The sequence below is a fragment of the Ascidiella aspersa genome, chromosome 3, assembly GCF_963924565.1.
Source record: "Ascidiella aspersa chromosome 3, kaAscAspe10.2, whole genome shotgun sequence".
NCBI classification, from domain to species: Eukaryota; Metazoa; Chordata; class Ascidiacea; order Phlebobranchia; family Ascidiidae; genus Ascidiella; species Ascidiella aspersa.
In genome coordinates this window covers 5,073,637-5,145,725 of record NC_139449.1, presented here as the reverse complement: position 1 = coordinate 5,145,725, position 72,089 = coordinate 5,073,637, and the positions used below count along the sequence as shown (strand labels likewise).

Sequence of the window (72,089 nt, the reverse complement as noted above, 5' to 3'; positions counted from 1 at the left end):
TGTTCTTAAAAACGTGTAACCCAATTAAATTCAGTTTTTCAAATAGAGAAATTGTGAGAAACAACCAGGAGCAGAACCACCATGAATTATGGATGTAAAGTATGAAGACAACAACATCACTAGCCGGTGAAACATCTTTTTAACATATTTCTGGAAACTAGCATAAGATTCTTCTGTAAACCTGTTTCATATCTAAGTTTCACTCATTTCAATCCTGCAAATGCCAATCTTAATTCCCTTGGACTAAAACTTAACGCTTAATTTTGCATTTTGTTGAAAACTTTTTCTTTTTATGCCTCAACAGCCCATTCAAGTGATATACGACTTGAACAGGTTTACTTCATCTTGATCAATGGCCTTCTTTAATTCTTCAATGGACTACTCGCAGGGTGCCGACTTCCCGAAATCTCAAAAATTTACTAGATTTATACTCAGGGTTGCCATCGACATGGACCAAAAATAAGGACAACCGAATAATTAGATTAGCATTTAAAAGACGTTTTTTAACATGCATTGTATTATTATATGAGCTACTTTTAGCCAGAAACAATCTGCTCCAGCATGTCCTTGTTATTGGACTTCACGACAGCTCAGCTCCAGGTTTACTTTTACTTGTAGCTGGGATTTGACTGTCATTTCACTAAGTCTGTTCCTTTCCTTGGTCCACTGGGTCTAAACAAGAGAGAAACTCTTTCCACAAACGCATTGCTGACCGGAAGGGAGAAAATGATGCTAATCAGCTTGTACAGCAGGTTGGATGCTTCTCAAATCGATATCAATTGTTTATGTATTACAAGGTAATGAATGGTGTAGAATTCCTGAAAGCTCGCCTGTTGTTGCTCCGAAAAACCCTGAACTCGGCGTTGTAATATTTTGATCTTGAAAGATTCAATAATCTCTTCCCGAACTAGTGCTGTGGAGGGATGATAAAGATCAGTGACTCTTCTGATTTAAACAAATCCTCCAATATTCTTGGTGGTTGTTTCTGCAAAAGAAAATGCGCTACCCATAGCCGAGTACACAGCATCAAGTGTGGTCCATCGAGTTGGCGTGTGAGTTTACACAGACGAGCAGTTGCTATCCAGTTCCTCACAGAAATGTTGGAGTTTGAAGTGGCTACCACCAATCTTTAGTACGATCGCTTCTATGTCAAGTGTGAGGCGCTCTGCTCCCTTCTCTGCTGCGTCATGCAAAATATGAGCAGGGCAACCGACTGGCCGACTGGGATCAGAGATTCAATGTTTGCTCTTTAAGACGAGCGAAGACGTTGATTTTCCACTCATACTCAAACTTTGGCGTTAAAGAATCTGATAACTAGAGGAAATAGTGATTAGAGGCGCAAACCGAGACGGGTGCACACCAAGTTCAGACAAAATCATTTTTTGAGCAAATGGAGCAAGTTCTCCAGTACCGATAGAGCTTGTACTCTTGGTCCTGGCGGAAGCAAACTTTTTTGCGATGTTGGAATCGAGGAAATATTACTTTGAACAAAAGCGATGTGCAATTGTTGGTGAGGAATCATTGCTGTTGTTTGACAGTATGGAATGCCCAGGTACCCTCAGCAGCAGCTGCCTTGTAGTAGTCTGTGGTCGTTGGCCCTGATCGTTGACTTGTAAAAAAATCATTCATCGACTGGTTTGAATTAATCGTCATGACACACTTCTTGTGTTTTTGGGTATCAATGTTATGTGAAATTATAGCGTTCTTTCCTATGGCCTCCAGATTAGGTCGCATTTGCAGATATTGCAGTGTGCGAGAAATACTCTCTCCCTTCAAGCTTCGTTTGATACCTTTGAATTCCCTCTCATAATCGTCACGAATCAGAAGCTAAAACTATTCGTGTAATGGAATTCAGATAAATTTATAGCGTTCGATATAAAAAAGTGACAAGGTTAAAAAAATAAGACAAAATAAGAACAAATCTTATAAATAAGGACGGTATGGCAACCCTGTTTATACACTGCTGTGTGACCTCTGGGTAGAATATGTTTGTTTTTTGGTAGTTATCCTGAAGTGTAATACTTTACAACCGAAATTTGTTGTCGAGCACAAAATAAAACCTAACAATACCCCCTAATGTGTACTTATTTAAAAAAAAATATTAAATGTATATTGCAGTTACTGGAAGCTTTCAACTTTCATATTCTATCAAATACTGTTTTAAGTTTTAAATTATCCACTAAGAAATATTCCAGCATACAAAAAGTGAATGGGCAATTAAATCAATTGACAGCAGCAGTAATTGGTAAACTTTATCTAAAGTTGAAAGGTATAATATTGTTCAATATTTAAATTGGACCAAAGTAAGAGCATTAAGTAGCATGAAAAATCACTTAAGTTAACAAGTTTTTTTTCTTTCAATTTTAACCAGTGTTATGTTGTTGTATGATGCGAAACTGTAAATAAATAATAAAACCGTTTCAACACCAACTTAAAAACTGACTATAATTATACTTTTATGTTGTTGTATGATGCGAAACTGTAAACAAATAATAAAACCGTTTCAACACCAACTTAAAAACTGACTATAATTATACTTTTAAGTTGTGCTTTCACTTACCGAAGGGAATAAAAATATTGATGTTGAACATAGTATTGACTGTTTTCTGAATTGTTGCTGTTGAGAGAAACCTTAATATTTTGTTTGACAAAGTATCCAAAAAGTCTTGCAGCGGTTTTTACCATTTTCTCTGTGTCAAACCCACAAATCTTTGCTGTAAAAAGTAATGTTCGTACATTCTGGACAAAATTATACAGACGAATTATGGTTAAAACATTTGAGGATGACCAAATCAACTTTTAAAAAATTCTAAACAATGTGAAGCCTGACTTTATTTATTGCACAGATGCAATGCTAAAAAATATATGTACATTCAAATACCCCAAAATGAGGAGGCACTGGATTTGGCTAATCAAAATGAGCATTGCAACAAATTCCAACAACTGTGGGGGGCAATAGATGGTTGCAATATACATGTGTGTCGAGGGGTGCTTCCTTCACTTGTACTACCTACTACTACAAGAAGCAGTGGTGCTGACAAATGGTACCGGTAAGTTTTGAGCTTATATAGGTTTGTAGCAAAATGTTTTTTTTTTAGATTTCGTGACATCAGTGTAAAAATGCCTGGATCAAGAAGCCACGATGCTTCTGTTTTAAAAAACTCAAACTTATACCAAATGGCTGATCAAATATTGACAAAGGTATCTAACATCATGTCTCCCAAATACAGAACCATCAGGCATAAAAACCGTAAATTTAAAGGAAATCAGCACACAAAGCTGGTTCAACTGCAAGTATTGAATCACCGGCGATATCAGATAATTCTCAACACACAGTAGAGCCGATAGCCCTGTACACGAAAACAGCAAGCCAAAGTAAAATCAGCATTGAGCCTTCTGTCAGTGCACCTACTGCTCCATTTATAAAGATCTTATTTGAGCAGTATGTGTGTGATATGCAAGCATTGTAAAGTAGGCAGTCTTGAACTAAAGGAAAATTATGATAAGAAAATGGGATTAGCCAACCACCACTGAACCCTCTCACATGTTCATTTTGTAGATTTTTTAATCCAATGAACCCCAAACAAAACGTTTGAGGCAAACATAAATAAATTGAAAGAGACTGCAGAAGCAACAGCTTTAAAATCTATGCAAAGTGCAGCAATTGAAGAGCACAAAGAGGCATATCTATTGATGAAAAGAATATTTGTGAAGCTAAAGTGATGCTTGATGGTACATGGCGGAAAAGAGGGCACTCATCACTCTCCAGGGGGTTGAACCTGTAACTCTGCAACGTTAAATAAAGTTTGCAAGGGATGCAGTAAACTGGCAAAAGATAAAGAAAGTGCAGAATACCAAGATTTTTTATTCTTAATCATGAATGTGCACTATTCAACAAGAACAACGTCGGCACCACGGTGACCATGCGAAATCCGAAGGTCAGGCGTTCGTCTCTCGGCTCGATCAGCGCGCCGACGGGCGAGGAGGAAAAGCGGAAGCATGACGCCGACTGGTGCTCCGACACCGAGGTGCTGGCCAAGGGCGAAGCCAAGTCCAAGTATAGAGGTTCTGCTCCCAATGGAACCAGAGGGTGCACTGATAATATTTAAACTAGCTATATTGGAGATGGGGACTCAAAATCTTACCTCGCAGTGTGTGCAAGTAAGCCAGCCATATGGTGGTACTACCAAACCTATAAAAAAGCTTGAATGTGTTGGCCATGTTCAAGAAAGAATGGGTACAAATTTAATAGACGAACATTGGTGGTCGTGGTCGTCTTACTGATAAAAAAATAGACAAACTACAAATTTATTATGGACTTGCAATTAGGCGTAATAGAAAGGATGAAAATGGAAGTGATAACAATCCACAACATCAATATTAACAGCATGGTGCAAACTGACATTCCTTCTCAACCGATGCCAAAGCGATAAGAAACCAGAATCGCACATCATGGATAAACTACTCTTCCAGTATATGTATACAGGTATATCTGCTTTGTACTCAAGTGCCTGGATGGATTTACACAGAACTGTTGTGAATCGCTGAACAATTTGATTTGGATAAGATGTCCTAAACGCACACATTCTGGTAGAAACCAACTTGATTTTGCAGCAGCAGATGCAGTATGCATTTGGAATCAAGGTTATCAAACAACGACACTCTATAGTTTAGGAATTGAGCCAGGATTTCACACAAAGATTGGACATTCTCTAGCAGATGTAAAACGGGTCAGTCATAGTGCACGTCCTTAAAATTGTACAGCAAAAAGTCAGGTAATCACTAAGAACAGCCAGAAAAGATCAAGAGACTCTGATTGAAAAGGAAGGTGCTCTACCTATGGTCACAGCAAAATATTGAGGCAAGACAATTGTAAATTATGTTTTGTTGAAATGCAGCCCAATTCATTTCTTTTTATACAAAGAAAATTGCTTACCAAAGTTCACAGCTGACATTGTCTTGCTCTTTGAAAGTAAGATGATTCAAGACTAATTTGTGTTTTTCCACCTTGAATTGATCTATACACTGTTGTCGGTGGTTCTCAAGTGAATATGACTGTCTTTTAACTTTATACAGAGCCTGTAAATTCAGTTCCATGCACAATTTCCTGGTGAAAGTCATGTGTAACACCAGCAGCATGTTGCAACTACAGTTTAACTGACAGTCTTAGTGCTGTAGTTGTTGCACCCTGGAGATTTGTTGTCAAAATGATCAATCTGAGTACGATAATATAAACTTCACAATATGTTGGCAGACAGGGACACTTACTGTCCTGTTACGGTTAATCCCACTAAAGGTATAGAAAAAAAACTTAACAGGTACATTCAACGGCTGAAGAAAGAAGAGAAGGTGAACAACTATGAATGGAACCTTCTCAAAAGTTCTGATGCTACATCACCATTACTCTATGGGTTACCCAAAATACACAAACCGGAAATCCCGGTTAGGCCTATTGTTTCATTCATTGGGGGTCCCCCACGTATAACTTAGCTAAACGTATTTCTTTAATTTTATCCCCTCTTTTAGGTCAAACAGAATATCATGTTAAAAACTCGATTGGTTTCGTTGAAGAAATTACAAATTTTCAAATAAAAGAAGATGGAAGCATGGTCTCGTTCGACGTTACCTCCCTGTTCACCAATGTCCCCGCTAACCTGGCTATACAAGTAGCTAAAGAACGTCTTAACCAAGACAACACACTAAAGGAAAACATTACAAACAGATATTTGGAACAGCTATGGGAAATCACCGGTTTCAGTAACTGTGGCAAACTTGGTTATGGAGGACATCGAACAACGGGCCATGAATTCATTCCATACCCCCCCGCGAATGTGGCGAAGATACGTGTAGATGATACGTTTGTCATAATAAAAACAAACTTGATACAGCAGTTCCTGGACCACTTGAACAGCTTGGAACCTACCATTAAATTCACTATGGAAACAGAGAACAAATGCTCAATTTCATTCTTGGATTCATTAATCACCCGTAACCGGTCAGGTAAATTATCTTCCCATCCCGGTCAGCTCTGGCAGAGCATGCGGTTGAACTCCGACACGGAATTGATTGGGATAACTGTAAAATTCTAGACTGGGAACCGCACTATTACAAAAGACGGTTCATTGAATCATTCCGGATTGACAAATCTCCTAACACCATGAATAAAAAGGATTCATGGTATCCGGCAATCTACTCGTCGTTGTAGCTATACGCAATAGCTGATAAACGCCCGTTGTCCGACGGCGCAGTTCTGCACCGGATGACTCCGGCGCGTCACAGCTTATCGCATACTTCAGCGACGTCTAGAATTATTAATTTTAATCTACGTTTTTACAATTTTTTACTTCTTAGTATATAATATCGCTAACGCACTCTCGTTTTAATTATTAACCCTGATGAGGTCAGCTGGTATCTGCTGCCGAAACGTCGGTTTATACTTCGTTTACACCAGAAGAGCGATTTATATTTATTGTTAAACTTATAAGTTAAGCCGCTCGGGAGGCTTTACCAAACGACCAAAATGAGTATAATACAGGTTCAACAGATAGGAATTACATCGCGTCTATTTCTGCGTAGCATTCTAGCACCATCAACAGCATACGAACGTGGTACATTATCACATTGTGAGGCAACAGTACACTCTTACATGCGTTGTCGTGATTTATCCAAGCATAAGCTCGTCCGCGCAGCGAAACGAGTCTAGAAGGCCATTGTGGCACCAGATGTTGTGGGAGTCCTGGCACCGTTGATCTCACTCTTCTCCCCATCGACAGCTCCGCTGGTGACCAACCGCAACGGTGTCAGAAGTTTTAAAATAATTATTTTACCTTTTTATACGTATATGTACGTTGGGCGCTGGTCTAGAATCCCACAACAATTATTTTAGTGTCCGTGTTAGCGTTTGGGTGTGTCCAGTATTTTTATATTCATTGTTTAATAACAATAATACTTGACCCTTCCTATCCCAAACGCTAACTTGCACTCATACCCAAATATCGTGCGTTGTGATAGGATAAAATACCAGCGACAAACGTTGTTTCCCAAAACCTTTTTCTATATTCTACAGGACTATTTTGGAATTAAATTTATGCGGTTCACCTTTTTAAATTGTTTCATAATAAATTTAACATTCAAAAGCAGCTAAATATTTCCAAAACAAAGAGCGCCAAACGTCGTTTCTGCGACAATTTTGCTGAGTCAGTCGTCCTTTTTCTTGTGATTTTGACGCATTCTCTTAACGAGGTGTTGGCGAGGACCGTTCGTAATACCAAATGCGTTTGCGAGTTTCTCGCTCGTACATCCCTCGCTAAATCGAGCTCGGTAACTTAGCGAGCGAGGAGGAACTGTTCATAATGCCGCCCCTGATTTCCTCAAATGTCACTTTTGAGCTAGAATCCTCTTCCAGCGCTTACAAATATTGGATTTAACCATCTGTTTGCATTTGGTGCTCGTGACTTTAATCCTTATTCTTGTTTTAATTCATTGACTACCTTACAGTTAAACTAGGTAGGTATCTTAAATATTAGGTTGTAGAATATGCACATACACTACAGCTATTAATCATTTCAGTTTCAGAAGAAACTTTTAATCGTGAATTTGTCAGTATTGTTTTTAAACATCGATACAATATCTAGCTTCTAATGAATAAATAGTACTCATTTATAATTTTTATAAAAAAAACTAAAGGTAGTTTTGACCTGCCATCAATTTTTCATTTACAACCAATTATAATAAGAAATACTACGAGCTGGGCACAACCAGAACCTTCCAGTCGGGCTGTAACTTATATGGCAAAACTTTTTATCAAATAAATAAATAGAGCACATAACAATTCAGCAACACGAGGTTTTTCGAGAGATGAGATAGGTCCAGAAGCATAACAATAATTTGAAGCAGTTAAAGGCAAAACGAAAATACATAAGAAATCAGTGGCGGCTTATCAGTTGTCTTACAGGCAACAATGATGATTTTAGTCTTGTCATATACAAATTGGACACAACAAGAAAAGTAACCCACCTCTTCTCCTAAACTTCATTTTTTCACGAAGCTCTTCACGTATCACAAGTTTTAATTTCCCCAGGTAATTCATTCCAGGTTTAACTCTTTTAAACCGTAGAGTGTTGCGATCTCGTGCTTTTTGCCTTAGTTGTTGTTACCAGTAGCAAATCTATTTTGGTGAGTATGAGTTGTTACGTTGAAATAATTGTCGAATGTCCTGGGCAAATCGTTCTGGTAATATTTGTGGACAAACTTTGGGGATGAAAAGTACGAACAACTACCAGTTATTAATTTTACTGAAACTTTATCACTTGCAAAACCCCAGCATAAAATTGGGATGTACCATAATATAGTGTGGTAAGAACTTGAGACTTCGCAAATAACTTAATCCTAAACATAATTCAATTCCTGCATCTCTTGCAACCTGTGCTTAAAATGTGGTAATCCCATTTTAGTTTGTTAATTACCCCAAAAGTTATTCTAGCTTAAGTAGCAGGGGGTGGAAATTGAGCTAAAATGTCAAATTTTAGAATTGGCCAACAAAACCAACTTACAGGGTTTTAATATTTACCCAATTTGACTCTAAAAAATCATCACTTGGTGGTCTTATCTTATAAAAAAAGTCCGACCTCGGTCATTTCAAAATTTGGACTAAATTGGCCTAATTTGTTGGTTTGTCTTATCGTTTGTCGGGTATTTCGTTCTACTAACAAGCTCATCCTAATTTTTGAAAATGTTTTATATAGAAGTTTACATATTGCTTGTGTCTTTAATATTAGAAAAAAAATTTATGGTGAAATTTAACCATGTTTTTTTAGTACGTGTCATCCAATAAAATACGAACATTCAGATAATACAGTTTTTTGCAAGTTTGTTACCTTAATTACTTTGATATCCAAAATATTTAAATTTTAAGATACATTAGGTAATTGTGAATAAGAAAATGAGTGAAGTGTGTTCTGGAAACCTTACCAAAGTACGTCGCCCTAAAACCCGATCAGATGGACCTGTCTACGATATTGACATTGATTTCCCTAAAGTCAAGATTTATCTTCCTGTGACTCAACTCCTAAGGTACTACACACAGATTGGAGGAGCAGGTCATAGCAAGAACAAGGCTGTAAGAGAAGTAGCAAAACAAGTCTATGCAAAGTGGTACCACGATTCGGTTCCATGCATATTGTATGAAACATTGGTCAATAAACTTCTGAAGCTTCTTCAGTTGGTACAGGAAGGTAGTAAGAGACTAAAAGAAGAGAAAGGTGGTGACAGAGTTTAAAGAGCTGGTTGACAAAAAGAATAACCTTTTTGATATCTTTCCTCGAAAAGCTAATGGGGAGGAAGATCATGAGAAACAGCGGAGGGTTGAAGAAGATTGGGGTATAAAAATGGGGAAAATGGAGAAAATGTACTATGAGAAAGTACAGAATAGAGAGAGAAAAAAAGTTTGAATACCAGCCAATATCTAAGATCAGAGAGATTCTCAAAGAAGATGGAGCCTTAGATATCTTTAAAAGTGAGGACAGTAGTGAGAATGAAAGCAAAACACATTATGGAGAAGCAAGCCCTCTGGACATAGAACCTGTAGTGGCAGAAAGTGTAGAAGTTGGAGAATCTGGAGATAACAAAAAATCAGAGGAAGTTGACGACCCTTTGCCCGAAGATTTTAGACATCTCAGGAAAAGCGAAAGAAAGGTATCATGATAAAAAATATAATAAAAAATCCTTTTTTTAAATATTAATTTTAGGTTAAGGATGAAACCTACATTTGCCTTGGAAATATTGTTGGTGAGGGACTGACTCTCCATTCCAGAAGCTTCAAAGGCACTTGTGGAGGTTGGCAATGTTTTGTTTGGTCGTACATGGAATCTACCTGGTGATTCTGAAACTTTCGACGTTGATACTCTTCTTCCTGGCCAGAAAAACATAAGGGAAGCTCTCAAGAGTATTGAGGCCCAAGATCTTGACTTGATGATGGACAAGATGGTTGAGGGAAAGCAGGGAGGAAACGCCTTTACTCACTACCATAATGCAACCACGAAAAAGAGGATTGGCCAGTTTGTGGCCCAGGGAATTCACATTGGTCGTGACACTCCCTATCCCTTCCCATTCTTCCCATTGATGGAGAAAAATGTGTGTGGCTATGCAGGTAAAAGATATGCTGTATGTTCTAGATTGTTTTGTACTAAAAAAAGTTTACTTTAGGTTGACATGGCTTTTGTAATCTTGGCTGCTGTAAGAGGGGTAGAAGCGAAGGACATCTACAAACTTCTTGATGCACACATGACAGACTTCACTGAGCACAACAAAGGTTTTGCTGTTCTCCTTCAGAGGAGTTTCATGGTTGACCTTGACACTAAGGATAGCAGTGTTGCTGGACACTCCTTAGATATGTGTCTGAATATGGTGGCCCCAGAATACAATGCTAAACCATGGAATAAGAACAAAGAGTTCATGCTGTTTCTCAGTGAAAAGAACGTGAAGGTGTTGGTCTTTTTGCCTACAAAGACAGTAGATTTGGCTGTCTTTCTCGGGCAGCAGCAGTCCTTCACTGCTGAGTTCCTAGAGGCTACCAAACATTAACAACCGTCTAGCTTGTTTGGTCAGGGAAGTGATGGGATTGTCATATCTCAAGCCAGTTTTTGTTGTATTTGCCTGTTTTGGAGTTAACCAACACAATTTCCAAGGATGCTATATGCACTGATCTAAGGTCATATCAAAATTCACAAAAGTTTGGGAGGTGACGTTGGTGATAACTTCTACACCTTTGACGAACCTGAGTTTGCGGGTAAGACTTTTACCATGATAATTGCATGTATTTTAATAGATTTGTTTTGTAGTTATTTTAACTATAATGTTGTAGGTGTGACAGAGAGTTTGTTTGAAGGGGTGAAAATGAGCTATGGGCTTGAAGTTCTGGCTGCAGTTACCGAGGTGGCGCAAGAGCATAAAGTAGAGGTATTAAAATTGGCAAAAGTGATGCTTCCTCACATCCAAACTGTTTTGGCGAGACAGAGACGGGACTACGGCATTGACGAAAAAAGGTAACGAACAGGCCAGGAACATTGATGACACACCGGTAAACAATATGGCAGCTGAGAGAGCCTGTGAAAGATCGATTACCGACTTCACAAATCTAAAGAACTCAGTGCCGTGAGCAGACAAAATATTCTTCAGAGAATGAAAGAATTAAGAACCGGAGAGACTCCATCCTTTCGCGGATACAGAGAAGCTAAGCTCAAGAGTGAGCTGGAGAGTTAAACTGGTCTAAACAGACTAAAGGATGGCGCTTATGAGAAAAGAGAATTGGCCCTAAAGCAGGAAAGAAAAAGACTTGTTGACTTAGAATCTCTTAAAGTTATTGGAGGTCCTTTTACTTCGGCAGAAGAAGTTGAGGATTATCTAGCTGACCTCAACTCACAGAATGAGAAGATCAAAAAGCAAAGAATGAAAAAGGAGCTACCAGCACATTGCTTCCTAAAGCTGACCCTCTCTTCAAAATCAGAAAGACTGAGCTAAATGGAAAGAGCCGTGACAAGAATGCTGAAGAGTTTGACAAAGCCTTGAAAGCCTTGGACTAGTGTATTTGTGAATATTACTGTAAACCTGTATCAAATACTATGAGCCTAAAATTGATATTTGGGGATATTTGTTTCTAATTTCTGTCAAATTTCCAGGTAAAACTTATGGGAATAAATTAGTCTAAAGGTCCTTCAAGACCAAGAGTCATATACCTTAATTAGTTGATCTCAAATTTCAAAAATAGAAATATAGGTGAGGTCGGACTTTTTTTTCAATGTAGAACCTTTTTAAAGGCATAATTAACTATTATTTAGTCCTCCCGGGTACACCTGGTTTTGTTCAATGAAAAAATTGTAAATTACCACCCCCCCCCCCTACTTAAGTTGTTTTTCAATTAGTGAGGTTATAAATCAACTTACAATTATTTGTTAAACAAAGCCAGTCGTTGTGATATTTTGAACACTTTAATTTGACAATTTTTATAACACATAGGGGATAATAACAGTTAGCAGTCAGCATTAAGCTTTTGATTTAATTCATACACTGAACACTCTACCTGAGGCAGCTTTGAACTGCTTTACCTCATTCCAGAAAAGTTCAGCTTCTGTAATTTTATTCGGCTACGTTGGCGATTTGCGGCGCTGAACGCACATAAGGGGGCGTTACATGAAAGTACTGTTTGCAAAATTTTGTAAAAGGTTCACATAAAAAGTAACAGTAGTAACAAACAGCATTGTAGGTAACTTTTAACCTTATGGCAACTTCCGTACTGCGAACTTTTAGTAGTTTCCCGACCGTTGTTACGTAATAATGGGCTTTCTTATGTGTTAATTGTTGGATGTTGTTGCGTTAAACCGTTTTATACGCGGCAAAATGTTTGTACATTTAAAGCAGGGGTCGCCGCCGGATTCGGCCAGCCGCGCCCCTTTGACAACTAGACATGAGTTCATTTCAAATACTTTTTGACTATTTTACCTTTAGAACGGTCGAAAAATGGAGCAGCAGAAAGGGGAGTCTTAAGTCTTTGTTAACAAAACTCTCGAATTTGCGTCTTCAAGTCCCAAACCCTTTTTAGCACTTTACCCGGACTTGACAGCTGTGTGGTTACCATGCTCCGTGTCTTGCTCCTCTAAAATTGCAACAAACTGCCTGTGATATGCACGTGCCCTGCAGTTTTATAACATGGTCAATTTTTAGCACTAACTTGCATAACACGTGTTGGTGAATTATACAATGAATAAATGTTACTTTGTGTGATCCGTGTGAAGTCCATTTACTTTATCTTGCACCCGTTTTAAAAGTCCAACATTTCCTGTAAGATTTGGACAACCGTCTGTTGTGACACCAGCCAGTCTATCCCATTTTAACCCTGGCGTGTCCACGCAAGCATTAGGGTTGTTCCTTTCATCGACTGTACTGCTGCCAACTCTTCTGTAATCTTGAAGTCGGTTATTCCACGGACAAGTATAAGTAGTTGTGCAGTATCGCGGACATCACAGCTCTCATCTAGAGCCAATGAGAAACAGTCAAAGCTCGCCACTTAATGTTGCACTTGAGCGTCAGGTTCTTCGCGATTTCCTCTGTCCTTCTTGTAACCGTTCGCCTCGACAACGGAACTTCTTCAAATATTGCTTTTTTTTCAGGGCATATTAATGCTGCCGACTCAACGAGACATAAACACTCGCCTTCTGCAAATGGTTTACTGTTTTTAGCTAGTTTGTATGATGATATCACAAAGCTGGTTTTGGTTGCATCGTTGCTTTCCAAGCTTAGCTAATAAAGCTTGCAATGTGACCATCATTCAAGTTTTTGTATTTCTATGATAATGCCGACTTATATTGTATTCCTTAAACACGGCGATTAGGTCAACCTACAACTTCAGTAAACAAATACTTAGCAGTCCATTTGGCGCTGGTCTAGAATCCTACCACTTTTTAGCGGCAGGAGGTACAGTAGCAAAATTTAGTTTTTAAAATGCAAATTCCAAAGGTAACAATAAAGCTGGTTAGGCTGGCCATATTTTTCCCAAAGGTCAAAGCATTTTCCCAATAAATTTGTACAGGGGGTATTATCTTGCAAGTGGCGACACCTGGCGTATTTTATTGAAGGTTAACGGTCATATATGTTTGCATTTTGCCCGAAAATTTAGAATTGTGTAGTTGCCCTTGTGCTGGGTCTACCCTAATGATAAACACACCGTCAGAAAGAGCCAACCCTCATCTTCTGTACAGCGAGAGCAAAAACAAACCCCTATATGCATGGTGCGACGCCTAGCGGAACTTTTAGTGTACCCTATATTATAAATATCTTGCCACTAGGTGGCAGCACAGAAACTCTGGTCGAGTCTTGGGGTAGCCTTATTCTATTCCTAAAACGTAACTATGAGTGCTTAGTGCTAGCCTTTCTTTACAGAGTCCATTCTTTGAGGGTAATTTGGCTGGAATATCTACGGCCGCCTAGCATAGGAAATTGCATTGACGTGCGCAAGTAAAAGTATTTTGAAGTTTATACTAACATCTCTGACTACCTTATAATGGAACTTAGCTGTTGGATTATCTGTTTGACAGTGAAACAAAATTTTGCACATTTAAAAACTGTATTTAGGATTTCTGGCGATGGCTGCCAAAATGTCCTCAAAATAGCGATCCGGGTCGCGCTGCCGGCGCCACATAAACTCATCTAGGTAGCCTGGAATGAGATGTGCCGGAGCGCCGTTCACACTTTTTATGTAGCGTTTTGCTGCACACCACAAACTTTAGATATGGTTTGTGTGAACGCCAGCTGGTGATACAAATTCTATTGAATGGTTCACCGTCTCGTGCTGGAAACCTATAGCTGGAAAAAAAAAGTATTATCTCATCAATTATTTTTTTATAAACGAATATAGCGCAGCAGCTAAAGCTAAAAACCCTACAATGTTTTAAACTTACAGGACAAGTTGTTGTAGGCGCGCCACATGTCGGACCATATTGTGTGGTGCCTGGCTCGATGTTTTCCAATATAATTGGCTGTAGGGTGGCGCGGTCCCGTTTTTCGACAATTTACATGAAGCATTCTCTTGAAAAACATGAATAAAATGCAGTGATATCGCAACAAACATGTGTGTGTATACGGTAAGTTGATGGTATTAAATGAACTCACTTGGTATCAATGTCGATGCCGCCAAATACCCACAATTGGGGTATTGCCGTGCCTGCGCATTGGCGCTTGGCTTACGCCGAGCCTCCAGCGATTCGTCGATTGCAACGACGTGGCCGACGCCGCCTAAATCTTCTGAACAAATCTGTGAAAATCATAATTTTTATAAAACTTTAACACCCACATATACATACGCAAAAACACACAAAACGATAGACATAGTAGTTATCTGTAACAGTTTGTTTTGACAGGGCAGTGTGGCGGAGAATATCTATAGTTGAAGATTTAAATGACCAATGGTAGTACACCAACTCGAAAAGTGTTTCCAGGTCGACGTTGGATCCTTTTCTCAAAGAGAAAATTTTTCTACAATTCTATAAAAAAAAAAAAAAAATTGTTTACACTACTAACAAAGCGTGGTTTCCAAAGTACAGGTTTTAAAAAGATAGTTTGGATACCGATGTAATTCATAACAAATTACTAGATATCAAGAACATAATAACATCGTTTAACAAAAGCATCCATGTTTTTTTAGGATAGTGTGCGTAATCTCGTTATATCTAATGACAACCAATAATGCAGTTATTTGACACAATTAAATCAAGTTTAAAATATACGCTTGAAGAGTCTAATAACCACGGGCATTTAATAGTTATCTTATTAACTAACTTACTCGTTTTGGACAGCGCCAAACCAATCCGTCTTGGGACGATCGCAAAACTTTTTGTTCCATTTGGATCTTACAGCTTGGACATTTCCATACGTGCTGCTATAATGCCCTTGCTCCGCGCCCAGGCCAAGGCTTTTTAGACCAGGGAGGTCCAAGTGGCCCGCGACATCATTTTTTTATGGCCCGCGAAAAACTGTTAAATTATTGTAATACGTAAAGTTGAGGGTTTAATCAAAGAAATATAACTGACCGACGATCAGCAAACATATTGCAATTGTTTGGTAATAGGCCTAGTTACATTATTAAATAAATTAACTAACCGGTTTATCGCCCATCAAGTTTTAATCCAGTGGTGCCAAGAACGCCTAATTTTGGTATTGTGTTAGACCGGTTAGAAAGTCGCAGTACGCATGGAACTTTCTGAAATAGCTGTTTTGCTAACTTGTAGGTTACGTTAGCGTTTTGTTTCACGTCTTTTTAATGTACCGGTAAACATAATATAAAAAGTTCGACCCTATATAAATTACTTTTTTTGCCATCCCTTTAAGGTAAATGAACGATGAAAAAATATATAGCGCTTCGGCAAAGTATTGTTTTACAGGATTTCACTGGCATGTGACTAAAGGTTAACGCCCTGGACATTTCCATCGTTCAATTCTAGACAAATTTATCCAGTGTATTCTGTTTCGTCAAATACGCAATTTTTTCGCGCCTCGCGCGCACCATTTTGCCAGTAGTCTCCTTATCGCATTACTTTTTGACGATGGTTTTTGTCGTCATCTTTAAACATTTCATGACCTAACGAAAATTGTTGATCGCTCCTAGCACGCATGTCGCATATATAGCCTGCTTTATGTGGCCCGCCAAGTATATCAAAGAAATATTGTGGCCCGCGATGCTGTCAACCTTGGACCACCCTGATTTAGACCATGATTAGTTGGCGATTTTTATTTTTGTCAACAAGAAACAACAATAACGGTACGCTCCGTCCGTCTGCATTTCATTACTTTTGAAGCAAAGATTTATTCAAAGTTTTCAGGCCAAAAATATTGTGCCTAATTTATGCAAAAAAGCCCGTTGTTGCACCACTATTGCCGCGAAACGCTAGATGGCGTCACTGTTGGAAGAGATGGACAAAATATTTTACATTAAAGATCTTTGGCGGTAGGTTACTGGAATATGTATCGGAATAGCGAAAGCATTCTTAGAATTATATTTTCCCTCATGAAAATTATTTAGTGTCTTTACTTGACGAAGCTTCGAAGTAAAAGTATCTATTTCTTACCTCCTTGGTCGGTTTCCAAAAGTGGGTCATGAATTTCCATTTTCAGGCGGTTGTACATGCATTACAGTCGCCTGCTTCAAAACAGCTAAATCGTAGGATAAAAAGTGGGTTTATCACATCAAAGTCAATTTTAGAGTGACAAAAGTACTAGGAAAACAAAGTGTTGGCCAAATACCGGGTTATTTTATTTAACTACAGGGTTATATTATATTTACATTTAGGGTTGTTTGGTTCTTCGCATTTTATTCAACGCACTTAAAAAATCACGGTCTATAGTTTACTGAACAGCACGGTAGCGACCCAGTCTCGACTCCGCGTCCCATAACCCAACTGCGTGCATAACTTAGCGCAGGACGGCTTTAGTGTGTCGGCACCCGTCCCCTAGAACAGGGGCCCGCAAATACCTTTTGGCGCAACACAAAATTACTAGTACCGAGGTCTCGCGACCCGAATACTTCGGGTTCTTTTTAATAAGATAGCTTTGCTAAAAAACCACAGCAACTTATTGTGTTTCTATTTATAAAGACAAATCTGTGTTATGCGTTTTGTTCATTTTAAAAGAGAAAGGGTTGTGCAACACAACTGAAAAAAGCCTTGGGCTTGACTACTTGCGGATGTCTCATTCGGATGAAAATTTAGCAACCAATATGTGTTCCTGGGGTTGCAGCCCCACCAACTCCCAAAAGTTGCAGAGGTCGGCAACCTTGACCTAGTCGCGGGTAAAACCAAACTCAGCAAGTTCATGGCGGTCCGTATTAAATTTCCATTAAAAATTTTATTATAAAAATTTGTTATAAAGCACTTATAATTATTCTTAATCGGGGACGGCCTAAATGTTTGATCAGTTAAAAATGAGTCTAGTTATACTAAAACAGAAGGAAGGCAACGCGCGCATCGCAGAAAAATTGCGTTTGTTTGATTTAAATCGGCAAACCTTTTAATTTACAAAGAGGCGTAACGCAGTTTTGGCACACAGAAAACGAAACATCAACATATTTATTATTTACTTTTTGTTAATGTTGATCACGATAGAATACATCAGCGAATTAATTTGGAAGAAATTTATCATGCGCACGTCACCTTAACTCAAAGTCAAATTAGATACGCGCGGGGCGCGAACATTTTGTGCATTTTCGTATAGTTAAATTACGACAGTTAAAAAGATCGGGCATGGCCTCGTGTACAGTTTGTAAAAAAGTTTGCGGGCCGGATGATTTTCACTGGTGGGCCGTAGGTTTTCGACCTCTGTTTTCGACATGAAGTTACATTAACACAAGGACGTTAAACAACCCTGCTTTGTACGGCCTAACTATATGCGCCAAGCGCAACCAGATTCGAAAACCTGTAAGTATGCGCCCTAGTTGATACGGGTTCAGCAGTTACCATCATTACGAGAAAAGTGTGGAACTGTTTGAAGGCAAAAGTTAAACGTAACTTGTCGATGTGTCCCGAAACCTGTCATTCGCCAATGCTGACGGCCACAAACTAAATATGGATGGTTTACTTCCAGTACAACTTACAGTTGCTGCTAAAAGAGTTACGTATGAATGTTTTCGTTTGTGACTCTATTTCATTCGATTGTATTCTTGGGATAGATTTCCTAGAAACGCAGGAGTGCGTCGTTTGTTACCACCGACGACGTTATCGAGCTGCCTGAAGGCACCGCGTTGCCACACTTTCGCCCATTCTAACATCCGTCACAGTCCAGTCGTTAACACACACATGTTATTGTAATGACCAGAGATGCGTGGACTTTTCTTGTCCTGCCCAACAGAGCGTCAGCTCCGTATACCCAACTTAAGAAAACCTGAAGGAGATTTTACAGACGAAATTGAAATTGGTGGCGGTCTTACAACAAGCGAGCTCGCACGGGTAGGCTGCAACTATCGCAGATCGTTCGCGACCCACTCAACAGAAATAGGACGGATGATTAACACCGGAGATGTTCGCCCAGTGCGACAACCCTTTCGTCGGATGGCACCACCCAAAAAGAAGAAAGTGGAGGAAATCGTCCACGAGATGAAGAAGACCAGGGGGGGGGGTCTTATCCGTTCATCATCATCCCCATGGTCAAGTTCGATCGTACTTGTGAGGAAAAAGTCAGGTGAAACTCGTTTTTGCATTGATTATCGGGGCCTTCATGAGGTGACAAGGAAAACAGTTACCCTATACCACGAGTAGACTCCACCTATTTTAGTATACTCGATTTAAAATCTGGGTATTGGCAAATTCCTATGGATAAAAAAGTTCCCGCAAAAAGACCGCTTTCGCAAGCCTGCTTGAGTTCAATGTGATGCCAATGGGTCTAATGCGTATTGTTTTAAATGGCAAGGAGTACTCGCTTATTTGGATGACACCATAGTGTGTGTATGGGCGCACCTTTCAGGAGCATCTGGAACGACTGAAGGGGCTTGCCGACGCGGGCCTGACATTCAAGCCCAAGAAGTGCGCCCTTTTCAAGTAAGAGGTTTATTTTTTAGGCCCACATTATTTCTGCCGAAAGTGTTTTGTGTGACCCCGAAAAAATCGCTGCAGTAAAATCATTGCAGGCCCCGAAGAATACAAAGCAAGTACGACAGTTCGTTGGTTTAACTTAACTTCTTATTACCGCAAGTTCATACGTGATTATGCCAAAATCGCTGCGCCGCTTCACCGTCTAACAGAAAAGTCGAAGCCATCGCAAGGTCGGACGAGTGTCAGACATGACATGCTTCGCCAAACTAAAATCTTCTTTGATAAGATCACCAGTCCTTCGCTACCCTGATTTCCAGAAGCCTTTCGTACTAGACACCGACGCGTTTGATTTTGCCATTGGATGTGTGTTAGCGCAGTGGCACGAGGGAAAGGAACACGTTATCTTATGGCAGCAGGACTTTAACTAAAACAGAACGAAATTATTCCACCACTCGCAAAGAATTATAAGCGGTCGTTCATGCCACCAAGTTATTTCGCTGTTACCTCCTAGGCCAAGCTTTCACTTTGCGCACTGACAACGTTTCTCTTAAGTGGCTATATCAGTCTAAAGGACCTCTATGGCCAGTGTGTCGAGCACCTGTCACAATACGATTTTAATAATGCATCGCCCGGGTGTCAAACATAAAAATGCAGACGCTCTTAGTCGAATAGGCGAAGACCAGTTGACCGATGCGCCGAAGGTTGCCACTATCGATGTTCGTGCCTCTAGTGGTTTGACAATGGGCGAGATTGCGCAAGCACAGGAGCAAGACCCAGAATTGCTCCAGCTGTTAAGCCAAGGACACCTCCTACTACAGTTATAAAATCAACGCACAAAATTTGAGTTTGGGTGTGGGTCAAGTATTGATATATTCTTTATTTAATAATAAAACTCACCCACCCTAACCCCAAACGCTAACCCTAACCCGAATAATGTTTCGTTGTGGTGTAGGATTTCTAGACCAGCACCGGTTTAGTCCGCACTGTGACTGTTAATAGGTTTAGTCAAATAATTTTGATTGCAGGAACAACACACCTAGATTTTTTAAACTGGAATTCATCACTAAACCATTTAAAGCCTGCAAGTAGTGTAATTCCACCTAAACTGCATGAGTATAGTTATTTTTTATTCAACAATGCATGAATTTATGACAAATAATAATATTGATGAATAAAACTGCAAGTTTATTTTTTGCATGTAACTAGTTTGATATTAAACTAACAATATAATTGTTGTTGCTGATTTGAGTATCTCAGATTACTTAGATTTAATAATATAGATGTGTGTTAACCTGTAAATATTTCCTGAAGACTTTTGGGCTGTGAAAAATAAAAAAAAATGCAATAAACAACAACATAACAACAGCGAAGTGGTATATTCTTATCGGAATGATTTAAAGAGCAAGAATCAATGCTAGCCATAAAATAATACATACATTCTGGACCACTTTTGTCTCATGGAATATGTGATGTGTAATGAGAACTAACAAGAAAAAACATGAGAATTTGTTAAGATTTTTACATTTTTTATCAATATTGTCACCCTAATATAAACTTGAAAGCACCGAAGGTTGTAGTTTGATAGCGTTTTGTTAACATTATTATTAAATCGTTATTTATTTTCAACATTCAATAAGGGTACTTTATAGAAAATGGAACTTTTCAAGATGGCGTAGAAGCCTTCTAATTGGCTTCAAAAACCGCTCACGCGTGCCACTACTAGTTGCGCTATCCAGGTTTCATAGAGATCAGTGGTCCGTCCGCATGTTTTCGACTAAATTAAATATATTCACCCAGATTCTCTCTTTCGAAAAGTATTCCAGGAACCCATTATTCTCTGATGCAAAATAAAGCTGTTTAGATGAGTTAAAATATATGCCAATGGTTTCTTAAATGACAAACATATAAAAAATGTTAATAGTATAAATATGGTGAGCATATAATATTCAGGAGATTTTTATATTATCTCATGATACCACCAGGTACATTTCACGGCACTACATGCTGAAACCTGGGGTGTGCAACCATGTTTTATTTGCACACCGCAACACAATTAAAAAAAACAACAGAATGCAGACCTTTCAGGTAACAGTGCCAAGAGCCAAACGCAGTATGTGTGGAGAGAGAGCCCTTTACTTTTAGATAAAATATGACGAAAGGGCTCTGCACACATACTGCGTTTCGCGTCAAGCGTCGCGTTTTTTGGTTAAGCGTTACGCGGCAAAGCATTTTCCGCGGGACGCGCTTATTTTTTGTATTGAATATTGGATAAATTTACAAAATATATTGGTTTGTTGATGTAAATTAGTAGTTTAGTAACTTTTTTATTGGTAGACCAGTGAAAATGAGTTTTAATGAAATATTAATCCAAATGGTTCGTGATGCCCCATATCTATACGATTCCAAAGATAAATTTTACAAAGACCAATTAAGAAAAGACAACATGTGGATGAAAATAAGCGAGTGCACAGGCCAACCAGGTGATTGGTAATTAAAATGATCATGAGTTTACTAGCGTTTTTCCACGTATTTATTTTGACAGTGGATACATGTACAAAGCGCTGGAAAAGCTTGCGAGACCGTTTTTCCAAAGAAAAAAAGAAAATAGATAATCAAAGAAAAAGTGGGTCAGGAGTTGTATCTAATTCAATGTGGGAGCACTATAATTCTCTCACCTTTTTACTGGACCACCTTCGACACAAAATGTAAGACGACATGACTAATTTATTAATTAAATCTAGGAAATATTTTGTAAATAAGTAACTTTTTGTAGAACTATTGGAAATGTCAGTTCCGCTGAAGAGCTATTTAATCCTACACAGGAACTAGATTTTACAAACACAAGTGAATTGACAGATGAAGGTGCTGTTGTATGTTTGTCCTTGAAACTCACATGTATCTTTAATTCATGAATAGAAAAAATACTTGGTCATTTTTGCATGTTTAGATCAAATAGAATTAGAGCCTGTGGAAAATGAAGTGGTAGAAACTTTTGATAGTGAATCAGTCCACTCAGGCCAATCACAATCTAGCAGTAAAAAAAGAAAAACTTCAAATCGAACTGGATTTCAGGTCAGTTTATATAACAGTACATTCAATTTTAAGTTATTGATTCAGGAAAGATGTTTAATGCTTGGTTATTTCAGGAAACCATCTGTGGCATTTTCAAAGAAAACATGAAAACTATGGCTACAATACAGTCAAAACGGCCGTCGAATCTTCGATGAATTTGATAGATTTGGAAAGCTTGTCGCATTTAAACTACGAAGCATGAGTCTTGCCAAAGCAAATGAGTCCATGACTAGTATTTTACAATTCTTATGTTCTCAATCTACAAGTGAAGAGCCTCAAGTGATTTCAAGCTAACAATCAAACTGTTTTTTATAGTTTTTTATTTTATTTTTCATTCCATTCATTTTCAAGTTGTTCTTTTTTCAATACACAAAAAGTGAAATACTGCTCTGCTAGTATGAAGTGAAGGAAAAGAGAAATACCATAAGTAATTAGGTAAGAACATTACAAACGGTTAACCACTGCATTTTGCCATGACAATTTTCCAAAGTCTGAGATAAAAAAATCAAGCATCTTTTGAATACATATTGGAGCCGCAGCGTCCAAGCGAATGCAAATTGGTATGCTGTTGCAAGTTTGCACGCCACTCTCCCATAGTGATGTTACCCAGTCTATCCTCTTTATCAACATAAGATGGTGAACAATACATTCTTTCCTGGGGTAGCTGAAGTTTGTTTTTAATTTGGAGGTAATTATGTAAACAGCAAGCTGCTTTTGTAATTAAAACAGCTTTATTTGGTTCTGCAATTATTGGTCTTCTAAAAATGCGCCACCGGCATTCTCAATGACCCGTCTTGCGCGAGACAGCCTGTAATTAAATATATTTTTGTCTTCTGACAATCTCCTTCCAGGGTATGGCCTCATTAAATTTTTTTAAGTGGAAATGCTGCATCCCCAACAATACAGTAGGGTACCATGGTGTCAGTGTGTGGCAAGCATTCTGAAGGGGGATATTTAGATTATTTTCCATAAACCTTTTACCGAACTCTGAGTTAGCAAAGACTCCGCCATCACTGTGACGCCCTGAATCCCCTATGTCAATCATGGTAAAACAATATTGAGCGTCGTCACATACTGCCATAAGAACAATATACTATGTGAACCTTTATAATTAAAGAATTCAGAACCTGCATTACCAGGGGCTTGTATGACAATATGCTTGCCATCAATTGCACCCACACATAGAGGAAAGTCCCAAAGTTCATAAAATTCATGAGCAATTTTTTTCCATTCAGTTTCAGAAGATGGAGGTTTTAGGCACCCTGGCTGCAACACTTTCCAAATGGCTTCACATGTTTCCATAATTATTTGGCAAGTATAAGTATAACCCACCCTGTAGCTTAGAGCAATAGTTGTTTGTGAATCACCAGAAGCTAAATATCTATAAAGATAAACAAAACAGAAATTTACTCATTTTAATTAAATATAGAAAATCTAATATTACAGTCACTATAAAACATGTACCTTAATGTAATTGCAAATCTTTCAGCTGGAAATAGCCTTTCTCCAATGTGTATCTTTTTTATGAATGTATGGTTCAACTTTTTCCAACAACTCATCAAAGATGTCTGCATCCATTCGAAAATATTTGTGAAAACTTTCTGGGTCCGTCCGCATGTTTTTGACTAAATTAAATTCACCCAGATTCTCTCTTTCCAAAAGTATTCCACGAACTCATTCTCTGATGCAAAATAAAGCTGTTTAGATGAGTTAAAATATGCCAATGGTTTCTTAAATGACAAACATATTAAAATGTTAATAGTATAAATGGTGAGCATATCAGGTCAATCTACATTTCATGGCACTACATGCTGAAACCTGGAGTGTGCAGCACTAAACTTTGAAGTGTGCAACCATGTTTTATTTGCACACCTAAGGTGGGAAATCCTTATTTTGAAAACTTAAGTTTTAAACATACTAAATCAGGTCGAAACACAATTAAAAAAACAACAGAATGCAGACTGGCTACATATTTATATCCAGGCTTACCTTTCAGGTAATACAGTGCCAAGAGCCAACAGTATAGTTGCTGCTGTTGTAATAACAGCCAAGCGAACTGACGCTGTCTGCTGACAACAAACCGGGAACGTCGCCTGACGCGTTTTGTGTGCTATGTAAAACGCGCCACGCCAAACGCAGCCGAACGGTTGAAGCGTCGTTACGCACTGCTTGACGCGACGCTTAAAGCGAAACGCAGTATCCCTTTACGTGTGAACTGGACGACGTTAGCGCTTGACGCCAGACGCTTCAAGGTGTCTTTCTGCCCACTTAGCGTCATGCGCTTCACGTTTGTCTCGTCTTGCGTTAACGCTATGTGAAACGCTACGCCAAACGTTAAACGCAACAGACTGGTGCTGGCAGTCAAACTTTTTTACAGTATGCTGCTTTTTGAGAACTGAACTATTTCGCTATGAACGACTTTATCGAATGGTTTTCCCATCTATTGAACCGCTAGTCATTTTTACTCCCTAGTAGTATTTTAATTGTTCAATATTAGCCTAATTAAAATGTACCAGTCAGCTTTTAGGGGCGCACTAATAGTATAGTATGGGTAAAAAATATATATATAAATCTAAAGGCCCGTTATAACCCTGAAGGCCAATACTTAATCTTGAAACTTAAAAGGTTCTGCGGCCCACTATAATAAAATGTTGGACATCCCTGCCTTAGTTTTTGCAGCCATGGTGACACGCATTTTCTCATAGTGTGTGGGATTTATATGCCTAGCAGTCAGTTTAGGAGCAAGCAAAAGCTCTTTACCTTCCTGCTGCTTGACAACTGCCTCAACACATACATGGAATTTACCTGTTGCACATAATCAATCAGAAGCATTAATAAATTGTTATCAGTGTACTTCAAAACAAGGCAACTTGTTTCCCTTGGTAAAGCAATAGTATGCTTTAGAAATGCATGCAGATCGAAGGTTTTTCAGCAAGTATCTGCTAAAAAATGTAAACTGCGCCCAAAAACAAAAAGAAACTAGACGGGGGTGCGGCGGTGTTGTATATTTTGTCAGGGGTTATATTTTCAGGGCTTAGTGTTTATTTTTATTTTGTTTTAATTTTTTTTAAATTGATTTTATTTTAATTTTTTTTTTTTCAATTTTTTTTTTCATATTCATTTTTTAATTTTTAATATTTTGTATTTTGTATTGTGTATTTTATATTATATATTTCATATTTTGTTTTTCATTTTCCTTAACTTGTTTCTGCAAGCAAAAACAGATATGGGCCGAAAACTTCCCCACTTTGATGCGAAAGGGGTTCAAATATGGCGTAGTATTTGGGGAATGATCGAAACACATATTTGATAAATATAATTTACGTAGATAATGTCTATGGCCATTTTATTGCATTTTGGCCAGCTTACGTGTTGATTCTTAAAATGGTTTAACGCCTATGGTTTGCAATACTTTGCAAACTTTTACTCGGTAAATTTTTACCATGGCTTGGTCCGAGCAATCACTGTTAAAACAGACTTTAAATCTGTAGTTTCAAACAATATGAAACACACTATTATGTGCCTAATACGCAAACTATTAAATAGAAAGTTTTGCTAGTTGTTTAGGCCTGATATTGGTATGTTGGTTGGAGCAAGATGCACAACAGGTGCTAACAGAGGGGCGTACACTGCCTTAAGATTTCGCATTTAAATTTGCGGCGGTAAACACACCCTGACACTTCATTATTATTAGCTTATCGCAAAGGTAATTTTTGGTCGCCCCAAAAAATGCTGACGCCGCATTTAAAGCAAGCATTATAAATGTGTCGCCGATATTCTGCTTTGAACATCCCTACTCGAAATGCTTCCCTGCGTTAATTGTACGGTGGGTGAAACTTTTATTCACGGCCTTACCTCTTTTTGTATTACCGCGACAATACGATGAAATACGATTTGAAGAATATTTGAAAAAATCGTATTTGGAGATTATTTGCAATTTGCACCTGTATAGTATGTTACTCCAATCCAACATATCAACACACAATTTTAAGTTGTGTAGGCCTGGTGTTGATATGTTGGATTGGAGTTGCCACCAGATTTCGCATTTAAATTTGCGAATAAGTTGTTTCTTAAGACCATTAAGTAATTTTACTAAAGAGAAGCCTATTTTTAAAATGCAAGTCGCACGAGCCCAGTTTAGGACGTGCCACTTCGCACAATGAAAGTCTGACGCGCGGGACAATAAAGCGCAGCAGGCGGTGAGTCGCTTCGTCACTTCACAAGCTTGACAAAAGCAAGCGAACATGAACAAATTCTGTATGAAAGTTTATCTGCTGCTAGATGGCAGTCGTTATCTAGAAAGGGCTAAAACGCAATAATTCAGGTTTTTGCCCCCCAAGCAAAGGCCCCTGGGGGTGCAGCCTCATAAACTTCTACAAAGCACCTACATACCACTCTACGCCATGTCTGAAAATTTGAAGGTTCTACGATGTCTACTTTTTCTATAAAGCTTCGGACAAAAATCGGTCTGAAACATACCATAGGAAACCAAAAAAGAACGGGGATGCGGTTGTTGTATATTTTGTCAGGGATATATTTTTAGGGCTTAGTGTTTATTTTCAATTTTTATTTTAATTTTTTTTTTATATTTTGTATTGTGTACTTTATATTATATATTTTGTTTTTCATTTTCCTTAACTTATTTCTGCAAGCAAAAACAGATATGGGCCGAAAATTTCCCCACTCAAAATATGCCTCTGATGCGAAAGGGGTTCAAATATGGCGTAGAATTTGGGGAATGATCGAAACATATATTTGATAAATAGAATTTACGTAGATAATGTGTATGGTCATTTTATTACATTTTGGCCAGCTTACGTGTTTGAAAAGCAAATTATCATTCTCCTAAAGACTTAAAATGGTTTAACGCCTATGGTTTGCAATACTTTTGCAAACTTTTACTCGGTACATTTTTACCATGGCTTGGTCGGAGCAATCACTCTGTTAAAACAGACTTTAAATCTGTAGTTTCAAACAATATGAAACACACTATTATGTGCCTAATACGCAAACTATTAAATCGAAAGTTTTGCTAGTTGTTTAGGCCTGATATTGGTATGTTGGTTGGAGCAAGATGCACAACAGGTGCTAACAGAGAGGCGTAGACGGCCTCAAGATTTCGCATTTAAATTTGCGGCGGTAAATACACCCCCCTATTGACACTTGATTATTAGGCGAAGCTTATCGCGAAGTTATTGGTCTCCCGAAAAAAAGCTAACGCCGCATTGAAAGCAAGCATTATATAAATGAGTCGCCGATATTCTGCTTTGAACATCTCTACTCGCAATGCTTCCCTCCGTTAATTGTACGGTGGGTGAAACTTTATTCACGGCCTTACCTCTTTGTGTATTACCGCGACAATGCGATGAAATACGATTTGGAGAATATTTGCTATTTGCACCTGTATGGCATGTTACTCCAATCCAACATATCAACACACAATTTTAAGTTGTGTAGGCCTGGTGTTGATATGTTGGATTGGAGCAAGATGCACGACAGGTGCTAACAGAGAGGCGTACACTGCCTTATGATTTCGCATTTAAACTTACGTAAATACACCCTATTGACACTTAATTATTAGGCGAAGATGATCGCGAAGTAATTGGTCGCCCGAAAAACAAACTAACGCCGCATTGAAAGCAAGCATTTTATAAATGAGTCGCCGATATTCTGCTTTGAACATCTCTACTCGCAATGCTTCCCTTGTACGGTGGGTGAAACTTTATACTGTTCTGTATGTTACTCCAATCCAACATATCCACACACAATTATAAGTTGTGTATAATATATAATAACTTATGGCTTTGAAGCGAAGGGGGTTCAAATATGGCGTAGATTTTGGCAAATGATCGAAACATGATCAATAAAAATTTACGTAGATAATGCTTACGGATTTTGGTCAGCTAGCATGTTTAAAAAGTCAATATTTTCATTCTCTCTCTAAATGATTTAACGTCTATGGTTTGCTATACTTTTTCCAACTTTTACTGGGTAAATTTTTACCATGCCTTGGTGCAATCACTGTTGAAACAGAGTTTAAATCTGTAGTTTTGAGCAATATGCAAACACGTTTATGTGCCTAATATAAGCCACGTTTTATATTGAAAGTTTTGCCCATTTAAATCCAATAAACGCAAGATTTATTTATTTATGACGCCATGTTATGACGTAGCTTTGTAACGTCGTCGTTAAGAATGCGTTAATCTTAAGCTTTTTGTTGTTGCGGCCCTTGTATAATTATATTTGTTTAGACCTGGTGTTGATATGTTTGAATGGTGTTACAACAGGTGCTAACAGGAGATGTGTACACTGCCTGTAGGATTCGCATTTAAATTTGCGGTGGTAAAATATTTTGTGTTGTAAGAGCAATAGGTTTTTTTACTTAGAGAGGCGGCCTCTTTATGAAAGGCAAGTCGCATGTGCATAGTTTTACTTCCAACACAAATGTTGCACGCGCGGGACAATAGGGCGCAGCAGGGATGCCAGCAGCCGCCTCGTCGCGACGCAAGCTGTATAAAGCAAGTGATATGAAAGCATTCTGTATTGAAGTTTTTCTGCCGCTAGATAGTAGTAGATAGCTGTTATGAACTAAAACGATGGGGGTGCAGCCTCATAAACCTCTACACAGCACCTTCATACCACCACTCTACGCCATGTCTGAAAAATTTGAAAGTTCTACGATGTTCACTTTTTCTATAATGCTCTGGACAAAATTCGGTCTGAAACATGCCATAGCGGGGGTGCGGTTGTTGTAGATTTTGTCAGGGGGTATATTTTCAGGGCTTAGTGTTTATTTTCAATTTTTACTTTATTTATTATTTTTTTTTAATATTTTGTATTGTGTACTTTTTTGTTTTTTATTTTCCTTAACTTGTTTCTGCAAGCAAAAACAGATATGGGCCGAAAACTTCCCCACTTAACTTTATGCCTTTGATGCGAAAGGGGTTCAAATATGGCGTAGAATTTGGGGAATGATCGAAACATATATTTGATAAATAGAATTTACGTAGATAATGCGTATGGTCATTTTATTAAATTTTGACCAGCTTACGTGTTTGAAAAGCAAATATTATTATTCTCTTAAAGACTAAAAATGGTTTAACGCCTATGGTTTGCTATACTTTTGCAAACTTTTACTCGGTAATTTTTTACCATGGCTTGGGCCGAGCAATCACTGTTAAAACAGGCTTTAAATCTGTAGTTTTAAACAATATGAAAAACACTATTATTTTCTCAATACGCAAACTATTAAATCGAAAGTTTTGCTAGATGTTTAGGCCTGATGTTGGTAGTATGCTGGTTGGAGCAAGATGCACACGACAGGTGCTAACAGAGAGAACTTGCGGCGGTAAATACACCCTATTGACACTTAATTATTAGGCGAAGATTATCGCGAAGTAATTGGTCGCCCGAAAAAAAACTAACGCCGCATTGAAAGCAAGCATTATAAATGATTCGCCGATATTCTGCTTTGAACATAGTATATTACTCCAATCCAACATATCAACACACAATTTTAAGTTATGTAGGCCTGGTGTTGATATGTTGGATTAAAGTTGCCACCAGATTTTGCATTTAAATTTGCGGCGGTAAAATAAGTTGTTTCTTAACAGCATTAAGTAAGTAATTTTACTAAAGAGAAGCCTCGTTTTAAAATGCAAGTCGCACGAGCCCAGTTTAGGACGTGCCACTTCGCACAATGAAAGTCTCACGCGCGGGACAATAAAGCCCAGCAGGCGGTAAGTCGCTTCGTCACTTTACAAGCTGGACAAAGCAAGCGAATATGAACGAATTCTGTATGAAAGTTTTTCTGCCGCTAGATGGCAGTCGTTAACTACAAAGTGCTAAAACGCAATATTTCAGGTTTTTACCCCCCCAAGCAAAGGCCCCTGGGAGTCAGCCTCATAAACTTTTACAAAGCACCTACATACCACTACGCCATGTCTGAAAATTTGAAGGTTCTACGATGTCTACTTTTTCTATAAAGCTTCGGACAAAAATCGGTCTGTGAAACATACCATAGGAAACCAAAAAAGAACTAGACGGGGTTGCGGTTGTTGTATATTTTGTCAGGGGGTATATTTTCAGGGCTTAGTGTTTATTTTCAATGTTTACTTTATTTTATTGATTTTTTTTTTAATATTTTGTATTGTGTACTTTAACAGATATGGGCCGAAAACTTCCCCACTTAACTTTTATGCCTTTGATGCGAAAGGGGTTCAAATATGGCGTAGAATTTGGGGAATGATCGAAACATATATTTGATAAATAGAATTTACGTAGATAATGTATATGGTCATTTTATTAAATTTTGAAAATATATTATTATTATTCTCTTAAAGACTAAAAATGGTTTAACGCCTATGGTTTGCTATACTTTTGCAAACTTTTACTCGGTAATTTTTTACCATGGCTTGGGCCGAGCAATCACTGTTAAAACAGGCTTTAAATCTGTAGTTTTAAACAACATGAAAAACACTATTATGTTCTCAATACGCAAACTATTAAATCGAAAGTTTTGCTAGATGTTTTGGCCTGATGTTGATAGTATGCTGACAGGTGCTAACAGAGAGTCGTAGACTGCCTTAAGATTTCGCATTTAAACTTGCGGCGGTAAATACACCCTATTGACACTTAATTATTAGGCGAAGATTATCGCGAAGTAATTTGTCGCCCGAAAAAAAAACTAACGCCGCATTCAAGCAAGCATTATAAATGAGTCGCCGATATTCTGCTTTGAACATCTCTACTCGCAATGCTTCCCTCCGTTAATTGTACGGTGGGTGAAACTTTATTCACCTCTTTGTGTATTATTACCGCGACAATACGATGAAATACGATTTGGAGAATATTGGAAAAATCGTATTTGGAGAATATTTGCTATTTGCACCCGTATAGTATGTTACTCCAATCCAACATATCAACACACAATTTTAAGTTGTGTAGGCCTGGTGTTGATATGTTGGATTAGAGTTGCCACCAGATTTCGCATTTAAATTTGCGGCGGTAAAATAAGTTGTTTCTCAACAGCTTTAAGTAATTTTACTAAAGAGAAGCCTCGTTTTAAAATGCAAGTCGCACGAGCCCAGTTTAGGACGTGCCACTTCTCGCACAATGAAACTCTCACGCGCAGGACAAATAAAGCCGCAGCAGGCGGTAAGTCGCTTCGTCACTTCACAAGCTGGGCAAAGCAAGCGAATATGAACGAATTCTGTATGAAAGTTTTTCTACTGTTAGATGACAGTCGTTAGCTAGAAAGTGCTAAAACGCAATATTTCAGGTTTTTACCCCCCAAGCAAAGGCCCCTGGGGGTGCAGCCTCAAACTTTTACAAAGCACCTACATACTCACTCACTCTAAAATTTGAAGGTTCTACGATGTCCACTTTTTCTATAAAGCTTCGGACAAAAATCGGTCTGAAACATACTATAGGAAACCAAAAAAGAATAACGGCAAAAACAAGATATGTCCCGAAAATAAATTTTCGGACCATATAATTACTCTGCAATATACACAAAAATACTACAAATTAAAAACACTATTAATTACCTGTTAGAAACAATTCCAGCCGCCTTCCACATAGCCCGAAAGTCGCGCTTTCCAAGCTCAACTACAAGGTGATTCTTTTCCTTTAATTGATGACCCCGTGTAGAAATAAGAGGCATATAAAAATACTAAACATTGAAGACATGTTAAACCATTGCCACATTTATACCAATCATCTGGTTAAACCCTTCATGAAGCATAACACGTGAGAGGCTACACAACCAGACTCTGAAAATTCAGGACAAGCATATCCAACAAATCTTTTCAGAGCCTGGTCATCATACTCAACAGCTTGTGCTACTTGTACTCTTTTTCATTTGGATGAAGTCCAACAACCATTTTTGTTTTCATCCAGTCCAGGATCACTGTCTGAATGGCTGCACTGAGCTCCAAACTCTGCACTCGACTACAGAGAGAGTCATGTAGGAGGGCAATGGATATTCCAGTCTACGAAGATAGTTAGTTACACATGTGATTCTTTTCCTTTAATTGATGACCCCGTGTAGAAATAAGAGGCATATAAAAATACTAAACATTGAAGACATGTTATATAAACCATTGCCACATTTATACCAATCATCTGGTTAAACCCTTCATGAAGCATACATAACACGTGAGAGGCTACACAACCAGACTCTGAAAATTCAGGACAAGCATATCCAACCAACAAATCTTTTCAGAGCCACTCAACAGCTTGTGCTACTTGTACTTCATCAAGTAAGAGACAGCACTCTTTTTCATTTGGATGAAGTCCACCCATTTTTGTTTTCATCCAGTCCAGGATCACTGTCTGAATGGCTGCACTGAGCTCCAAACTCTGCACTCGACTACAGAGAGAGTCATGTAGGAGGAGGGCAATGGATATTCCAGTCTACGAAGATAGTTGTACACATGTGTAAATAAAATTTCTTTGCTTGAGAGCCTGAGTAGATATGGGCTAATGGAGTAGTAGCTCTAGTGTGTCTGAGTCTCTTGGTCCACATTTAACCCCTCATTAAGGTTAAAATCCGTGAGGCCAGCAGGAAAACAGGACTTTCTGCATTTTATCTTCAATTGCTCCAGACTTTGGTGGTAGTCCTCATCGGATTCGTCAGATGAATTTAGTAATAAATATTGTAGTGGTATCAGTATTAGATTACTTATTTATGCATATTAGATTACTTATTTATGATTTTATCAAAGACCGAAAGGACCGATTCACAATTCTATATTTGTGAATTTGGATTATATTTTTAATTTTATTAATGGGGGCTAGTTTAGCTTTTTGTGGTCTCCAGTAGCAGCAGATCCATCCCTAGGATTTTGCATTCAGTTTTTACATATTCTGGGTATATTTGACACTGTGACATTAAGTTTTTCACCGCCTTATTCTTTCATATTGTTTTTATATTCAGCAGGATTTGATTTACACATCTCGGCACTGGCAATAAATACATCGACAAGGAGCTTTTTATTTGAATTTCGTTGCTTAGTTTTCTGTTAATGAGTATTTATTTTGGCTTGTAATGTTTTTGTAAAATAATTTATAATCCAGTTAATTAGGTAGGCCGGTGTGCCGTACTTTTCTCCAAGACCCTGACCGCGCCCCAATGCCGACGCGGTCAAAGGCCTTAAGTAGGTGAGGAGGAGATGGCTAACATTGTGGGAATATGTGCTGAATTTGTCTTTGTTTTAAGCCGCATTTTTGGTTTGTTTGAATTGTCCTGAAGATGTGGTTCCAGCTGTTAGTAATGTTTTTGTAATCAATTTATAGTCCGTCTTTAGAATAGAGATGGGGGCCTCCAGTTCTTAATTTGTATTTATCTCCTTTTTTGGTATCAATTTAACGACGGCCGTTCGCATGGACTTTGGCATTATAAAATATTGTTTACTAATTCTGTCAAGTCCAGTGAACCTCTCTTTATTCATTTTGTTTGTCTGGTTTTTCGTTGTCTTCAATGTTCTTTTATTTTGGCTCTGACTTGCCCCCTTCGAGGATGCTATTAGTTATTTTTTGGAATTTCGAGATATTGTTTGTTTATTTTCTGCATTTTCCAGAGTAATTTGTTGTGCGATTTGTTCGTTTTGGGTGTGGTGTGTGTTTTTTTTTTTAAGTTAATCGCGGCATCGGCACTAGTGCCAGTTGTGACACTGACGCTAGGCTGGCTCATCGCGTAATCTCTTCGGGGAACAACTACTACTCTCTGTGTCGAGTTCAGTGTCGCTCCCTCTCTTCCTGCTTTCTTGGCTGCTTGTGTCTGGCTGGTATCAGCTTGGTTTCCACTACGATGTATTTTGTTAACTCCATTACTATGTCGTCTGTTACGCTTCCTGTTATGCGTTTTTGCATCCCTGTCTTTGAGTCTTTCTGCTTGTATGAAACGCCTGCGCATCGTCGGTGTTGCGTCTTCTAATGCCGCCATTTTGATAAGTGGATTTTTTGAATAGCTGATCGTTGTTAAAAAATGCCGGTCGCGGTCGACCTTGAGGATCTTGTGTCTAAATCTCAATGCCATCTGCCCCACACCTTGACTATCTTGTCAATACTTGCGTACTCAGTCGGGAAGAGGAATTTCCCTAGTAGGGTTGGTTCCCTTCCCGGCCTTTCAGTGAAGTAGTATGTGAGGGGAGCTGTATACCCTGCTGCTTTGAACCAGGGCCCATTTTTGAACACCTCAATAATCTTAATCTGAATTTGCAGGGGAAGAAGATATATTTTTGCAAATAATTTCTCATGAAAGAACATGGAGGCAATGCTGAACAGAATGCCATACTTAATGGGATTTACAACCTTTTATTTATTTTGTGCAAATGGGAACATCGATTTTCGGATTCCTGATGTCCTAAGCTTTCCAAAAATGTATAGGTTTGCAAATCTCCACAAAAATCCAACGAAACCATAAAATTGAACATAGTGAACCTGACTACTACTCCAACCTAAATATATGATGAACTAACTAGAATGCTAAATCAAATAGCATATATACACTATTTATTGACTATTATCAACCAAACATGTGCTTCCCTGGCAAATACTTTTTGCATTAACTAGTTGTTGGAAGCTGAAATAACACCTAATGCATTCAGGTCAGCATTTTCAAATTACATGACTGTGACTTACTTAAGTTTACATAGAGTGATGCTATGGTTAGACTGGATAGCTCAGTGCAGGTTTGGCTCAACATTATATAAAATATCTTTTGGAATGCTATAAATTTATTGCTTAAAAGTTCTTGAAAACACTAATGGCTTGACTTAAGAATGACTGACTGGGACTTCATGCAAAATACTTGGATCGAAGTTTTTTTGTAAATGACTTTTGCTCAGCTGACCTCAGCAGATTGACGACCCTCAACCCAGCTAAACCCCACAACTTCGGGTAAATGGAATCTTCCAAAAGTATGTAGGACTACAATCAGCAAATAGCTACTTTGTGAACTTGTTATAAAATTAAACTACACTGAGAGTACACTTGCTTTTTCTGGTATAAAATCCGAAGTGAAAAAAAAATATATTTAAGTGAATTTAATTTGCCATAACTATGCATGTTTTCTAATTAAATTTAAAAGTGAAATATCATACCTGGCTGTCCGAGTTGATGGTTTTTGTCTATTGCTGCCCAGTTGTTGTTCTTCACCAGAACATTTTTGTAATGCTCGTGTTTGGAATTGTACAAACACGGACATTCGCGCACACTTTCAATGAGGAGCTCATTAAATGACATGATTTTTAAAATATTTCTTAATTATACAAAGCCTACAAATATTAACATTTAACTCACAAAACACGACCTTCTCCACTTAACGCTCTATATAATTTAGGCTACAACAAACCACAATGCTACTATAGTAGTATGTGGTTACTAATAAAAAACAACATTTATATGTATTTTAACTATACCAAAACAGCGCATTGTGCTTTGCGTCTAGCGTAAAAGTTAAATCAAATCCAACTCGAACGCTTGACGCCAAATCGCTTGCGTCTTGCGTTCGTTTTTATGTGGGCCACCCCTGACGCTTAACGCGAAACGCAAAACCTTAAAGTTTGACGCTAGACGCGTCCAGTGGGCTGCCACCTTTATTCTTGCAATTATTCGGACGAATTTAGTTAGGTCTTATTCCGAACCGTTTTTTATGCCGAAGTTAATGTTGTTGTAATTGCGGTCTTATGGCGGAAGCCCCGCTAGATATGTTACTATAGTTCCTCTTTCTTTTTTTTGGGACTTCAATAAGGGCTACGCCGAATCCAGTCATATTGCTCAGTGTTTTTATTCACAGAAAATAGCTTATTCAGACTTATGGTCATTTTTGATTGAAGAATCATCTCCAAACAGCAAAATTTAACTTTCCCTCCTATTTTTTAAGAAAAGCTTTAATTTTATCTGTGGATGAGTGTTTTCAGTTTGATTGCGCATTGACAATTTTAAACTCTTCAAATGTTGGAATATGTCATTTAAATTTTAACTTTGAATTCCAAAATTGACCAACGCCATAATAAAACCCAATATATTTTTGGTATAAGATCTAAGTGGCCTAAATAACATCCTGATCCGCAGGAAACTGGTATAAAACGATTAGGCGCCGCCACTGCTTACAAGGGCGCTGTTAGGTATATTGGGTCCTCTTTCGATCTCATTCCGAACTGTGTTATATATATTACGACGTTGATGTTATTCATAAGTTTGGTCTTATTGCTGGAATCCACTATCAGTCGCAAATTAAAAAAAATAATACAGAATTTTTGTAGCATTTTTCTCGGGCACCTGGCTACCTTGCACGGCGCACCGGTTAAGAAACGCTGGTCTGTATCTATGAAGTCTAAGCTTAAACGTCGATCGCAGAATCTTTTGATAAATTTTAAAAGAGATTAATTATTATGCTTGGAGCTCAATAGTTTGAAATCAACGCGTTAAACTTGTGAATCACGACCTAATTTTGTTGTGCACGAAATAAGTGTTAAATTTCCGAACCCTTGTAACATTTGGTACGTTTTGGGTTTTTGTCTGTTTTTCTCTCATCACGCAGCCGCGTTTACACACGAGTTTAAAATACCTCGTATCAAAAAGCATAATGTTTCGCACTTTAGGAACACCCCATTTCCTGCCTTTTGTTGAAAGCAATAATAGTGAAAAAGCAGCAACTTCAAAGCGTATTTTCTTGTGATGCGTCGTTATAAGCAATGTTGCTCAATGATAAAAATCAATAGAATTTAATTCCGAACAACTTGAAGTAATAGAGTGAGGTTGATTGGTCGAGGCAAATTATTTTAATGAGACTTGCAATTATACCCGCCTGCTTCAGACATAAACAGCAAAATTAAAATAAAACAGAGGCCTACGCCAGGGGTGCCCTCTTAGCATGGTACCTGTACTGATAAAAGAATAACGCAAAAATAGACAACTGAGTTATTCAAAGAACTAAACAATTACGAAAAAATAACAGGCCAAAAACACAAATTCTAGCTACCACTCCCCAAAACCCAACTGACCAGCAGTAAAACGCATTTCCCGCGTCATCAATTTTTAGAACCTTATGGCGAAATCTGAGTGCCATTTGGCCTACTCCTTGGGAGTCATTGGTTAGTATGGAGGCATACTCCGTCGGGAAGAAAAACTTCCCTAGGAAGATTTTTTGCCCTTACCTGCCACTCCATGCAAATTCGAAATCTTCATTGGTTAGTGCCTTTTAACTCCTCGGTTGTGCAATAGTGTCGCTATGACGTCACAGTTTCGCGTGGCCCTTCGGGCGCGCTTCGCGCCACCTAAAGGCTCACTGTGACGTCATAGCTTTACTATTGCAGAACCGAGTTCGTTAAAAGGGACAAACGAACTAGTATGCAAATGAGCCCGCCAAAACAGGCTGCACTACGGACTCGGACTGAAAACAGTGCAGAAAACCGGACTGGAAGGAAATAGTGCAGCCAGGGAACACTAGTAACAGTCCGAGTCCGTAGTGCAGAAAAGAAAAAGGATATAATATGTAAATAAGGTAAGTTTAGAATCAGTATGAAGTGGAAGTCAAGCAGTAAACTTGCAACAGGAGGAATTACAATACCAGGACATCCTCACTGCGGACCGTTCAACAAAGTAGAAGATACAACAGGACCCCTTGATGAGGCTTGTAAACGACACGATCAAGAGTACGAAAAATTGGGCAACAAAGCATACTGGACATTTAATTCTGCGGATAGTGATCTACTCAGAGATATAGCGCTGACATTCCTGGCATTAGTAGCTCTATCGTGCGTGGTGTGTTCAAAGCTAAAAAGGCAATACTACCTCACATGCCCCCTGCGAAAAAGGCGCGAACCGAGAAGAATTGGCCGCAGATACAACAGTATAACAGAACAAGGCCATCAGCTGCAACAACAACAACCCCCGCCAGCATACCAAGAGACAGCCCTATAGAAAGTCCAATGAATGAGGCGATGGAAGATTTATCCATCAATTCCCAGTCACTCATGGACGAGGGGGAACCGACGGCTAAGCGCGCAAGACTATCGGCGGCTAGTAGTGAAGGAACTGGGTCCGGAAGCGGTGGAAGACCAACAGTCCAAATACCAAGGATGCACCCAGTCATGCCAACAGTGCAAGTCAAAATGCAAAACAAAAGGAGTATGGTGGTTCTACGTCAAAGCAGTCGACGATCCTAAAGGAACATTCAAACCATGGAATGGGTGGATGGCAACACTTATCCTGCCTGGGGCAGGAGCAAAAATGATAGTACATAGCGAAGTAATACACAGACAAATGAGTGCATTGTACTCAAAAGGAAATACACTAGGAAGAAGATGGAGAGTATACGGGCCAAACGGATTAACAACAGGAACGGAGCTATCACAGATCAAACACCTAGCACCAAAATACACCATGATGAAGTTTTCAAATTGGAACATGTACCTATGGCCTGCAGGAGCACTAAATAACAACGACGACAATGCAAGAAACACGCCAATAATGCTGTTAGACGTGGCAACACAAAAGACAGGATTTCCTCAGACTAGCATTCGATTACGGATATCAATCAACAAACTCGGCAGACATACCAGAATTTCCACTAGAAGAATACCAAGACTGCACAAGATATCAACTGGGAGATTCATTCACAAAGATCAAACTCAAATTCCTGCAATCAGATACCCATACAATATGCAGCGACGCAACACCACAACAGCACCAACAAAACAATAGCAGAATACTACGAAACACCATGGTGGGAAGCAAGCACATGCCAAGCACCAGCATGCAGACCAATAACAACCCAACTACACGTATACGACCAATCAATCAAAAAAGAACTACGAGCAGTACAATATACAACAGCAACAACAGGATATGAAGACAAGACGGACAACTTCATCTGCATACCATATACAATGGAATGTGACATCATATTCGCCAATCCATTAGACTGCACTAAAGTTAATACAGATAATTCGGACTAAAAAAGTAGTGCAACCAAATTACACTAAATTAAGTCCGAGTCCGTACTGCAGAAATTGTGTATATATGTGCATGTTCATTACTAATATATCATTTCAAAAAATGTTTCCGAGTATTGATGTAATAAGAAGGAACATAGCAGCTAACTATATAAAACCTAACCCACTTGATACTGCATTTCAGAAAACGTTAAGAACAAAATAGGTTATAACGGTTTATAACAATGAATGAAACAGAAGAAACCGCCAAAAACTACAGAGGCCGAAAGTGGGCTTTTACCACGGTGAGTGGAAAAGCTGGAATAAGTCAAACGGATCGCTACACGATTTATGTCGGCCCCCTGGAAAAGGGCAATTCGAACATACCACACCATCATGGACTGTTCACGATGAAGAATCAGGGGGCGGGACATCAATTGGCTGCCATCACGAAAAAGAGGGTTGCAGACGAGTTGAAAAAGAAAGGGTTTACGTTGACATATGTAGCGGCCGTAAAAGACCAAAGCAACATGGCTCAGATACATGTACAAACATGCAGATCAAATCGACATACCAGACGAAGCGAAAGATATGATGAAGAAAAGGCATAGGCGCAGCAAAAGGGCAATACCAAAAGATCGCCGAAGAAGTAGCGGCAGAATTCGAAACCAAACCAAGCATGAACCTGTCTGTACAAGGAAAGGTTATTCCAACGCGACTTCTCCTTTCCCGAACTGTTGGCCAAAAGAGCCTAAAACCAGGTGCAATTTGGGAAAAAGAAAAATAAGCTAAAGCGCGTGCTCAAAAAACTAGCCAAACACCAAGTGCCGAAATGGAATATAAAGGAAGCAAAAGCAGGAATTGTATTTTAACCAACCAATCTGCCCATATTTTCTACCTACCACACCACCACCATATGCCGCCCACCGACACTCAATCCCCGCGGATTTTCAAACCTTATTCATAAATTCCAAAACAACCCTTCATCCCAAGAATCATCACAAGAGTCAGTCATCAACCGACGAATACGATCCAAATTTAAATAAAAGAAAACCTCAGCACAACGGACACACAAACCCAAAGGAAAACGAAGGCATAAAAAGAAAAGATGCTGACCCAATGTCACAACAATATATATAACCGTATCTATTAATTTAAATGTAACAACTGTAAACATAAATATAACCATAACTGTAATTAATGTAAATAGTTCAACCTTGCTTGGCCAATCGCTCATCCTTTTCTCCCTTTTCCATAGTGATCCCTCTCACCGGACGGAATGGACATGGATGGCGAGGTAAATTCTTTAAGTAAGAAATTGGACAGTGTTCTATCATTTCTTAAATTAAACACTATACATATTCTGGGTATACAGGCTCGACAAATTAAATAAACATAGTATTAAACATAAAATAATCATCCCGGATAGAATCCACCAAATAACAATAGAATGGTCCCCAGACGACAAACAAGAAAACGAACAAATAAACATATATAATATATATCTGCCGTCTGGGAAACGCTTAATAAAAGTCAAAACCCGCTTTGAGATGCTTGACACCGTCCTAGACGATATTAAGCAGTCCCATAAATATAATCATAACCATATCGTCCTTGGGAATTTCAATTTTACTGAATACCCAAAGGACAACATAGCAACCAGGAGGTGGATACAAGTTGACTCCTTTCGACTATTCTACCCCCACAAAAAATCATACACGTACATAGCACGGAAAGCCGCATAGGATCTACCACACCAAGAGCCTTGTCATCCTGGATCAACCAAGCAGGGGGCACTTTCCATATGCCTTTTCAGACCATTCCCAGACTAAATGGGGAAAAGGCATATGGAAATTAAACTGTCAATTGATGGAGAATGAGGGATACAAAACTTTAATAAGGGAACATTTGGCGCATTGGCAAACAAAAAAATGTGACTATCATCACATATCAAATTGGTGGTAAGATCTTAAATCACCAATCTTTAAAAACAACAACGAGTATACGCCCAAACTTTAAAATCATTAATGGAAAAAATAGACGACCCTCAGCAATGACAAACAAATAAAACATACCTAGAAACAAAACAAAAAATCAAAGACTACGAAAACAATAGCCTGGAAGGAGCCAAAATCACAAACTTTGAAAATGATGAAATACTCAAAACACCGGCATCCACAAATTAACCGACCCGTTAAATCAAAGCGCAACAACAGACCCCCCACAACACACCTTTTAAACCCCACAGTTAAACGCAAAAAACAAAAAAAAATCCTGAAAACAATTGAAACATCCCCCATGTCGAAAACTCAACTCTTTATAACCACCCGAGAACTAAAGCAAGCAATAAACAAAATGAACAGAGGTTCGTCTCCAGGTTGCGACGGCCTACAGGTAGAATTTTGTATAACCTTTTGGCCCCAACTAAAACTGGACTTGACAGAATTAGTGAATAATATTTATACAAAATGTAATGCCAAAGTCCATGAGAAAGGCCGTCGTTAAATTAATACCAAAAAAAGGAGATAAAAATCAAATAAAAAACTGGAGACCAATATCTCTCTTCTCAACACAGATTACAAAATTAGCACTGAAACACCCACAAACAGACTTACACAACACCTAGATCAAAAAATTTCACTAAATCAAAAATGCGGCCTAAAAACAGATCAATACAACAAATACACCATAACATCAAAGCCGCATCACAATATGCTAAATCACACGCACAACCGCTTGCTTTAGTTCTCACCGACTTCTCCTAGGCCTTTGACCGCGTCGGCATTGGCTTCGCGGTCTGGGTCTTGGAGAAGTACGGCACACGAACTACCTGATAAACTGGATTAAAATCATCTACAAAACTATCACCAGCCAAATACTCATCAATGGGAAACTTGGTAACGAAATTCAAATCAAAAGAGGCATACGACAGGGATGCTCCCTGTCGATGCTACTCTTTATTGCCAGTGCCGACGTACTAGCACATATAATAAAAAATAACCCTAAAATCAATGCCTCAAAATTTGGAAAAACTGAAATCAAACTGGAACAGTATGCAGACGACTGCACCTTTTTTACCACAAATGTAGAATCGATCAATCAAATTTTATTAAACTTGAAACAATATGAAAAAATAAGCGGACAAAAGCTCAACGTCGAAAAAACGGAAATAGTTGCCTTTAACAAAGACCTGAAACATAGAGTTAAAAGCTAAACTGGCCAAAAAAAATTGATAATTAAAAACATAATCCAAATTCACAAATATAGAAACCTTTCGGTCTTTGGCAAAATAAACTTTTGATACAAGCCCTCATCATGTCCCAAATTATCTTTACAGCTAGAATTTTAACGATGAGGCAAAAATACATTAAACAATTCCAAACCCTCATTTTAGGCTTTTTGTGGTTTTCACTCTCCATGGAAACCCGTAGCGAGAAAAAAAAATAATCGCACCGGTAAAAGAAGGCGGCCTATGGGTGCCAGATGTCGGAGCTAAAATAGAAGCTGCTTAACTCGAGCAGCTCAAAGATCTCCGACTTCTGGCACTCATGGGTCAGATACCCCACCTTGGATTTAAAGCAAAATCAATAAACCCCAAATTATATGACCAAACCTATCCAAAAAACTTACAAACCAGGCCTGAATGGATCAACAAAATTTACAACCATAATATCATCAACAACCAAACCGGAAACAGCTTTGAATAACGAAATAGTTAAAAATAAATATGAACCCACCACCCCCTCCCTCTCGCAATGCAGTTGGAATACCATTCTCTTAAAGAACAATAACGTTAAATATTATCACACCAATTCGGAACGGGAAGTTAATTATCGGATAGCACAAAAAGTCTATTTTTGGGGTAAGTTCAAAATGAACCGCTAAATTTTCAAAAACGACACGGGCAGGGTATTCAAACTGCATTGCAAGTTTTGCAGAGGCGACGAAGATACCATCCAACATATGATAGAGCACTACTACTGTCCAGTAGTTAAACAATTGGCCCGAAGACTCGAGGCATTTATCCCCGAGGGCAGAGGCTGTTCTGAAGAACTCTATCCACGTCCATTCTGCGATACAACTGCCCTTCACAAGGTAATACCCATCCTTATACCATCAAACTAGCTAACATCTTTAAAACAACAATAATTGAAGTCAAAAAGAAACAAGATATTGAAAACGAATACATATGGGATCAAACAAAATTTATAAACAACACATACTGGAAAATCAGAACCAAATTTAAGTTATTTATAAACATGCTGCCACCCGAGCGATTGGCCAAGCTTTACAACCTTGACAACTCTCAAGACTGTAACAGCGGCAGCCCAACCCTTATTGTTTTTTAACCTGCAAATTTAATACTGTTACCTATATTTCACTCTTGTAAATCTAATCTGGATATTATAATTTTAACAATTATTAAATGTAATCATCAATATATATCTAATAATTCCAAACTCAATAGCACACCATAAACAGATAAAACAATGTATAAAGCTAACACCGCAAACCATGTCAAGTCAAAATAAACCTCATGCCACCAAAGTAGCCTAAAGAAATTTGAATTAAAAACACAGTGAAAACGGAACACAATAACTCTTATATTATTACATGCCTAGACCTCTATGACACTTAACATATCAACTAAAACCCCATCTTATATAACAGAAAAAAGCTAACCTCTCAGTTTTGCATTAATAAATCACATCCATATCTTAGACCAAATCCGCCACCTACCATCTCCTTAAATAAACTATATTCATCATTTCTATAATATGAAAAACTTTTATTTTTCGCTTTGTCATTTTGCTTTTGTTTATCGTTTGTTTAATGGGAATAAACAAATAGAGGGAGAAAAAATGTTGGACTACAGCAACTGCCAGATTCAAACGGAATCGCGCTGCCCGCTGCTTTTTTGCGTTTTTTTTCCTGTTTTTTCCATTTTTTCCAATTTTTTTGACTTATTTATTATAGTTTGTGGCGAATTAGTGGCTGTAACAGCCCTGTGTTTTCAGGTTGTCTATTTAGTTGCAGTGTGCAGTTTTTTGTTTTATATGTGTAAAAGTAGAAACAGCCTTATTTGGTGTTAGACAGCAAGCAGCCTTTCTTTCCATTTGTGGGTGGCGTTGGTCTTTGGACCTCTTTACAGTCTTGCCGACGTCATCGGCTTGACTGACGGCGGTCCTTTGGCTCCTACCAGCGGTGGATTTAGGGGCTGCTACTTACCCTTTTTTCTTTCCTTTAATTATATTTAACGCCGCTGTTCGGCCGCCATCTTTGTACCATAAACTCTAAGCTATTATCTGAATATCTAAATAAAAATATCTATATACCCATAAACCATAAATTTATTATATTAAAACACATACTTCTACCATTACTGTACTTTTCACCACAACTGTGAACTTCATGCGAAAATATAAAAACCCCAACACCACATCAAAATATATAAATCACACCTAGCTTGGTCAGCATGGCGACGTCTACAATACAATGAATATTCAAATTACAACCACCGGACCCCTTCTCCTTGGAAAATTTATTTTGCTTAATCCAGGAACACAATCCACTCCACTAATATAAAAACGCCATCATTGGAATTCGAACCTTGAACCGTGAAAAAAAAAACGAAAACCAAACAAGAAATGAGCTACATGAAAAATACACCCGCGGGGAGAGGGTCGAGCTGGACGGCACCGAAATCCTCATAAAATCCTTTATCCCTTCCAAACCCTTATACCGCCTTACATTATTCCCTGTACCTTTTGAGCTCCCGGACGAATAACTTCAAGAACTCCCCAGAAAACTAAACTGGGGAGTATACCGTAACCATCCGCAAATCCGGAACGGCTACATAAATAAATATCTCGAACAACCGATACCAGCTAACATCCCAACAGAAATCACCGTTTATCAAAATAAAATTCAGGTAATCCAACCCGGCCGATCTTTTGAGCCAAACTGCCGCTTCTGCAGACAAAGGGGCCACTGGTCCAATTAATGCCCCCAAAAGGAAAACCAACTAAGCCAAAACCGTCAAATCCAACAACACTCAACAAAATTACCGGAAAAGAAAACATCGAAAATAATTTATTCATCCAACTAATTGACAATTATAAAAATGACATAGAATGCAAAAAACTTACTGTGTAACAGCTGCTGCAAAAACTAAGGCGTGGGAAAAACGTAGCGAGACCTTTAATGCCAAATCAACCAATACAAAACGGCAGCTTCAGGTCCTCTGGAAAAACTTTAAATCGAGGGCTGAAAAGGAATCGGCTTTTGTCAGAAGAGAGCGATTCCTCACATGTGGAGGGCCACCGCCCGCTGAAGATGCTCAGTTGCAAAAAGTTGAAGAAGGTATGGTGATATTTTGTATTAAAAGGCAACTTCAACCAAACACACCATTATACTATTTGTAGTGTTGAAGTTAGGGTATCTTATGATACAAAAACTTTCTGTTTAAATTAGGAAACTCTAAGCAAGATATATAATACTTTGTTGTAACAATATTGTTTAACTACAATATTTGAACTATTGGCCAACAATGAAGTATACTTATTTTACAAGTAAAATTAACTATCAATTTGTTTTGTATTTGGCAGCAATGATATCAGGTCAAATTAGTCCTTTAAAAAAACAATTTGATGATGATTCAGTACTCGATCTTACAGCGACAGACACTGGAGAACCATTAACTGTTGTTCTTTACGTAGATCAAGGTATAAACTGCTTCACAAATTTTAGTTTGATATATTTTAGCTACAAGTCAAAAATACAAATTTTAGTGAGTTGTTAAGTTTTATTTTATTGCTAATAATAATTAGCTTTGTTTTGGATTAGATATACAGCGAAGCAGTTCAACATCAGTACAAGGCAGTCCACCAGTAAAAAGAGTAAAACAGTCAAAAAATATTATCGCCCAGAATGATATCAATGCACTAAAAAAGGAATTTTTAGAAACAGTTCTAAAACAAAAACAAGAAAGGCATACTATGAAGCTGAAAATTTTACAGCTAAAACTTGAAAAGAAACTCAAAAATCAAGCAGATGAGACTAAAGACCATTAGGATTTGAACATTTAAAATAGTTATTAGTAAACATTTAAATTAACTAAAATTTTGGTTATATGTAAAATATTTATGGTACTTTTCAGCGAAATAGGTTTTCCGTAGCCCATTTGTGCTTAAAAACAAAAAAAAATAAAGTTTGGGGGGTATACATTTGGTCGAATTTTTAAAAACTATCCGCACATTAAAATTTCTTAAAAATTAACATACAACTACTAGAAAGTATTCTTAACAAGATAAGCATAGTCTCCCACTCTGGTCATTCAGATATTTTCAGCGAAATAGGTTTTCCGTAGCCCATTTGTGCTTAAAAACAAAAAAAATTAAAGTTTGGGGGGTACATTTGGTCAAATTTTTAAAAACTATCCGCACATTAAAATTTCTTAAAAATTAACATACAACTACTAGAAAGTATTCTTAACAAGATCAGCATAGTCTCCCACTCTGGTCATTCAGATATTTTCAGCGAAATAGGTTTTCCGTAGCCCATTTGTGCTTAAAAACAAAAAAAATTAACTATCCGCACATTAAAATTTCTTAAAAATTTACATACAACTACTAGAAAGTATTCTTAACAAGATCAGCATAGTCTCCCACTCTGGTCATTCAGATATTTTCAGCGAAATAGGTTTTCCGTAGCCCATTTGTGCTTGAAAACAAAAAAAAATTAAAGTTTGGGGATAGATTTGGTCGAATTTTTAAAAACTAACCGCACATTAAAATTTCCCAAAAATTTACATACAGCTACTTGAAAGTATTCTTAACAAGATAAGTGAAGTATAGTCTCCCACTCTGGTCATTCAGATATTTTCAGCGAAATAGGTTTTCCGTAGCCCATTTGTGCTTAAAAACAAAAAAAATTAAAGTTTGGGGGTACATTTGGTCGAATTTTTAAAAACTAACCGCACATTAAAATTTCCTAAAAATTTACATACAACTACTAGAAAGTATCTTTAACAAGATAAGCATAGTCTCCCACTCTGGTCATTCAGATATTTTCAGCGAAATAGGTTTTCCGTAGCCCATTTGTGCTTAAAAACAAAAGAAAATTAAAGTTTGGGGGGTACATTTGGTCGAATTTTTAAAAACTAACCGCACATTAAAATTTCCTAAAAATTTACATACAACTACTAGAAAGTATCCTTAACAAGATAAGTGAAGTATAGTCTCCCACTCTGGTCATTCAGATATTTTCAGCGAAATAGGTTTTCCGTAGCCCATTTGTGCTTACAAACAAAAGAAAATTAAAGTTTGGGGGGTACATTTGGTCGAATTTTTAAAAACTAACCGCACAATAAAATTTCCTAAAAATTTACATACAACTACTAGAAAGTATCCTTAACAAGATAAGTGAAGTATAGTCTCCCACTCTGGTCATTCAGATATTTTCAGCGAAATAGGTTTTCCGTAGCCCATTTGTGCTTAAAAACAAAAAAAATTAACTATCCGCACATTAAAATTTCTTAAAAATTTACATACAACTACTAGAAAGTATTCTTAACAAGATAAGCATAGTCTCCCACTCTGGTCATTCAGATATTTTCAGCGAAATAGGTTTTCCGTAGCCCATTTGTGCTTGAAAACAAAAAAAAATTAAAGTTTGGGGATAGATTTGGTCGAATTTTTAAAAACTAACCGCACATTAAAATTTCCCAAAAATTTACATACAGCTACTTGAAAGTATTCTTAACAAGATAAGTGAAGTATAGTCTCCCACTCTGGTCATTCAGATATTTTCAGCGAAATAGGTTTTCCGTAGCCCATTTGTGCTTAAAAACAAAAAAAATTAAAGTTTGGGGATACATTTGGTCGAATTTTTAAAAACTAACCGCACATTAAAATTTCCTAAAAATTTACATACAACTACTAGAAAGTATCTTTAACAAGATAAGCATAGTCTCCCACTCTGGTCATTCAGATATTTTCAGCGAAATAGGTTTTCCGTAGCCCATTTGTGCTTAAAAACAAAAGAAAATTAAAGTTTGGGGGGTACATTTGGTCGAATTTTTAAAAACTAACCGCACATTAAAATTTCCTAAAAATTTACATACAACTACTAGAAAGTATCCTTAACAAGATAAGTGAAGTATAGTCTCCCACTCTGGTCATTCAGATATTTTCAGCGAAATAGGTTTTCCGTAGCCCATTTGTGCTTAAAAACAAAAGAAAATTAAAGTTTGGGGGGTACATTTGATCGAATTTTTAAAAACTAACCGCACATTAAAATTTCCTAAAAATTTACATACAACTACTAGAAAGTATCCTTAACAAGATAAGTCAAGTATAGTCTCCCACTCTGGTCATTCAGATATTTTCAGCGAAATAGGTTTTCCGTAGCCCATTTGTGCTTACAAACAAAAGAAAATTAAAGTTTGGGGGGTACATTTGGTCGAATTTTTAAAAACTAACCGCACATTAAAATTTCCTAAAAATTTACATACAACTACTGGAAAGTATCCTTAACAAGATAAGTGAAGTATAGTCTCCCACTCTGGCCATTCAGATATTTTCAGCGAAATAAAACCCATTTGTGCTTAAAAACAAAAGAAAATTAAAGTTTGGGGGGTACATTTGGTCGAATTTTTAAAAACTAACCGCACATTAAAATTTCCTAAAAATTTACATCCTTAACAAGATAAGTGAAGTATAGTCTCTCTCCCACTCTGGTCATTCAGATATTTTCAGCGAAATAGGTTTTCCGTAGCCCATTTGTGCTTAAAAACAAAAAAAATTAAAGTTTGGGGGTAGATTTGGTCGAATTTTTAAAAACTAACCGCACATTAAAATTTCCTAAAAATTTACTAGAAAGTATTCTTAACAACATAAGCATATGCTTTTCAGCGAAATAGGTTTTCCGTAGCCCATTTGTGCTTAAAAACAAAAAACACTTCGCACAATGAAAGTCTCACGCGCGGGACAATAAAGCGCAACAGGCGGTGAGTCGCTTCGTCACTTCACAAGCTGGACAAAGCAAGCGAATATGAACGAATTCTGTATGAAAGTTTTTCTGCTGCTAGATGGCAGTCGTTAGCTACAAAGAGCTAAAACGCAATATTTCAGGTTTTTGCCCCCCAAGCAAATGCCCCTGGGGGTGCAGCCTCATAAACTTCTACAAAGCACCTCCTCCATACCACTCTACGCCATGTCTGAAAATTTGAAGGTTCTACGATGTATACTTTTTCTATGAAGCTTCGGACAAAATTCGGTCTGAATATGCCATAGGAAACCAAAAAAGAACTAGACGGGGGTGCGGTTGTTGTATATTTTGTCAGGGGGTATATTTACAGGGCTTAGTGTTTATTTTCAATTTTTACTTTATTTTATTTATTTATTTTTTTAATATTTTGTATTGTGTACTTTATATTATATATTTTGTTTTTTATTTTCCTTAACTTGTTTCTGCAAGCAAAAACAGATATGGGCCGAAAACCTCCCCACTTAACTTATGCCTTTGATGCGAAAGGGGTTCAAATATTGCGTAGAATTTGGGGAATGATCGAAACATATATATGATAAATAGAATTTACGTAGATAATGCGTATGGTCATTTTATTAAATTTTGACCAGCTTTCGTGTTTGAAAAGCAAATATTATTATTCTCTTAAAGACTAAAAATGGTTTAACGCCTATGGTTTGCTATACTTTTGCAAACTTTTACTCGGTAATATTTTACCATGGCTTGGGCCGAGCAATCACTGTAAAAACAGGCTTTAAATCTGTAGTTTTAAACAATATGAAAAACACTATTATGTTCTCAATACGCAAACTATTAAATCGAAAGTTTTGCTAGTTGTTTAGGCCTGATATTGGTATGTTGGTTGGAGCAAGATGCACGACAGGTGCTAACAGAGAGGCGTAGACTGCCTTAAGATTTCGCATTTAAACTTGCGGCGGTAAATACACCCTATTGACACTTGATTATTAGGCGAAGTTTATCACAAAGTAATTGGTCGCCCCCCCAAAAAATAACGCCGCATTGAAAGCAAGCATTATATGAGTCGCTGATATTCTGCTTTGAACATCCCTACTCGAAAATGCGTTAATTGTACGGTGGGTGAAACTTTATTCACGGCCTTTCCTCTTTTTGTATTACCGCGACAATACGATGAAATACGATTTGAAGAATATTTGCTATTTGCACCTGTATAGTATGTTACTCCAATCCAACATATCAACACACAATTTTAAGTTGTGTAGGCCTGGTGTTGATATGTTGGACCAGATTTCGCATTTAAATTTGCGGCGGTAAAATAAGTTGTTTCTTAACAGCATTAAGTAATATTACTAAAGAGAAGCCTCGTTTTAAAATGCAAGTCGCACGAGCCCAGTTGGACGTGCAACTTCGCACAATGAAAGTCTCACGCGCGGGACAATAAAGCGCAGCAGGCGGTGAGTCGCTTCGACGCTTCGCAAGCTGGACAAAGCAAGCGAATATGAACGAATTCTGTATGAAAGTTTTTCTGCTGCTAGATGGCAGTCGTTAGCTACAAAGTGCTAAAACGCAATATTTCGGGTTTTTAGCCCCCAAGCAAAGGCCCCTGGGGGTGCAGCCTCATAAACTTTTACAAAGCACCTACATACCACTCTACGCCATGTCTGAAAATTTGAAGGTACTACGATGTCTACTTTTTCTATATAGCTTCGGACAAAAATCGGTCTGAAACATACCATAGGAAACCAAAAAAGAATAGCGGCAAAACAAGATATGTCCCGAAAATAAATTTTCGGCCCATATTTTCGGCCCATATAATTTATCTGGCGGATTCAAACCAGAAATATGCTGTGTTTTTCCTACTTTTTTGAATAGATAACATCAATAAAAAAACTTAAAAAACCCAATATAACTCTCATTCTTTCGCCGAGAAGTCATTTGACTTTTACAAATTAATCTTCTTAAAAAGAATATATGCTAAACGGCAATTGGTAAGTGGCGATTTTCGCCGTGCGGTATGTATTATATTCACAAATGCAAACAACTTCAAACTTAAGAAATTATCTTCGGCTCCATTGTTTGTTTTTGTTACCAGGCATCCCGACCCCAACTTGCACCCCCTCGCTGAGGCAAGCGATCGCGATCGAAGCGTCGTATCGCCCACTCTTCTCTTTCGGATGTTTGGCGACCACCACTTCTTCCGTCTCCAAGGCTGGGGTCGTTGGTAAAAGCCCCAAGCCTTCCTTTCCTCCAGCTTGCTCTGTCAAGTTGGCTTCCACTTCCAAGGCTGGGGTCGTGGGTAAGAGCCCCAAGCCTTCCTTTCCTCCAGCTTGCTCTGTCAAGTCGGCTTCCACTTCCAAGGTTGGGGTCGTTGGTAAGTGCCCCAAGTCTTCCTTTCCTCCAGCTTGCTCTGTCAAGTTGGCTTCCACTTCCAAGGCTGGGGTCGTGGGTAAGAGAGCCCCAAGCCTCCTCCAGCTTGCTCTGTCAAGTTGGCTTCCACTTCCAAGACTGGGGGGTTGTGGGTAAGAGCCCCAAGCCTCCTTTTCCTCCAGCTTGCTCTGTCAAGTTGGCTTCCACCTCGTAAGAGCCCCAAGCCTTCCTTTCCTCCCACTCTTTCTGGTTTAACTTTCCTTGGTGCTTTTCGTCTAATATTTTTGTTCATTTTTGTGTTTCCAGTGTTCTGTTGTGGTTGGGTTTGTAAGGCAGTTGTCTATCATATTGACTGGCAAGTTTCTTTGGGCAGTTGTGTGTTTGTCTGTTTTTGGTCCAGTTCAAATACGTTATTAATGAAGTGATGTTAGCGGCGTCTGGATTTTTTGCGGTTTTGAAAACAATTTCTATTTTTTTGATGTTTTATGTGATGTTTTTGCATTTTTGTTTGAGTTCTTTGTGCAAGATTTATTTCTTGAATGCTATTACAGCAAGACATGTGGGTGAGATTTATTGTTCTTATTGTAAGGATATCCAACACAAGAAACATCTAATTAATTGTTGTAAAAAGAAAGTAAATTGCATTTCTGTTAGATTAGGTGGTAATCCTAAAATGAAACTGGAGGGCCAAATTGACATTCTTGCAACATTTTTACATTCCCAAGGCAGTTCAATTCTTGATAGAAAGGTCGCAAAATTGTTTCTGGCTAAAGAACCATGGTTTAACAAGCATTTATCCTACCAAGGAAGGCTTAAATGTGTTTTGAGTTTATACAAAAAATACCAATCAGTTGTTGAACAAAATATAACTGGCCAAGACCATATACCAACACTGGGTAAAAATAATATAAACTTACATATGCAACTGCCGTTAAATATTGTAAAAATAATTCAAAGACAGCTTAAGTGTTTCATTGAATGACATAAATTTGTTGTATTGTCTTTGCCAAAGGCCATGGTAGAATGTTCCTCCTGTAAAAATTGGTTTCACCTCCCATGTATATTTAAAGGTGCTTCACCATCCAGTTATCTCCCCCATCCAAATGGCATATGCTTGACCTTGTGTGTGAAGGCAAGCAGTCTATATCTGTTGCCCAAGACATGTGTTTTTCTCATCCCTTAATAGATTTTGGTAGTGATCATAAAATGATATCGGATGTTGAGGATAATGTTGCTTTTGAATTAGCTAATGAGAAAAATTATGGTCATAATAATTTGATTCTAGACAAATAGTCATGGTAATAATATGGACATTAACTTATCTTTTTTTTGACAAAACTGATGTTGCAAGTAATATTAATGTCGACTTAAATGTTGGTAAAATTTTATTTAATGATAACATAAGTTCAGACTTGTTGGATGGTAATTTCGATAAAGATATATTACATTGTCTATGCCAAAAACCTTAAGAGGGTGACCTCCTGGTCGAATGAACCTGTGAGAACTGGTTCCATCCACCATGTGTTTTTAAACACTCTTCACCAGGTAGTTATCCCGAGTCAAGGTGGCAATATTTAGATTTGTTGTGTGAGGGAAAGGTGTATAAAGATGCACCATCCACCCATTTCTGTTTATTGTACCGGTAATGATTTGAATAATTTTACTTTGCTTGATGTAAGCTATAACGAAGGGACAAAATTTGCCACAACCGAAAATTGTGACCATGAAAACGATGCAAAAAATATAACTGATGATTTAAACACCTTTAATTGCACTTCTAGTTTGTCTGCTGAACTTGATGCTGCCTCTCTTTCAAACTCTTCCAGTTCAAATGATTTTTGTGATTTACCAACTTGGATAAGTAAGGACGTATTGTGTGACTTGGCTAAAATTCCTAAAGCCACTTTTGACTCATGTAAACTTACTAAAACTTTAAATGAAACAAAAGAATTTGATTTGACACTGGAAGAGTGGAGGAGGATGGTTGATAATCGGTCTGGATATAATTTTAACTAAGTTAAGAAGTGTTTATTGTGAGTGTGTACCCATTTCTAGTCACTATTTGGTAGGGAGGGATGGCGTGACACACATAACAGCTCAGATAAATCTTATAAAGAGGGGTCAATAAAATTGTATTGTGGCCACAAAAATTGTTGCGAATGCATGGTGAACATCCTAATTATTCAAGTGCGGATTAAGTAAAGGCTGATATCAATGGGAACAGAAATCATAAAATACGGTGCAAAAAGCGTAGAAGGGTCACAGGGGAATTTCGAAAGCAACTTGAAAAATCATTACAGGGCCAAACTGCGTTGCAACAACATAGACAACTATATAAAAATTTGACTATAGAAGAACGCTACATGGGATCTCATACATATTTGCCGTCACAGTCCGTTTTGAACAACATTAGAAGTAAAGCAAATCTAAAACACAGAATAAGTAAATTATGGTATGTAAACTTGGATAGAGCATGTAGAGAATGGCGTCCCTTCGTTAGGCAAATTCAGCAAACTCCACCTATGGTTGTTTTATATTCCACACCACAAATTAAGGTATATTTTGAAATTTGTCAAAAAGATATTGTTTATTTGGATGCAACTGGTAGCATATTACATCGAGAAAATGGCTTCAGTAACTTTCAAATATATATACTCTTCTAATACGTAACCCATTAAAAGGAGGAATTCCACTACCAGTTGCAACTTTGGTGTCATCATGTCATGATGCAATAAGCATCAGTCATTTTTTAGAAAGTTTTTTGTTTTCTGTTTTACGAGAATGCCATCAGACACGGAAGCCCTCATTAATTATTGTAGATGGTTCTATGGCTATGTGGAATGGGGTTCTTAAAGCAATGTGCCAAGAATCAAGGTTAGAATATTATGAACGTTTTTCCGTATTGTCAGTGGCATTCCCATACAAACAGATATGCAAAAAACTGTTGTCCATAACTGCTATAGTCATCGATATTTTGCATTAGAAATGTAACAAATAAAAATTGTTGTCGTGACTTTCTTTATGTACTAAATTTGATGTTTTCTTGTGTTAGCTTTACAAAATTAAAAGAAATAATAGTTTACAGCTTTTTTGTGCTAACCAATTGCAGGTATGCATCCACTAATGTCAAAAGACATTATTACATTCTTATATCCCCAAATTTACGTGGTGCTGAAGATGATAGCACTGACCATGATTTTGAGAATATTGTTTCTGATGATAATTCTGATTTTATTTTTGCCAGTAAAGCACTTGATGAAACCATAGAAGGAAAAAATCCCCCTTTTTCAATTGTTTTAACCAACGTTTAGATTTATTTTTAGAGTCAGATGTGTATCATTCGCACTCCATTAAAAATAAAGAATTACCTACCAATTTTTATTTTGACCCAAAGTTTTGCCAAAAAGTAGTTCAGCTCAACATCTAAACTTTTGCTTGGTGATTTGTCACGTCATATTGTTACAGGAAAATCAACTTCAAATCAAAGTTACTGGTATGAAACTTACAAAGCAAAATGTGATGTTTTAAAACAAATAACATTTCAAACAATTTTAAAAAGCAATGCAACCCAAGGTAATTGAGGGACACTTTGGTGATGTAAAAAAAAACTATTTGAATAGTAAACGGATGGCTAGAATTGATGATTTTGTCGTTAAATATCATGATGCTATTAAAATTCAGGAAAAAATGTTTGCAGATTCATTATTATTTGCTTCGGACAAAATAAAAATGAAAAAGTTGTCAAAGATGTTTAATGAATCAGTAAGTTCATTCAACTCCTGTGGTTCAATCTAAATTTAAAAAGGGTAAACAAATCGCTAAAGGGTTTTACTCCTCTGATAAATGTAAAAAGCAACTTCAATACAAAAATCCTGATCCTATAATTCTTGACAATCCGAAACAAAATTTAGTTTCAACTCCTGTTATGCCACAATTTAGCTTTTTACCAGAAAAATGTGATATTAGTAATCCAATTTTACCAGTTTCCACATTTGTTTGGCATGACTGTCCAAAAGATTGCCTAATGAGCCTGGCTGTTGTAGCTAGCAATAATCAATCGGTTTCATGGTTTGATTTATGTTCTCTTTGCCCTCCTAATCCAACCGGTGAAACTCGTCATGCAATTTTTGCATCTGTGGTTAGTCATACTCATGAAATTGGTTGGCTTACAGATAAAGTTGTAGACTGTTATATTGAACTGTAAGCCTATGTAATTCTTTGGTAAATTCTACAGAATTTGGTTGTCTGGAAAGTATTTTAGTCGAAGAAATAATAAACGGTAAACTAAATAGAAATTTGACCACAACATTGCAGCCTATATTTAAATAAAAGTAATAAACTCCGCAATAACAGTTTTTCTTTGATGTTTGATATAAACCATAACTTATTGCTAATTATTCAGAAGTTTTCAGATAGTGAGGTTGTGGTAAATATTGGAAGTTGTGTGGAACAGAATGATAGTACTAGCTAGTTGTGGCGTTTTTGTTGTAGATTACATTTGTTGTAATATTGTTAAACATGATATGAGTGATTTTGATGTAAAAAATTTGTACATGTGGATCTTATATTCGGTTATACAGAATTCGTTACGATGTGACAAAAAAACACTTCAATCTATTAATTTTGTTGGCCTTCCTAATTTTTCTAACAATTGCTGGCTAAATTCGTTTTTACAAGCAGTGAAGGATTTTGTCCCGACTTCAAATTTTATCTACATTGCGCCAGACACCCGTTATGTTCACAGGTCCTTCCATCATCGAAGAATTCTTCGATAGTTGTTTCAGCGGCCGAGCCCGTGGCATTCTCAACACGTGATGTCTTGGCCGCTGGTTCTTCTATTTCGTCGTCGCTCGTCACTGATCTCTTCGTTCCTCTTGTTGAGGTGCTACTTTGTGTGCTCCCCTCTTCTTCCTCTTCTTCTTCATCACTTGTATCTTCGTCTATAAGGTGTGCCACCTTCCGCACGTATTCTGCTATCTCTATGAGTGATGGTTGTACTGCCATTTCTCTGTTTTCTAATTTATCCACTATTTCTTTTGTTAATTCCATTAGTAACTCATCTGTTAGGTCCGAGGTGATTCTTTTTTGTGCTCCTAGATCTGGGTTTTCACTTTGCTCCGTCCACTCAGCTGTGACAAAGCGTCTTCTCATAGGAGCCATGTCCTCCAAACCTGCCATCTTTACTAGTGGATGTTGAGCATTTGTCGTTATGAACGCGCAGGTCGCCTCGTTGTCCTGCCGGTCGCCGTGTGTTTTAGCGCTCCACGCATTGTGGTGCATAAATTTCACGGCGGCCAGCAGGGCATCGTTGTTGAAAAAGGCGTTGCCTGCGTCGTCCACTTTTAGCACTTTGTGCCTGAACCGTAGTGCCATTTGTCCAACCCCTTGTGAGTCATTTGTTAGGATTGATGCATATTCTACCGGGAAAAATAGTTTTCCCAGGAATGTTTTTCCTTTCCCAGCCACCCCATGGAGCATGATGTGGGGTGCATACTCTATTCCCCCTGCCTCACTTCTTGCTTCGAGTCCGGCTTGAATCAATACTAGTAGTAGCTCATCTGTTGTTAGCTGGTCGTTGTTGAATTCTATATTCTTTGCCTGTTTAATGATCTTGTATATGGCTGCTTTCGCTTCTTTCACAGTCCACTTTGGTACTTGATGCTTTGATAACTTTTTTAGTACTCGCTTTAACTTGTTTTTCTTTTTCCCAAACTGAACCTGGTTGTAGGCTCGTTTGGCCAGGAGTTCCGGAAAAGAGAAATCGCGCTGGAACAACCTTTCCTTGTAGACATTCATACTGGGTTTTGTCTCGTATTCTGCTGCTACCTCTTCTGCTATTTTTTGATATTGGCCCTTTGCTGCTGCCGATCCCTTCCTTCTTCATAAATTCTTTTACTTCTTCTGGTATTTCTATTGGCTCTGCATGTTTGTACATGTACCGCACCCACTCTGCTTGGTTCTTTACAGCCGCTACATAGGTCAAGGTAAACCCGTTCTTTTTTAGCTCCTCTGCTACTTTCTTCTTCGTTATTGCCGGCGATTGTTGTGCTCCCCCCTGATTCCGCATGATGAACATCCCATGATGGTGTGGTATGTTTGAATTCCCCTTCTCCTGGGGGCCGACATAGATCGTGTAGCGTGCCGTTTGTGTTATTCCAACTTTTCCAGCAACCGTGGTGAATGCCCACTTTCGGCCTCTGTAATTCTTTGCAGTTTCTTCGCTTCCATTCATTATGATAGATTATCAGTAAGTCGTCTGTTAACCTATTGGTTCTTAACGTTTTCTGAAATGCAGTATCAAGTGGGTTAGGTTTAACGTAATTGGTTGCTATGTTTCTTATCACGTCAATACTCGGAAACATTTTTTTCAAATGAAATATATTTATTTGCGAGAACATATATACACAGTTTCTGCACTAAGTACTACACTATATTTAATACACATTTTTCGTACTACATAAGTAGTGCAGTGCTAGAATGGATTTGCGAATATGATGTCACATTCCATTGTATACGGTATGCAAATGAAGTTGTCCGTCTTGTCCGTATATCCCGTTGTTGCCGTTGTGTATTGGACTGCTCGTAGTTCCTTTTTGATTGACTGGTCGTAGACGTGCATTTGTGTTGTTATTGCTTGGCATGATGGTGCTTGACACGTGCTGGCTTCCCACCATGGTGTTTCGTAGTATTGTGCTATGGTTTTGTTGGTGCTGTGTGTTGCGTCGTTGCATATTGTATGGGTGTCCGATTGTAGGAATTTCAGTTTTATTTTTGTGAATGATTCTCCCAATTGATATCTTGTGCAGTCTTGGTATTCTTCCAATGGGAATTCTGGTATGTCTGCTGAGTTTGTTGATTGGTATCCATAGTCGAATGCTAATCGATGATTGAATCCTGTCTTTTGTGTTGCCACGTCTAGTAACATTATTGGCATGTTTCGTGCATTGTCGTTGTTGTTGTTTAGTGCTCCTGCCGGCCATAGGTACATGTTCCAGTTTGCGAACTTCATCATGGTGTATTTTGGTGCTAGTAACTTTACTTGTGATAGTTCCGTTCCTGTTGTTAGTCCGTTTGGCCCGTATACTCTCCATCTTCTTCCTTGGCTTGTTCCTTTTGATTGTAGTGCACTCATTTGTCTATGGATTACTTCGCTGTGTACTATCATTTTTGCCCTTGCCCCAGGCAGCGAAACGCTTTCGTAATTGTCACCATCCACCCACGTTTTCCATGGTTTGAAAGTTCCTTTGGCATCTGTGACTGCTTTGGTGTAGAACCACAGGACTCCTTTTGTTTTGCATTTGACTTGCACTGTTGGTTGCACTGGGTGCATTCTTGGCACTGGCACTGTAGCTGATCTTCCTCCGCTTCCCCCAACTCCTGTACTATTAGTCTCCGATAGTCTTGCGCGCTTAGCCGTTGGTTCCCCAGTTTCCATGAGTGATTGGGAATTGATGGATAAATCCTCCATCGCCCCATTCATCGGGCTTTCTACAGGGCTGTCTCTTGGTATGTCGGCGGTGGTTGTTGTTGTTGCAGCTGTTCCTGATGGCCTTGTTCTGTTGTAATTCTGTATCTGCGGCCAATTCTTCTCAGTTCGCGCTTTTTTCGCAGGGGGCATGTGAGGTAGTATTGCTTTTTTAGCTTTGAACACACCATGCACGATAGTGCTACTAATGCCAGGAATGTCAGCGCTATCTCTGAGTAGATTACTATCCGCAGAATTAAATGTCCAGTATGCTTTGTTACCCAACTCTTGATATTGTTTGTCGTGTTGTTTGCAAGCCTCATCAAGCGGTCCAGTCGTGTCTTCTCCTATGGCATTGAACGGTCCGCAGTGGGGATGCCCAGGTATTGTTATTCCTCCTGTCGCTAGTTTACTGCTCGACTTCCACCTCATAATGATTCTAAACTTACCTTATTTGCATATTATATCCCTTTTCTTACCTGCACTAAGTACTGCACTAAACTTAGTGTCTTCTAACCTGTACTACTCACTAGTACGCATTTTCTGTACTAACTTTAGTGCAGTGTTTAGTGCAACATCGTACTTCATTTGCATACTAGTTCGCTTGTCCCTTTTAACGAACTCGGTGCTCGATAGTTAGGCTGTGACGTCACAGTGAGCCTTTAGGTGGCGCGAAGCGCGCCCGAAGGGCCACGCGAAACTGTGACGTCACAGCCGACACTATCAAAACTTCAACAATACCAAATAGTAAACGTAGAAAAAACTGAAATAATCTGTTTCCATAAGGCTAAAACACAAGGTGTCTCTTGTATACCCAGAATACGTTAAAAAGGATTGCAAAATACTAGGTATATCTGCTACGGGGAAGAGTGGAGACCACGAAAAGCTAAACTGGCCAAAAAAAATTGATAAAGTTAAAAAAAATAATCCAAATTCACAAATATAGAAACCTTTCGGTCTTTGGTAAAATAAATCTGATACAAGCCCTCGTCATGTCTCAAATCATCTTTGTACCAAGAATTTTAACGATGAGGCAAAAATATATTAAACAGTTTCAATCCCTCATTTTTGGCTTTTTGTGGTTTCCACTCTTCATGGAACCCGTAGCAAGAAAAAAAATCATTGCACCAATAAAGGAAAGCGGCCTATGGGTGCCAGATGTCGGAGCAAAAATAGAAGCTGCTCAACTCGAGCAGCTCAAAGATTACAAAAATTTAGAAACCATCTCCGACTTCTGGCACTCATGGGCCAGATACAACCTCGGCTTTAAATCAAAAAACATAAACCGGAATTTGTATTGACCAAAACTATCCAAAAATGCTGCAAACCAAACCCGAATGGATTAACAAAATAGCTAATGTCAATCTAATTAACAGCCAAACAAACAATGACTTTAACTGGGAAGCAGCAAAACAAAAACACATGTACAAATTCATCGTCTAAAAAAATACACTGCCACCGACCTCCCTCTGCGGGACTCGCAATGCAGTTGGAATACCATTCTCTTAAAGAATAATAATGTTAAATATTTTCACACCAATTCGGAACGGGAAGTCAATTATCGGATAGCACAAAAAGGCTATTTTTTGGGTAAGTTCAAAATGAACCGCCAAATTTTGCAAAACGAAACGGGCAGGGTATTCAAACTGCATTACAAGTTCTGCAGAGGCGAAGAAGACACCTAAGTAGTTAAACAATTGGCCCGAAGACTCGAGGCATTCATCCTCGAGGACAGAGGCTATTATCCACATCCATTCTACGATATAACATCCCAGCCCAAGGAACACCCACCCCTTTATAATTAAACTAGCCAACATTTTTAAAATAATCTTAATTAAAGCAAAGAAAAAACAAGATTTTGAAAATGAATATATATGGGATCAAACGAAATTTATTAATAAAACATATTGGGAAATTCGAACTAAATTTAAGTCATTCACTAGCATTCTGTCACCAGAGCCTGCCCTCCCCCAAACCAAAATTACCCTCTTCCCGATTCCTTTCGAATGGACCCAAGATCATATATTCAAAATCGCCTCTGACCCAAAGGCACACAGTTTTGCACCCATAAAACAAGGCAAGACAAGCTAAATGGTTATGTAAACTTATTTCTACTGGACCCAAAATTGGACAATATTCAACCGGAAATTCTAGGCATATATTACAATATTCACTAATAAATACTAACTGGACAAAAGCAAAAACAAAACACAAATATAGCAAACTAAAACTAACCATCTACAGCAGAATACACATCATAAATACACTAATGATAGCCCAAACCATCCACATCGCACGAATCATCACACCGAATAAAAAAATAATAAAAGAAATAAACAAAATAAAAAACCAAGGAGGACTGAAAATGCCAGACCTCGAAACAAAAATAGCAGCTGCCCAAATGGAAAAAATAATGCATCTAAAAAAGACGATCACGCCAACGCAGCCGTACCATATCTGTAACATAATTTCACGCCTTTTCGGAAATCACTATTCAAAATGAAACAAACAAAATCCAACAAGAACATGAAGAATTTTTTTAGAAAAATAACAAAATGAGGACCGCGTACGGCGTACTAATCCAACAAAAGCAATATCGACAGACATAAAAATGGAACAAAATCAATTAACTGGAACCACATATATTTCTCAACGAAAGAAAACAAAAAAGATCTATAACAACCAAGAAAGAGAGGCATCTTACCTAACAGCTCACCAAGGCTACAAATGGGGCGACTTCAGGAATTAACGAAACATAATCCGAACATCAACAGGACAAAGAAAAACTTTTGTCATGGACCCAACGATAACATTAATTCTTCTTAACCACTGTAACATCATCACTAACAAAATCTTTACAAACCTCAACCAAACAACCATAAACGAATACGGACACACATTCCTCCCCGACTACTATGCAACCCTATATAATCAAAATCCAACAGAATTTCAACGAAGCTTAAGCAAGCAAAAACTACTAATACTAACTAACCGTTCTATTGGCCGAGTAGCTAAAGCGCCGGCACTTTCGAATCCCCGACAATATAATTTAATCGAAACTCTTAAATCCCGTTACAATTAAGAGCCCCGGCTGGCATCCCGCCTTAACCAAAGCATAACTGGATATGTTCAAGGGTTATGGTTTAAAATATAGCCCAACTACAAACTACCTTCACTTCAAAAAACATAATAATAGACTGAACATTAAAGTTAAAGCGACAACTGTGTATATGCTCGTGCGTAGCAACAACGCTATCTACAAACTGCCAAGCTGGCTACATACACCTATCTTCATCTCCAAATATACTAGTGAATCCATAGTATGAAAAACTGGCAGACGGACGATACACCCGTACAATGCACACCAAGCACCTGGAATATTACATGTATGTGTGTACCCATTGCCTGTAATTTTACGTTGTTACCGCATAACTGAAACGACTTTCGCCTAGTACAATATTCGTATACTCGCTAACACAATACCTGTCATAGCAATATTACATGTATATGTACCCGCTACCTGTAATTCTACGTACAATGAATCAACTGTTATTGCATAACTGAAACAAATCTCTTTCGCCCACTACCTGTCATAGCCTCGCCTTATTTTGTTTTTACATGTTCACCTCGTCGTTCGTTGTATTTTCATTTCTGTTCTTAACCAATAAATAATATAAAAAAAAGATTACAGCAACCAACTACCCGATTTCAAAGGGAGCGCGATGCTTTTTTTGCGATTGCGAGTTTTTCCAATTTTTTCAAATAATTTTCTTTAGTTTGTGGAGTGTACAAATTTAGTGGCTGTAGCAGCCCTGTGTTCAGAGGTTGTTTGCAGTCTTTGTTTAGCTCATGTTAAAAAGTTACAACGGTTTTCAGTGTAATTCTGGTCTAAGTAGTAGTGGCCTTTTTTCCTATTTGCTGGCTGTGACAGTCGTTGTCTTGCCGAAATCATCGGCTTTTTTTTACTTAGTTTATTTTAAGGAAAAGAAGTTACAAACGTGTTAAAACAAAGTTCGAAAAGGGGTGAAACAAGATAAAGTCGAGTGATACGATCTACCTCACTCATAATTTTCACAAAGTTAGTCTGGGGCTTTGTAGGTCCTTGGATTTCCATTTATCTTCCCATTGTGGTGTTTTGGTTTAGGTCTTTGTTTTTTTTTAGGCATCTTCTACCGGGAAAGTGGAGACCACGAAAAGCTAAACTGGCCAAAACAAATTGATAAAATTAAAAAAATAATCCAAATTCACAAATATAGAAACCTTTCGGTCTTTGGCAAAATAAATCTGATACAAGTATCTTTGTAGCAAGAATTCTAACGATGAGGCAAACATATATTAAACAGTTTCAATCCCTCATATTTGGCTTTTTGTGGTTTCCACTCTCTATGGAACCCGTAGCAAGGAAAAAATTAATCGCACCAATAAAGGAAGGTGGGGAGCCAAAATCGAAGCTGCTCAACTCGAGCAGCTCAAATATTACAAAAATTTGACCATCTCCGATTTCTGGCACTCATGGGCCAGCAGATATAACCTCGGCTTCAAGTCAAAAAACATAAACAGGAAATTGTATAACCAAAACTACCCAAAAATGCAAACTTCAACTTAATTAATCGCCAAACAGCAAAAAAACAAACATCTCTATAAATACATCGTCCAAAAAAAATACACTTGGAATACCGTTCTCTTAAAGAATCATACGTTAAATATTATCACACCAATTCGGAACGGGAAGTCCCAATTATCGGAAATTTAAGTCTTTTGTAAACATGCTGTCACCAGAGCGATTGGTCAAGTTTGTCGACAATTCTGAAGACCTTAACAGCGGCAGCGCAAGCATTTATTGTTTTTTTTCTCTTTCTTCTCTCGAATAAAGTTTTAATCATTTAAACCCCATATTATAAAATGCTCAACCCACAACTTGAGTTGAAATATTAACATCATTATTTAATTTATGCTTGTCACTTTTGTTTCACCATAGAATACTAACTATATAGAAGGCTCACTGGGTCTCGTCACGCATGAGTAACACGAGTATTCATGTCGTTTGTTGACCTGCGTATTTTATTCAGCCTTTCAGTTAATGCAGGAATTTTTCTAAAAACAAAAAAAAAAGTTTTCTATGTCTATTAACATGTCAAATATTGAACTGACAAGTGAGGTAATAGCCGAACTGCTTAACGTTGCCCAAGAAGTGGAATTACAACAACCACTAATCAAGGCAGCACCAGAAGCAATCATCGGTTTAGGGTCTCGTGGGTGGGGGAGATTCAGCTTCCCTTCTAGCCTATGAAGCAATTACACGGATTGGTTGTAGCATAGAGCTTTAATTTTAGTGCTGTATGGTTGAAGTTATTTAATAAATTTACCACAATTGGAAGCTGCTGCAAAACAACTTTTCAGCCCATTAACAGCAATTCATTTCTTATATGTTACATCAAATATTAAAAGAAAACCAAATTTTTATTCAATTTGCCTATTTTATGTGGGAAGTGGATCTTCACAAAGTATCATTCAGGCATTTTTAAACCCATGTGTGTTGTACAGTATTACCGCCATAGCTTTTTGAATTATTTTTCTCTTTATTACATGCTGCAGTGTACAACATCACTAGCGCTAACTACATGGTTGCACACATTATGTTGTATTTAATATTATTTTTTGTGGGCGTACTTGTTGTTTACCACTAACCGTTCGTATTACGCGTCACAATGCCCGAAATTTGGCGTAACGCGTTTACTACGTTAAAGCAGGGCTCTACATTAGTGGTTCTCAACCGCCGGTCATCTCAATTGCAAAAAGCAAGATGTTGAAGGAGTTTGTCCATCGCATTGTTGCAAGAGTTGGGCCCAACTATTTAAAAGTAGGCTACAACTCGTTTAAATCCTAAACTTCAATAGAACCACGTATAACACCAAAAAGACAGCAGCAAATTTCTCATTACACAGAAGCTTTTGTTATTTGCAAGTTGCATAATTTTGTCATAATTACATTTTGGGTTGGTCATAGTCAAACCATGTCAAATCAACACAAAAAAGTTGCTTTTTTGACATGACACTCTCAGATTCCAGGAATGTATGTATGTAAAGGACCTTTATTTGAAGATGTGTGCCAAATTTTATTCTAGTCTGTTGTGTATTTGCAAAGTTATTTAGGTTTAAATAAAATGCGTATTTTCCACTCGAGGGCGCTGTTCCTACATAAAACCAGCCATATATGTACAAAAGCTACATTAAAATGTTATGCATCCTTAGAATGGTAATTTTGCACCTTAAAGGACTAAAAAGGATATTTTGAGCATAATTATCTAACATAACTCTTCTGTGGTAAAAATCGAACAAAATGTAAACGTTAAAATGGGCACTTGTGAGTTATATTTGTTTTCATTGTTACATACTGCCTATTATCTTCAGTGGACCTAATAAAATGGCAAGTATGAAAAAAAATTTCACTCAACATTTCTGTATTTTATTTTTGCTTTACATATTCAAGACATGTGATGCATTTTGCTGTTCTTTGCATGTCAATTGATAAGTTCTTCCAGTCGCTGTTGATGGATGAACTTTAGTCAAAATGTTGTCACGAGGAACCACAAGTTCATCTTTGTTTTTCGGATATTTAAAAGATCTGGAAGGTCCAGCTGGATGTAGAAAAGTGACCATCACTTCATCTGATTCCTTCAAATGGTCCAAAATGCAGGTGTTATATTTGCAGGTAACAAACCCCCTTAGCTCATCCCAATGCAATAGTTGTTTGTAGGCAATGTCACAAACCAGGACCTTCTGATAATCCAATGATGCAGAAAATTCAAAAACCTTGATGTGAGTCTGACAAGATTTGTCTGGAATAAAGGGTACTTCTTTTTCCAATACAAATGAAAAGTTAATATTTGTGATATTTGTTGTGGCCCGATTATATAGTTCTTTTGAGGTTTGTATCTGCAGACTTGCCCGAGCAACCAGTCTTTTCACAGTCCCACCCAACCCGTCACATGGTCCTTTGCCATGTGCAAAAAATGCCCTTCAAGACTTTTCGCTGAAAGCAATGAACTGTATTATTATTATTAGTGTCATGACGAAGTTTTCATGTTTAAGGTTGGGCGTTTTGTCTGCTTCTGTTTCAAATTTGTGATAAACTATAAATGGGTGGATTGTTGCCTGTGAATTGGTTCAATGAAAGCCTTGACCAGCATCTTGGAGAATAAAAGAATAATTTTCTGCAAAGTCTGCAATTATTATTGCGGTTTCAGATAATACTTTCTTTTAATTTTTTCAAATAAAGTGATTGTTGTTTGGCGATGAAGTCATGTTGCAAACTAGTTTTTCCAAATATGTTGTAACAAAGTCATCTAAGTTTTTAATTACTGTTTCTAATGTGTTCGGTCCACTGTCAACCACAATTTTGAAGTTATTTGATCAATTCCTTCATCTTCAAAATATTTCTTAAGAGTTTCTTCCAGTTTCACAATATTTGTTTTACAATGTTGGCATTTATTGAGGTGGCAGTTTGTTGTTGAAGGATTACAAGTAATTATACACAAAAAGTCTTTGTATATGCAGGTTTGTTGTTTATCACTTCCAAATATTTTCCATAAACGTCCGCCTTCAATCATCAGCTTAACATTTCATGAATGGTGCATACACAAACATTATGTGTTCCACTAGATCTCACTTAATTAGGCGTGGTAGTGCGCGCTTCTAATGCAATGCTATGCAATAGCTTCTTCTAGCCTTTGAGGGTAATTTAGTTGCTGTATAAAGCTTTTGTTTTGCGGTGCTTGGTGAAAGTCATCACCAGCATATTACTGAAGACACTATACACGCCAGACATCAACCTTTGGTATCTTTATTTTTCGCAACCTTTTTGTTTATATATGAAGTATTGTGCGCTAACAATTTCCTTTTTCGCCTTACAGAAAACCTGCACCGATTTCTCTACTGTTTTGCTTTGTACCGTGCGAAAATTGTACGTTCGCTATTGTCCTTGTAGACGCAAGCAATAATAGAAAGAAGTGCTGAGTATTGCAAAGCTTGATTTCTACAAAAGTTTTCAAAGTATCCCTCCCGTCTTGCAGAGCTGGTGAGGTTGTCCCGTTGCACAGAAGTGCATCGTACGAAGTATCGTCGCCCGGCAAGAAGTGCCTGCGACTCCTGCTGTCCCGTTGCACCGAAGTGCAGCGTACGAATTATCGTCGCTTGGCAAGAAGTGCTTGCGAACCCTGTTGTCCCGTTGCATCGCAGTGCAGCGTACGAATTTATCGTCGCTCGGCAAGAAGTGCCTGCGACTCTCCCGTTGCCCCGTTGCACCAAAGTGCAGCGTACGAATCTATCGTCGCTTGGCAAAAACTGCCAGCGAACCCTGTTGTCCCGTTGCATCGCAGTGCAGCGTACGAATTTATCGTCGCTCGGCAAGAAGTGCCTTCGACTCCCGTTGTCACGTTGCACCACAGTGCGGCGTAAGTGCTTTCGACACGCTCAAGTTCAGCACGTTGTGCCATTTGCGCTCATAGTTTCCCTTGTAGTAAAGCACAACGTCCGTCGTCTTGTGTCACAACGCATCGTGCCTGCAGCATCAAGTTTTTCATTGCATTCTGTTCTACGCTCTGACCCGAGGCTTTGTTTCTTGGATACGTCATATTGTTTGTTCTCCATTGTTGCCTACAAACAGCACTATGCTCATACACCACCATGGATCCCATTATTGTCGCATGGCAAGCGCTAAACCACGTGTACGTAGACGTTGAAAGTGAGATGTGAAGCAAGCCGAAGGTCGCCCTACAGTCATCTCGTTGTTACCGTATATGTCAACGCCAAATACCTTCACCTTATGTCTCTATGTGGCAGTATCCTCGACAACCAAGTCGTGCCAGGATCCAGCTCTACAAAGGCTTTAAAAGCACGTCCAAGAGTGGTTTGATCTAGTGAGAAGTTCTTCCGCAGGCCCAGCGCATACGCCGTTGCCGTTGCCGTTGCCTGACAGCCCCGCTGATGAGGCAGCTCGAAGCATCCTCGAGGCAGAGCAGCACTCGACAGCGGGAGAGCCGAAAAAGGTTGGAAATGGCACGCCTTACTAGGTACATGAAGAGGAACGTCTCGCATCGCAAAAGCAAGCCGCCGAGAGACAACTTCAGCGACAGGCAGAAGAAGCAAAGGAAGAGGCCCGCGTCGGAACGAGGAGGCTAATAGAGCGGCTGAGCGGAAGACCCAACGTGAACGAGAGGCATTAGAGCTTGAGTTTCAAGAAAGTTTACCTCATCGCCACGAGCTATCGGAGCTAGAAGCTGGCTGCGATGAGGAGGAATCGAACTGCGGCTCTAGTCGTCGAAGAGGGCTCTCTATGTAACTACTATTCGGATTCCATAAATCCGATTAACCCTCCAGTGTCAAGAAAAGAAGCTGCGGAGTCAAACTGTGGTTCAACTCGCCGAAGAGGCCTTTCGCAGCGCAACTTTTCAGGTTCTATAACTCCGCAAAAAAATTACGACGTCAGAATGGTCGACAGTTCCAGTTTTCACTACAACAAGCACGCACCGGATTTCCACAACGTGACCCAACACGCTCGACCACATTTCACCCGACCGTCGACACTTTTCGTTATAGTCCTCCGAGTGAACCCCGACACCTTCAAAACCCATCGAAAAGCTTGTACAATACGGGGTCACGCCCACGTGATCACACGAATCATTGTTGCAGAGGTGAAGTGAGCGAACGATTTCTACCGAAACCTATAGTGGAGAAATTCGACGGCGATCCGATGGACTATTGGAGCTTCATCAATCGATACACCATACATATTGGCAGGAAGGTCGATTCGTTTGACTTAACTATCTATATGCTTTCGAAAGTACTCTACAAGATTTATACAACCGCTACCTAGCTCGTCGCTGTGAAAGCCTTACGAACAACGAAAGCTAGTTGCTAACGACGCCGAAGGTCTAAAGAAATTCGCCGTCCTTCTAACCAACTGCTGCGCAGCACTTGAGCAAAAATACGCGGCGCCTCTACAGTCGATTATGTTGGCTTTATAACGGCCATAGCGGCAAAATTGCCAACTAAATTGCAGGAGCGATGGGTGACCTTTTCTCTACAAGTACAAAATACAACCGCCGAGTTGCAGCGTTTTTAGACTTTTCCGAATTTGTCAACCTCCAGAGTAAGGAGGCCAACTCAACTTATGGAAGAATTATTTTGTATTTGTCGGATCAACACAAAGATGTAGCCCCGCATGGCAACAGACACTAGGTTTGTTTATTTGGCAAGCATTTTTTTGTTTGCATTATTTTAATTTCTGAGTAAATGATTTAAGAATAAAATATTTAGCTTTTGTAGCATTTTAACTTTACCGTTGCACATGGGTGTACAGCTAAGAGAAAAATGGATGAACCTGAAACAAATCTACAACAAAATTTAAAGTGTCAAGATCACAGACAGTTCAGATCGTGCTCTGTTTTCCACAAGACCAAATGCGCAAGTAAGATCATTTTTTTGTAATGCTTGTAAATAAATAATATAATTAACAAATCTTTGTTATTAAGGCTAATAATCTCTGTGCAGAAGAGACTGCAGAAAAATCTTGCCCTTCTAGTAAGTTAATACAATCGAGATTTGCTATAAATTCAGTAGCAATATTTTGTGTTCGCCTGCTCGAATTCCCCGTCCCCCTTTTTTTCTCGAACTACCCTCTGTTCCTCTTTCGTCTTTCACTCATATATGAACCCACCAGACACGTAACGCAACCATCCCCTTTTACGCGCACCCGAAAGATCAGATCGCCCACCAACCATAAATGGACGGACCCACGAAGCCCCTTAAAAGGTAACACGCAGGATTACCAGATACAGCTGACGCTTAACGTCCAAATACAGGATGATTAAGACGCAACTAAAGGAAATCTGCCCAACCCACATCCGTGAAGAAATAAAAACGAACTCATCCAAATAAACTGGACCAAAGCTAAAAATAAAAAATACAAGCAATTCGGAACAAATACAAAAATTTACGGAAGAATCAACATAATCAAGGCCCCCTAATGTTTCACAGATAATCAAAAATCGCAGCTTCACGCGTGGTACAATCATGTACCAGATCGGAATTAAAAGAAGACAGATCATTCCAAACATATGGGGAAACCACTACCCCAAAGCTCCCCAACCAAACAGAACATGGTTGGGCGCTATTAAACGAAATCGATAAAACAAATAAAGAATTCGACTGGTGGCAAAATACAATGAAAGCAAATATATAACGAACTGGTTTTAAAAAAAAGCGATGAAAGTTGAAATCAAAATGAACCAAGAAACAATAAAATGGGAACACACGTTCATCATCTAAACAACAAGGAACAAAAACAACGAGCGTGAAATTTCATTTCTCATCGTCGACAAAGCCTTTAAATGGGAAGAATTCAGAAAAGCAAGAGGAAATAACAACAACAGGAAACGGCCAACGCAGGATCAACAGATGTTTTTGCCACTGTAACAAGGACAACAACATACACTCACTAGCGATGTTCAGATTTAACTTTTTTGGAAAATTTATGCTTCCTGCTCGATTTCCCACAGGGCTGCGGAGTCGGTTTGTTAAGACTATTAAAATCTACCCGAGTCCCGACGTACACTTTACGCAGTAGCAATTTCGTAACTGAAAACATCGCACATTAACTACCATCACGCTTAAATTGAAGTTTTCGTGTTTCTAATTGTCGTTGTTTGGGAATGATATTGCTGAAATCAGGGGCATTGTTTATAGCGTGGTTTTTGGAGCAAGTCCAGCCCAGGTGTTTGACGTCGTCTTGCAACAATAAAGTACCGTTGACTGTTATCTTATTTAATTGTTAAATTAGGACCGATGACTGAAAAAAGAAAAGGGCCTGGAAAATCCAGTGCTGTTTACAACCACTACTTTAAAAAAATGCGAAGACAAGGACAAATTGATGTGCGACGTTGTTGGCTGCGGTACCAAAGTTAGCATTTCATGTGCCAGCAGCCAGCAACGTCTGCTCAAATTTAAAGAGACATATCAAGAGAAAAAACACCATGCAGAGCAGTGCCGTGGAGACGCAAGCTAAGCTGACGTCGTTTTATGAAAATAAACATTTAAACATGGATGACAGCAAATGAAGAAACACATAATAAGTTTACCAGTGAAGAACGGTCTACCGCTGGTAAGAAGTAATTTTTCTTTTTTGAACTGTAAATTTTAACCGAAAAGGATGAAACCCTAAATTTAACTCTTTTCATTGCTCAGGTGACATTCTCGAGTCCCGGGTTCAAGGGTCTTGTGGGAGACATGGCACAGAAGCTGGGAGTTGCTATCGATCGAGATGCCATTAGGTATCTCATCACCGGCGAAGCCAGCGCAAGAATCCAAGAGTTAAAAGTCGAGTTGCGTGGAAGGCTGGTTTTTCTTAAAGTTGATGGATGCACCCGCCAAAAAAATAATTACTTTGCCGTAAATGTGCAGGGGGGCAGTACATTGGGGATGATAATAAAGTAAAAATTAAAACGCTGTCTATACGCGACTGGGAAGGCAAACACACTGGACGAGACACGAAGGACATGATCGAGGCAACCATGCACCTCTTTTCTTTAAGCAAAGCTCAGGTCAGTCGTGCGAATACAATAATGTCTGCTATTTTAAGTTACTTTTCAGCCAATACCCAAAAGTGTTATAAACACTAGTTTTGCCTTGAGCTTGATTTTTAGCCGTACAAAATACGTATGTGTTTATTTTGTAACTTTTATGCCTTACACAGCAGACATCACGCCACATTTGGTGCATTGTGACGTTATAATCGAACGGTTAGTCGTAAACATAAAGAAGTTTAACGCTCATAGACGATGTTTTTTTAATACAAAGTTAGCTTAAAGCAGTTGTCGTCGACAACGCTTCAAACATGACGAAGGCGGTGCAGCTTTTAAATGAGGACGGTGACGAACCCGAAGAAGAAGAAGCCTTGGACACTGGGCTCGAGTGCAAAATCTATCACATGCGTTGTGTAATAATACACACTTTACAGTTGGGGATAAGGGATGATGCCTTGAACGGCGAGCCGACCGCACTACTCTTAAACAGGGTACGAGTTGTCGTGAAAAAACTACGAACGCCAACTTAGCCTCAATTTAAGGTGTGGCCTTCAGGCAATTCTAGATATGGAAACAAGGTGGGGTAT

The 72,089-nt window shown here is 38.3% G+C and overlaps 1 protein-coding gene and 1 pseudogene across 1 annotated transcript; both read left to right on the top strand.

Annotated features, from left to right (window-relative positions):
* Positions 1-21,411: 21,411 nt before the first annotated feature.
* Positions 21,412-22,433, top strand: LOC146158194 (uncharacterized). Its single transcript, XM_083383889.1, has 2 exons — positions 21,412-21,554; positions 22,268-22,433. Exons 1-2 carry the CDS (start codon positions 21,412-21,414, stop codon positions 22,431-22,433), a joined length of 309 nt encoding a protein of 102 aa, XP_083240015.1.
* A 31,546-nt stretch (positions 22,434-53,979) lies between these two features.
* LOC146158193 (uncharacterized) lies at positions 53,980-55,252 on the top strand (annotated as a pseudogene).
* The last annotated feature ends 16,837 nt before the right edge of the window (positions 55,253-72,089 follow it).

Bases quoted from the DNA above. Each gene is read 5' to 3' on its own strand.
- LOC146158194 (XM_083383889.1), top strand. From the start codon at position 21,412: ATGAGTTTTAATGAAATATTAATCCAAATGGTTCGTGATGCCCCATAT. The intron at 21,555-22,267 runs GTAATTAAAATG...GCTACAATACAG, and splicing joins ACAGGCCAACCAGGTGATTG to TCAAAACGGCCGTCGAATCT.